At 39.5% G+C, this 72,089-nt stretch overlaps 2 protein-coding genes across 3 annotated transcripts in view; both read right to left on the bottom strand.

Moving 5' to 3' along the window:
* Positions 1 to 11,792: 11,792 nt before the first annotated feature.
* mmp15b (matrix metallopeptidase 15b) lies at positions 11,793 to 49,475 on the bottom strand. 2 transcript variants are annotated; one of them, XM_023268168.3, is made up of 11 exons: positions 48,787 to 49,475; positions 48,503 to 48,693; positions 38,841 to 38,989; positions 37,360 to 37,482; positions 36,651 to 36,958; positions 31,957 to 32,118; positions 29,029 to 29,225; positions 25,266 to 25,404; positions 21,558 to 21,708; positions 20,528 to 20,646; positions 11,793 to 18,451 (listed from the first exon to the last, which is right to left on the bottom strand). In XM_023268168.3, exons 2-11 carry the CDS (start codon positions 48,620 to 48,622, stop codon positions 17,931 to 17,933), a joined length of 1,989 nt encoding a protein of 662 aa, XP_023123936.1. In that variant the 5' UTR covers positions 48,623 to 48,693; positions 48,787 to 49,475; the 3' UTR covers positions 11,793 to 17,930. The 2 variants fall into 2 exon arrangements, with proteins under 2 accessions (XP_023123936.1, XP_023123934.1); XM_023268166.3 differs by having other exon boundaries at positions 48,503 to 49,475.
* Positions 49,476 to 58,175: 8,700 nt separating this feature from the next.
* The window catches only part of LOC111567205 (adhesion G-protein coupled receptor G2), a 20,256-nt gene continuing 6,342 nt past the window's right edge, over positions 58,176 to 72,089 (bottom strand). Inside the window, exons 6-15 of the mRNA XM_055005384.1 lie at positions 68,283 to 68,448; positions 67,925 to 68,047; positions 67,566 to 67,688; positions 67,133 to 67,169; positions 63,433 to 63,551; positions 62,730 to 62,845; positions 61,770 to 62,038; positions 61,268 to 61,373; positions 58,828 to 59,156; positions 58,176 to 58,704 (exon numbers count right to left, since the gene is read on the bottom strand). Of these exons, the coding sequence (XP_054861359.1) occupies positions 58,592 to 58,704; positions 58,828 to 59,156; positions 61,268 to 61,373; positions 61,770 to 62,038; positions 62,730 to 62,845; positions 63,433 to 63,551; positions 67,133 to 67,169; positions 67,566 to 67,688; positions 67,925 to 68,047; positions 68,283 to 68,448 (1,501 nt within the window). The 3' untranslated portion in view covers positions 58,176 to 58,591. The remainder of the gene's footprint in view (positions 58,705 to 58,827; positions 59,157 to 61,267; positions 61,374 to 61,769; positions 62,039 to 62,729; positions 62,846 to 63,432; positions 63,552 to 67,132; positions 67,170 to 67,565; positions 67,689 to 67,924; positions 68,048 to 68,282; positions 68,449 to 72,089) is intronic.

Genomic DNA, 72,089 nt, shown 5'->3' on the forward strand with positions numbered 1-72,089 from the left:
GGTCAGTGATTAAAATGTGGCACTTTTTTTTTTGTCAAATTTAGTGAATATGTCAGGAATATGACAGAAAAAGAGACAGGGAGGTTAGATGGGGGAAAGGGTACAGTGGGAGTGAGAAGGCTAATATATCTGGCGAATGTTAACTAGCTAAACAACAGCAGTCTTTCTCTAGAATAACAGATCATTTATGTTTAAATAGCTATAAATGAAAATAACCAGTCAGATAATAACACAAAATAGCAAGAAAAGCTATCAGAGAGCGCAGTACTCTGCCAAGGCTGCTCAGTCGTATCATTTCTGATGGCTGAAATCTTGAAAAAGCTTGTGGCAGAAATCACAGCACCATGGGATGTGACCATTTAATATTGATGTACCCACAAACAAAATGATCTTGCACTGAGCACAGGCGTGTGTTATGCATGTGTACGTTATGCACAGATACTGAATTGTGTAACCTAAATATGTAGCGGGAGGCGGGAATTGATGGGACTCGGAAACACCCCCACAATTTAATCAGTTGTTCCTTGTATCATTTCCAATGGATAAGTCCCAATCATCAGGTCATTTCTGACCTTCCCTGAAAATTTCATCCAAATCTATGATTCCGTTTTTGTGTAATGTTGCTCACAAACTGACAGACAGACAGACAAACAGATGGACAGACAGACAGACAAACATACGTCGATTGTCATATAACTCCTCCTTGGCAGAGTAATGATAATTTCCAGAGTGCCACAACATCTTTAAGCAAAACTGAGTTTATAAAAGTATTGCTGAACCTACTGAAGTGACAGCAACAGTCTACTGTTTAGTTATTAATGATTTCCTCATGCAACAAGCAGAGAATTTAATTATGTGATGAAAGCTATTCTGAATGGCCTATCCTGTCTAATGAAAAGTCATCTTCAATTCCAAGAAGCTCTGAGGATACAACTGCTTTCAGTGATAAATGGTATTATAAATGGTCGCCATGAACTGCTGTATGAAAACATATTCCATGAAAAAAGAAGAATCACCTGCAGAGGAAGGTTCTGGCACATTAGACTTCTTTCCAATGTAGGAACTTGCAGGTACAAACTGGCATGAACATCTAATGTAACAGTCTACTAATGAGACTTTCAGAATTTCTGGTTTAACTGCAGTGTAGGATTCAATGGTTCAATTGTAACATTAACTCCAAGAGCACTCAAATAATGACAAATAGTAGTTACTGGATGCAACTTCAGTTATATGAGCATGTAAAAAGTAGAATAATGGAGGTTTGTGATGTTAGCCTGTGTGGCACATTTTATGTAGAAGATGACAATATTTGAGCGGAGAAAACATTTTGACAAGGAGGACATTGCATATCAGCTTTTCAGGCTACTCAGAAATCAGGAATCTGTACCACCCCGGACTCTTAACATGATAAAAATAACACTGAATTTATTGTAAACGTAATTATTACATAATGTAAATTTGTTGTGTGCACTTTGGCTGGATGGTGAATGGCAGCTGGACAACAGGTGTTGCCTTGTTTGGTTAAACTCCTGCATTATTTGGCCAGCCATAGTGGATGTGAATCCTGTAATATCAGTCAAACAGCCTGCCATAAACACACTCACCTCACACACCCTCCAAACAAGCATGTGCATCCTCTGACTGAACTAGGTCTTTAAGGAAAACTGCTGTTTAAATGGATCCATGGTAGAATAAAGTCCAATAACAACTGGAAAAAAGTGAACTAAATATGTGAAAGCTGTGAACAAAGACAATTCTGAGCTGCTCTTTAGTTATTTATGTATTCCAGTATGACTCAGCTGCCAATTTTATTCCCTCCATATCAAACTTCATGGTCATGCAACTAACATTTCAGTACCACTGGCACTGGGTAAGGCATTGAGAAGCATTGTGAGATAGCTCACTTCTTGTTAATATAGGAAAAATCAGATCACTGTTGTTGGTATTAATACCATTATTATTAGTAGTAAGTAATACATTAATACTTTGTTACATTATTTCTCTTCAAAGATACCTGCCAAAACATCCAAAGCCAGTATACCCGCACGTCCTATCTTGTGCTTTTTAATGTGTTTAGAAACAGAAAATGAGACATTGTGTTTTACAAGACGTTTGGAAGGATTCATGTGACTTGGAAACACAACTCTAGACACCTAACATTCATTGCATGGTAATTGGTTTTGGTTATTTGATTAACTGAAAATTACTGCCAAGAGAGTTTCAGTTTTTCTTACTTAAGTGACCTATATATAGTGGGATATGGGACCTTTTCAATATGTAACTTGAGATTCTAAATAAAAACATTGTAAAATATTTAGTTGTAAATCTAGGTTTCATTAGGAGTTGTGTGAAATCAAGACCAATTTGAAGTTGTGGTCACCAAAAATGTCATATTGGAATATGACATGAAATGACACAGGATAGAGCAAACATCATAGTATGTTAAGTGTTCCATTGTTGAATAAAATTTGCAGGAACAAAAATGCATGTGTACACATAATCCTTAATCAATAATTGAGATGAAATGAGGAAAAAAAAGGATGAAAAGCTTGCAAAGCTGTAATCTATTTTTTTTTTTAAAGTTTCAAATAAACTTCTGTTCCAGAACATTTTCAGCTATGTGTCCCAAAAGTTGATTTTGCCATCTGTAGGTTACATTGTGAGCACATTGATACATTGTGAAAAAAGTAACAATACACAGCTATAAAATATCATTACTCTATTTAGGCATCTGGACATCATTTTAAATTTTATTCTGACTGCAGTTCTGGGTACTGATAATGGCTTTGATAGCAGGTGGCAGGTGAACTTTTGAACACATCTGCACATGCGTGTGGTTAGCTGCCTGCATCCCATGTGTTAAAACATCGAAACACATCCCAGTCTAGTCTGACCACTGCATCCAGACACTCATCCCAGGACTTGTTTCATCAAAGTGATCATACATAGTGACAGCACTGCAATTGACAAATGAACTGCCATAAATGTACATAGGTGGCCAGTATGATGCTTCTTTTGATGTGTAAAAATTAACTCCAGGGAAGATGATATCAGTTTACAAGCGGCAGTTTGCATCTTACAAATTTCATGCCAGAAGCTGCTCATAAGAGAGCAATCAAGATGTGCACTTGTAGTTGTGCATACTTAGATTGTGATATATCAGCCAAGTGTAGAGCAGCTCATGGAAAGAGGCTATGTGCACAATGGGTTTCAGCTCCCAAAACTTCACTGGGCTTAAAGCTGCAGTAGGCAGAAATCTGATATGTGGAAATACTTGAAATTACAGCCCAGTGCCTGCAGGTCCCACTTCTTCATCATCAGTGCCTCCAACAACACGAGTATGGACACAGAGTCAAGCCAAAAGTCGCATCCAACTCAAAATGTGTTTTTCTTCATAGTATCCCATCTGTTCTGACCCCCCCCCCCCCAAAAAAAAAACTGTGACAGAACAAAGTTTCCTGTTACATGCAAGAAGCCTGAAAATGAAGCCAAGAAAAGGTGCAGAACTCCAGTTTCTCTCACAACACTTGGAAAAACAATTGGCACTCTGGAATTTGTGTTCAATGAAGCTAGGAAAAAAAATACTGCCTATCCCGGCTTTAAGAAAGACTGACAAGTCATCAGGCAAATGGCCAGCATGACGAAGGTCAATCAATATTTGCCTTTGAAAAAGCCAGTTCTTTTGACTAAATAGGTCAAAACTGCTTTTAATGCTTGAAGGTTACTTGGACAGATGACACTGTATGTACCATAAATATATGATCAATCACATCATTAGAACTACTGATGGTTCAGTGGATGACTCTGATCATCTTGTTAGAATGCAATGTTCCGCTGAGAAACCTTAAGTCCCTCACATTCATGTTGATGTTACTTCAACACATACCATCCAGCTAAATATTTTTCTTGACCAAGCACACGCTCCATGGCAATAGCACTCCCTGAAAATAGTGGCGTCCAAACTCTTTAGATCCCAAGCCTATTTGTTCCTAGAGATAGTAACTATATTGCTGAGTTGTGTTACAAAATAATGTGTCACTGCCAAACATCAGCACTTCTCTGTCCTGTTGTGGAGATTCCAAAACACTCTCTCTCTCTCTCTCTCTCTCTCTCACACACACACGCACACACGCACACACACACGCACACAAAAACCACACACGCACACACACACACACACACACACACACACACACATAGGTGCATGCATGTGTCCCTTGTGATGTTTTGCTCATTAAGTTTATTATATCTCATAATTTTATGAGCTTGCTTGGCAGTTGTTACGATAACAGGTTCAACACCAGTGTGAAACCAGACTGTGTGCAGGTTTTGCACATAAGAGAGCTCAAACACACATCCTCTCACAGATTTTATTATGCAGATGGGGGAACTACATATCATAGTAAAACAAAGGAACACAGCAGGTTTGCTTTAAATCTCACCACCTCATCTGGCTTCTCTTTGTAGTTGCAGCTTTGTAGGGCACATTGTCCTACACATCATCCACTGCAGACAGTTGATGTAGGATGTAATAAAAAATTTAGAGGCAGTAATATAACGTCAGGAGAACACGATGACCAGGTAAGTCCTGGATGACTGTTGTGGGATTTGCCTGTGGATTATCATGCATGAGAATGTAGAGTCTGACATCTCCTCCTTTTAGGCTGCAAATGTTCCCCACAGGGTGAAGGATGGTGGTTCATCAAGGGTGCGGTGATGCAAGCATGTAAGAACTGTAAAGACCTGCGGGAAAGACAAGAGTCTTTCCTTTCAGTTTCATCAAAACACAGTTTAATTGTAAAATTATGAAATTATTATGAAATGAGTCATTTCAAAAGCTTGTGCTATCAAATTATATACTGGATGTCATTTCTTCATTTCCTTAATGCTTTACATAGTGGCTTTACAGAAATGAGAGACGATTCATCTTGAGAATAAGTTTTCCTGCCATTGTGTCTCATCCCTCCTGGGCCTGTGGAGGTCAGAGGTTCATAACACCAGGGGTTATGGGAAGCGAGGTTGTCTTTTGGATGCAGCTGCTGTCGAGATGAGGTCAAAGCTTTCTCTGAGGAAAATAAGACAGACTGAACGTGAAAAATGTCTTTAGAAATCTGTACTAGCTTCAGTAACACAGATCCAACCCCATGCATGTACAGTATCAAGTATCAACAACTCAAACTCCTCCTCCATGCTTGACAGTAGGTACCGTAATGCTGGAGATAATGCTTCGCCTGGCCTTTTGCATACCCTCACATTAGCAGGAGGAAGATAAAGCTTGAAACTGGACTCATCTGACTACAGAATCTTCTTCCAATTCCTGGTTGTATAATTCTTGTGTGCTTGGGCCCAACGACGCCGGGCTAACCTCTGTCTCTCATTGATCAGAGGCTTCTTGATAGCCTTGTAGGACCTTAAACCATGATCTAAAAGTCAGCCACATACGGTGTGGGTGAAACACTGGACACCAGTTTGGCTTGAGCACTGCTGCTGAAGCTCCTGTGATGTAATTCAATGGTTTTCCCTGCACATGTGGATCAGGATGTGGCCATTTCTTGCTGAAGAAACACTTGGATGCTTGTCTTCCAAGCTCTTGGTTCGTCTATATTTCTGTAGAGTGTATCCAACTGCTGAAGGACTGCATCTGCACTTCCTGGCTGTCTGGCAGCAGCTGTATCCTTCCTGGCTGAGAATCTGTATCTTCAGGCGTGTTTCTTCCATTAGGTTCCTTGTTTTAGCCTTTTTTGTCTCTGAAGGACTTTCAAATGTGTTACTTTATATAGATACGAAGCACAGCAACAAAATTGTGTCTTATAATAAAAAGCACGCCCTTCATTAGTGGATCACTGGTACCAAAATGACCCAATACTCAAAATGTCTTGTGTATTTTTATGGAACCAATCAATATTAAGTTTTTAAATGGCTTTTTTTAGAATTTGTTTAGGATTTTGGCTGTGACTGTATTAAAAGAATTCGCACTTGAAGACCTAAGACTGATTCTTAATATAATATTTCACAAATGCATGGGGTGCTCAAAATTTTTTTCCGCCACGATATGTTTGAACTGGCAGCCGACTGATTAGTCACACTTGTTATGTATGAAACCCCTGAAGACCATCATTGGAACAGTCAGCCACTTTGTTGACTGATTAACTGTCTTTATTGTCCTAAAGCACATAAAAACACTATATGAGTATGTTAACTAGCTAACAAAAAAAACGTGTACACTATGGAGGGTATTTAAATCCTTACAAAATCAAACAGCAGCAGGATTCACATGATTATGTCTGAAGAGAGAATTTAGTGCATTCAAGCAGTAACTTCATTAATTATAATTTAAACTTATCCCTGACACAGAGACAGAGTAGCTCAAGATCTAACAACAGGTCAGTCTGTGTACTTGGCTTCACCTCAGACAGGTGAGCAGTCACAGAATCACAGTTTATCAGCTGCAGTTAAATCATTTGTTACGTAGCCATCGTCTTCAGGTTCAGTCCTGAGCCATCTGTTGCCATATGTTTATTTTCTTCTTGGTAAATTAGTGGCTAGATTATTATCATACTTTGAGCAAATTTTCAGTAAATAGGAAATCCTAAACAAACTAGGCAGTTAGTTATTGGAACAGTTTAATTTAGTCATCTATTATTGCAATATATTTTACATCACTTATTGTATTAACCAATCTAGCAAGAATCATGAATATCAAACATGCACTGTTACTCTATCACTGTGGTGGGTCCATCTGAATGAGGTGAGGGACATTAAAAGCGACCAGAGTCAGAATGTCTGAATGCCTTTGCTTTAACAGACAGTATCTCATTTCTGAAAAAGGCTGCAGGTGCCCGTGCACCTGCATGTGTCCGTGCATTCTTTGCATGTCTGAATCTGTAAGAACGTCCAGGTGTTGTTTGTGGTTCCATACTGAAGCCCAGCTGCGCTTCCTCAGCAGTCGACAGGGCTAAAGCTCCTTACACAAGGTCAAGCACACCAAAATGTATCTGTAATTCTGCAAAGATAAGAACAAATGTCTCAGTTTTGGGTTCAAATTTTAAAAAATAATCAATTTTTCTCTATAAAGAACAAGAAAAATATAGTAAATTTGAATTTAAACTGAAGGATAAGACAAGATATACCAAGTAATATGTTTTTTAAGATGTGTTTTAAGATTTTGTTTAAAGATTTAAACAGATTTCAACAAAGCTCTGAAGACCTTCAGGCAGACTGTTTGAGGGCTTTGAGGTGAAAAGAACAAACACTGCCTCTCCATGCTGTTAAGTTATAACCTCAGGAGGTTTTAGCCGGAGGACCTGGGACCCAGCAGGCGCACATGTCGTAGCCATATCACACATGAATATAGCAAGACTGCTCATCTGAAGAATGATATAGAAATATAAGATTCAGGTGATACTACAAAGCTGATAAATAAGTATGTTTTTTTTATTATTATTAAATTCAATTAATGCCTGTTTGCTAACATAAATTCGGTGAAGGACACAAAAGTGAAAATGGGCTCCAGGCAGTTGTCAACTTCTGAATAACTAAAATTCACTTCATGTCACATTTTTTTACAGTTATGTTTACTGGCAAAATATTTCCATTCTGCTGATCTAGCTTCTGATTTCAAGCAAATTAAAAAATTTTCTGCCTCAGTTATATATATGAAAAGCAGGAAGGTGGTGGAGATTAGTTTTGTCAGTGCACCTGACAAAGAAAAGAGAGGCACTTCATCTGAAAGAAATTTCAGAGAAAAAGTTGCAGAGCTGACAAAGTCTGGATGACAAGCTGTTTTTGATGACATATGCTTCAAAGGAGACAAAAAAAAAAAAAACTGCACCACTGAAAGAATGTCAAGATCCATAGGAGTTGCTCTAAGGTCTGAGGTATATTTTAGATTACAAAAAAAACTAAATTCAACAACTGCTTGGTATAAATCCACTTTCACATAACAGTATTGGTGTGTTCCATCCATGAGCTACACCTCCGCCCCGTCAGCATTTTACAAGCATCAGGAGCATCGTGGTTCTGACCAAAATCACCCTGCAGCAGCATATGTGCACCTTTTTGCTGTGGTGATGTGTGCCAAAACTAGAATGCGCTGGACTGGGCTGCATAAAAGCTCCAGATGTTACCTCAACATTACCTCACGGTGAAACAATAAAAGAGGAGGAGGGAAGGTGGTTGTAACATGTAAAGAGAAAGGAAAATAAAGTGTGTGTTTGTGGTGAGGCATACATCACACACATGCACAAAAGACATCACAAGACTGGTTTAGTGAATTATGGCTGATGCATTACTGTTACACAGACTCTCAGCACATGACAACATGTGAGACAATAAGGGGAGTGCACAATCCAAAGATTTCAGTTTTTGGAATTTGATATGATTTTGTTTCATCCAGCTTTAACATGGCAGACATCCACCAGTTGAGGAAGGAGGACTTTTATTTTTGTGGCTCATAATGTGAGGTTAGACAAAAAAGTTCCAAGATGGTGGCTTTAAAAACCAAAAATTGTACCTAACTAAAAATGTCCACCATCTTCTTCAAAATAATCTAGTGCAGCAATAGTCCGATCCCAGCTTATCTGCCAGCTTTGAGCCCTCAGTGGGAGTTCTGTCCTCTGAGCTCTTCAAGCACCATCTGCAATGAGCCCTGGATCTCACTCTGTCACTGTAGCAACCACTTGGATTGAACTTCAATTTGGGAAAGAGGTAGGTAGCCAAATCTGGCAAGTTAGAAATTAGGGGGAGTGAGGAGCAAAGATTGTGTTGGTTTGACCACTTTTACTGTGCTGACAGTCACCATCCTGCCAAAGCTCAAGTCTTTTGATGAATTTTGTCCCTTGGACACCTCAGGAAGTAAAAAGTAGAAGTCTGTGTAGTCTGATCCTGGGGGATGAAGTCATGGTGCACAGCGCTGTGAATGTTGAAGAAAATGACACACACGCTCTGACCTGACATGACTTCTTCAGTTTTGGAGACCGCTCTTCTACTGTGAAGACTATTGTTTGGTCTCTGGGCCTCAGCTGTAGACCAAATTCTTGTCACCAGTGATGACCCTTGACATGAAGGTTGGTTCATCCTGGGCCTGTTGACACACCCAGCTTCTGTTAGAGATACAGCATCTTGTGCATAAATTTGGCAGTGTTGCATTGAATGTTCAAAGGGGATGTGAGGATTGTCTAAACTGTTCATGTTGAAAAATGACACGTTCATGTTTCTCTAAGGGTTATCCAGTGATCCTGATACACAGTTTGTTTAATTTATTGGACATTTTTAGTGGTTTTCCTCATGAAGACTGATTGACCTGTCTTCATCTCCATAGGCGTTCTAAAGCAAGGGTCTACACTGCTATTTTCCCGAGTTTTCACAGAATGTGATGTTGGTTCCACACCATTTTGGGATCCATCATGGCGTCCCGGATTCACTGTTTACAAAAACCCTGGAACACAGATTTTGTTGTTGTCACATGCTGTCAGATTACTTCTCACATATGTTGCACTACTGTGACATTGACGTGCAACCAGGAACTCAGTTTTCATTGTGGCAGCTGAGACTCAGGTGGTGGAGCAGGTTGTCCACTAAATGCAAGGTTGGTGGTTTGAAATATCCATGGGCAAGACATAGAACCTCAAGTTGCTACCAATGGCAAGTGGCTATTGTGGTGGCTTTGCATGGAAGCTCTGCCACCATTTCGGCATTATTCTATTTAATAGTATTAGTCTTTTAATGGGGGTGGTGGTTAGCACTGTCATTGAGCTAGAAGATGCCTGGTTCACGTCCCGATCTGGCCCTGGGATCTTTCTGCATGGAGTTTGCATGTTCTCCCTGTGCAGTGTAGGTTTTCTGTGGGTGTATAAATCATGGATGGATGGATGGATGGATGGATAGTCTTTAACCATGCAAGTGGCTCTGTGATGATATGCTCAGACACACTAGTATTTTCAGATAAATGCTCAGGTCACCATGTTCACAGTAATATTCCTATGAAAATGGCAGGACTACATTTTCAGTAGAAAATATTAATCCAATGAAAATAAACTTAATTTAAAATCTATCAAAGCCCAGTCAAAGTAAACCACTGCTGTCTGTACACAGCACTCAGGATGCACAACAGGTGCATAGTCTTCAACAGGTGGTTGAGCTGTAGCACATTCTGACATTTGCAGCTGAGTCATTAACTGTAGCTGTTAGTGATTAACTTCCACTAATTATGCGTGTGTGTGTGTGTGCATACCACATGCATGCATGTGTTGTGAGGCTAAAAGTAGGTTAATTTTCTACCCAGGGGAAAGAGGTGACTGCAAATAATTACAGTACTCCACAGGGTGTACCTAGTGATAACTGTAGCAGATAGATTTAACAAGCAGTGATACTGGCCAGATGAAGACTTCACATACACACACATGCGCAGCAGGAAAGCATTAAAAGCATGTAAACACAGCGCAAAGCAGGCCACACTCAAAAACATGTACACACAGGACATGCACCATTAAAGTTGTTTGTTTACAAACTGAACAGAGGTATGTCTGACTGTTAAAAAAAATCTTAATGGTTGACAGTGCATCTTAAAGTAGGTCATCAGGCAGTCCGAAGGTTTGTGCACTAGTAACTCCACCAAAAAAATGGCGGAGTGATGTGACAATCGGCGTATGTTTTTCTGTCTGTGTGTCTGTCCATCTGTCTGTCAGTTTGTTGGCAACATTACTCAAAAATGGAATAACGGATTTGGATTAAATATTCAGAGCAGGTCAGAAATTACGCAAGAACCAACTGATTAGAGTTTGGCAGTGAGGCGGCTTATAGTCTGGATCCACGGATTTCTTAAAGATTTCTGTATCATTGCGATGTAGCGGCACGGCGTCACTGTAACCATGACTACAAGTGAACACTACATCAGCTGCCTCCTGATGATCACGATTACCAACCTACTAAAAATCAAGCATTGCATTGCGGGTGTTTCCGAGTCCCATCAATCCCTGCCGCATGCTACATATTTAGGTCACGTAATTTGTATCCGTACATAACGTACACATGCATAACACACACTTGTGCTCAGTGCAAGGTCATTTTGTTTGTAGGTACATCTATATTAAATGGCCACATTCTATGGTACCGTGATTTGTGCTACAAATTTTCTCAAGATATCAGCCTTCAGAAATGATACGACTGAGCAGCCTTTGCAGAGTACTGTGCTCTCTGAGTGCTTTTCTTGTTTCTACTGAGATACTGCAGCACTGAGATGGACTTCAAAAGTACAATTATTGTTGAGGAGGATTTAAACAAAGACAAAATAACAACGGCATAATTTGGCATAGATTCAGGGTAATTACGCCCATGAAGGGATATGAATAGATGTCACTTCGTTTTCAGTCTGGGAAACGTCTTACCCTACCACATAAACACCTCATTCAAGTCTGCTATCAGTCTGTGTTCTGTAATTCTGGTGTTTGCACAAAATCCATCACAAAAGGCCTGGTGTTGCTGTGAACAATGAATTTCCTCTCAGTGTGATGACACCATTGCCTGTTTGCTCTCTTATAGGCTCTACAAACTGCCTGCTAGCTTCCTCCCTGCTCATATGACTTCCTAGTGATCTTCCAGACTGCTGTAACCCCGCCTCCCACGGCCCATAATGCCGTTCTGTTGCCTGTCCCGTGTGAGACAGGAAGCGAGGCCCTATGGACAGTGACCTCACCGCAGGAAGAGAGCAGAGGGTGTGTGTGCTGTATGTGTGCAGGGCTGTAAGTCCTCTGCTGCTACAACCACTGCACAAAAAGTTGAAAACACAATTTGGAAGAGTTTCAGAGCAATTTTTTTTAATGTGTACATGTCCAGCATGGCTTGTTAACACACTCAACTAGAGGTGAACACACAACACAAATGTATAAAATCTAACATTTTCTAAAGGAAAAAAACCCCACTAGCAACCAATCAAAAGAAAAACAACAAAACTAATTGGAATGTTATTAACAAAAAAAAAGTATCAAGTTTTGAGAGAAAAAAATGCACAAAGTAAAATCAAAATAAGACAAATTATCAGAGAGAAACATAATTTCAGCTGTTTTGATCAACTGCTGCTTTCTTTTTTTTCTCCACATCATCCCAGGCAGGGATGAGAGGGAGGTATTTTTTGTTTTTTTTGTTTTGTCAGAAAATCACTGAACCACGACTCAGCCAGTAATGAAGATAGAAATTCGATAAGGTGTAGTGTGAGTTCCACTACTGATGGTCAGTCCAGAATGACTGAATCCAACAAAATCTACTCTCTACTGTAGCGGCAGTTAGTGAATGGACACAGTTTTCCTAAGTTGGCTACTCAACTTTTCAAAGCCTGTCTGAAGCACAATGAGAGCTGATCCGCTGCACTGGTCCAGGTCAGAGCCACGACACAAATGCTGAGAGTCATTTATCAGACATCTTTTCTGTTTCAGTCCTGCGGTGAGTGGTCGAGTTAGCCAAGTGGCAATTTGAAACGAGTGGTTCCAGAGTGGGCGAGTTGAGATGCACTCTGGGAAAAGAGAGAAGCATCTGGACAACCCACGATCCCTTGGGCTCGAGTCAATGCAAAGCCACAAAATCAACTTAAGTGAAACTGAAACAGAACACAGTCTGTCACGTTCCACAGATTTTTTTTTCCCCCCTTCCTTTGATCTTGTCCAGTCTGTTATTTATTGATCTGGTTTATCCCGGTAGAGTTTGGGATTTCGCACAGGGCTGATGCAATGACTTTTTGAAGCTTGCAGCTCTTAGCAGTGCGGGAATACATGGTGACAGTGGGAATCTAAAAGACAAAAAAGTACAGTGTTGGGAGGACAGACACAGCTGCAAGAATACCTGCCTTCTGATTGATTGTGGAGACTTTTAACAGAGATGCTCTTTAAAAGGACAAAAAAAAAGAGGAACGCTTAGCATGCAGTGTTTACAGAAACACATCCTGAGAGAGATGAAAGCTCAGACAAGCTCAGCATGTCCTAACCTTACTAAAACTTTGCATCAAGGTCCTGCACTTCAAAATGAACAAGGCATTAACATAAAAGAATCTCTACCTTTGCAACCTTAAATCTGAATGGAGCGTTCTGTTGTCTGGTTCACCAAACGGAAAACCTGACAGGTAGTGCTTTTTAAATGAATCCCTCCACAGTTGTTGAACGGACTGACTCTGCAGTGATGCTAGATGCCGGAGAGAGACAATAATGTGTGTGTGTGTGTATGTATTAGGGAGAGAGAGAAAATAGGAGGGAGGAGGAAGAGAGTGGAAGAGAGAGAAGGCCATTGTTGTTATTATGATCCCCTCGGGCTTAGAGGGCTGGGCTGAGTATGCCGAGGGGTGGGGATAGAGAGAGTGTGGGAGATTTACAGTCCGAAAACAGGCTTCGCTTATGGCAAGTAGGGCTGATTAACTGAACACCTCCACACACACACACACACACACACACACACACACACACACACACACACACACACACACACACACACACACACACACACACACACACAAACATGCATCACTCCGCCTCGACAGATTTCTTTCCAAACCTGCCAGTATTTCTCCCCTGCTCAATGTCCTAAGACAATGAACTAAACAGTCCTTGTCAGTGTCACCTCAGAAAACCTCTCAATCTGCTGAAACTGTGATTTCAAGTAAACTCAGGTGAACTTGACTTTTTCCACTTTGAAGTGGCTATTTTAGCTTTGAAGTGGTTAACTCCCCATGGGCTCTGTGTTTGGAGGTTACAGAGGAGAAAAGCAGGCCTGATAAAGAAGAGCTCCATGTACAAGTTTGTGTATAGTGCAATGAGTCTGCAGTTTCTGAGCCTGTCCAGACGCTGAGCACTCACTGATGTGCCTGTAGGACCAATGGAAAAGCAGGACAGGACAGGACAGGAGAGAGCAGAGCAGAGGAGGGAGCTTTTAACACTGATTAGCTGCGTCTGCCAACCCCCTCCCTCCACACACACAACCCTGATGTTGAGGAGGTGAGCGATGGACACAGGACACCGTTTCCTGGCAACTGCTATCGACCTGCCTCAGATCAATCTCCAGACTTCTGGTGATGGCTGAGTCTGCTCTTCCTTCTCTGCCTTTCACTGTTCAATTTGACTTCAGCTCTGTCTGCTTAGGTGTCTCACCCTAACCTGTCTTCACCTTGTGGGAATCCTAAGTAGTGTTCATTTTTCAGTCTGACTAGCATAGAACAAGATGAACCTCTAATGCTACCAAAATGCAGGTTATAAAACATGTAATTGGGCTGGAAAAGTACTGTCCTAAAAAAGGCCTGTCACCTACTGTAAGCTGAAGTTTCCTCTTTGGCCAGCACTGTTGTGGAGCTAGCAGTAGAATTTGGGTCACATGGGCTGTTGCCAATACTCTCTCTCCCCTTTCTTCTTTTTCTTCCCACCCCTCCTTATTCCTGAGATCTAAACTTTGCGAGCTCAGGGAGACGAGGTCAGCCTCCTCCCTTCTGCCCCCTCCCCCCTTCCTTGTCTCAGCTGCAGGAAATTCAGACTCTCTTCACCCACCCCGTCCACATCTGTGTAACCTGAGCTGGGCATGCTGAGCCCCCCGGTCAGAGTGGCAGCTCACTTCTTACTGCTACTTCAGATAAGCCTTCCTCCCATTCATATTTGAAGTCAAACTTCAAAGGCCTATCACTTTTACACTCATTTTAACCTGCTTTTCAGACTTGCATTTATGACGATGAGATAATTTCACATTTTTTACTGATGCTACTCAGTGTAACATCCTCAGTCTTGCACATTTAAGCCCCGAGTAATGTTCTGACACCAACCATTTTGCACACCATGCTGTCATTCTCCAGATTTTTAAGGTATAATTCCATGACAGACACTGGTTTCTATTTATTTCTGCACAGTATAAAAATCAGGAAGCAGACTATCATGAACGTTGCATCATTATTGCATTTAAAGTTAGTTTTCAAATCACAGTACACTGTAAGTGTGTATGAAAACCAATGGATCGTATGAATAGTGACAAAAATACTTACAGGCATGTGTTTGAAGATGGCTGGCAATAATTTTAGCACAGAAGTTTAATTATTATTATTTTTTAAAGACAGCATGGTCCTTTAATAGCAGTATAATGAGTGGTTAAGAGTTCTCTATGCGCATCTTCATCTTTTCTCTGTTCTTGCAAGATGAAAAAGGAGTGGCAAATGTTGTGATTTGGGGAGTTCAAGGTTTAGGAAAGAGGTTAGAGGGGTTAACAGCATTTGCACACACCTGCTGTTATTTAATGAAGCGGATTAGTCTGCTCTCACATGAGCCTGCATGGCCTGAGCCCACCCTGGTGCTTATGGATATCTTTACAGCAGCAAGTCCACAGATCATCACTGTTTTGTTTTTTTTTTGTTTGTTTGTTTTTAAATTGTCCTTTTAAAAACACTAGCAGTAAAAACCCCATTACAGACTGCATGGTACATTAGCTGCCCTCTACGACTGCTGTGTTGCATTTATGGTGTTACATCCTGCCTAAAGTGAAAGGCCATGGCTTCCCTTGTTTTATGTCTCACATGTGCAAATACAATGAATGCTCCTTCATCTCACACTGAGCTGACTTGTTACATTAACTATTACTCTGTCTCCTCTGTAGCACAAAGAAAAGGACTTCTTGTTGACAGAAAAGAGGCACTCTGAGAATTAGCCTCGTAATTGAAAGCAAAGGGAGGAGGTCCCCTTTAAAGTCTGTTTACCCTTTCGGCCACAGAGGTCTTTAAATAGTCTCCAAATAAGGGAAAGAAAGAAGCTAGACCTGTTGTCCAACTGTGTGAGCACAAGATAAAGAAGGAAAATAAGGCTGTAGTGGTCTGAACTTATAAGATAATTACAATGTGTTATAACTTGGGTCTTATTTTCATAGTCATGATTTGTCCTGTAAGTAATATATTCATCAAAGTAATTGCCAATGCTATATCTGGGATTATTGTAAAACTTGAAAAACAAATCCTGTTGGACAAGGGAGCATGATCAGTCAAGATAAACACACTTATTCCTTTGCGGATGTGAACACAGACAGGTGCAAACCCCAATCAAAGTATAGTTGTTATTTCACTACATTCTAAGTTAGGAGGACTCTGCTCCATGCATGTTCATAGGTTGGATTTCATGCATCAACACTACTGCCCTTGTAGCGTAGTTCGTGTTGACCCCAATTTTTGGGCTGCACATGGACATCTGTGGAGGGGATGTGGAAACTCCTGGATTTGGGTAGATGATGAAAGTCACGCAAACCCTAGCCGACCCTTGTGTAAATAAACTCAAACTGGCCCTAAACATAAAAGATATACGGTGTTCAACAGTAAAATTTAAAGTTAGGGAGCTGCTCCAGTCTTGATGTGAAGACAAGCTAATTGCCTGATGTCCGTAGCTAGCATTCAGACATGAAAGTGGTATTGTTCTTGTCATTTCACCATCCACAAAATCATTTATGTTCTGGGCCTGCACCAGTCCACGTGACATCTCCCCAAGTCAGCTAGAGGCTGTGCACTAACTATGCCCCAAGAGCAATAGTGCATATGCCTGGCAGTAGTGTTTGTGTGAAACACATAGATACAACCTACTGTGCCTGTTTGAAATGGAGTCCTCCAAGTGGTCTCCAAGTGAAATATAAGAGGAAATTGATAGCAACACCTACATGTTGGTGGTGTCTACAGCCGTCGATGTTTGCATCCGCAAGTCAAGGCTTAATGTCAGACTATTCCATTGAACAGACATTTGATTATAACTTTGTTTAAAGCCAAAACCAAAAATTACCACATTGTCAGCGGAAATAATCATAATTGCATGCAGAAGCTGTTTGTTTCTGGAACCAGAAAATTGGTCTGTAAGATGGTTTACGGAGACAAGAAACAGTAGTATGTAATAATTTTACTGTCTGTCACCATTTACTCCACTTTTTGGCCAACCTGGGGGTTTGTTTTTTAGTGTCATCCAAAGATTCTCAGATCTCAGCACAAAACATGGCAGATACATGATTATTACTACCAAAGACAAAAATGGCTAAAAGTGCAAAAATAGGATTTTAGTTGTAATAATCCATTAAAGCTGAAGCAGCTCTCTTAGTCTGTTTGGTTACAGTCACAGACAAGTCATCATCATTGGGAGTCAAAGAAGAATATCATCTGGGATAATGGCAGGTCTTAAAATACCTCTTGCCTCTAAACTATAATGTTTGACCAAATCCAGTTTCTCTCCAACCCACCATCCAGTCCTGACATACTATACTACATTGAAAAGGCAAGAAACAAAAAGAGGCACAATGATGATGATGAGAGAAAAGAAAAAAAATGCTATTGAACCTTACTTGAAGCATGGAGGTCTGTCTGCAAACCTTTTGTAACCCCTTTGGATTTCTTTCTTTTCTGCTAAGTGAGATAGCATAAGCAGATGTCAAGTTATCAGTTAGGACAAAGCCCCTACTGAGGTTAGGGGAAGGAGGAGGGCGGCGCAGAGACGGCAAAGAGAATAGAACGGTCTTCCTGGTTTAGAAATAATAATAACAACAACAAAAAGTCACACAAAACGAACCAAAACAAAAACATAAAGAAAAAAAACAATGTGCAAACTTCTCTCATATAAATAGACTACAGTCACCGCATTGTAGAGCACCATGGGAGACAGGAGGAGGTTAGGGTGGTGTGTGTGTATGTGTGTGTGTGTGTGTGTGTGTGTGTGTGTGTGTGTGTGTGTGTGTGTGTGTGTGTGTGTAAAGGACATGGTTTATGCCTCCTTTTAGTTCGTGTGTGCCTATATCAGTACAGTATTTGCATGGATCTACTACCAAGTACTACGAGTTGCAGGAGCCACTGAGCACAGAGACTTGAGACAGATGGATCACTGGGAGGAGGGTTAGATTAGAGGATGGGGTATCTAAGGTTCAATTCAAGTTCATAGTTCACTGCCCCCTAATGTCAGGGGTCAGACCCAGTCCTGCAGTGAGCGTTTGCAGTGCACCAGCAGCCGTGGCGCGCCTTTACTCTGCAGCGTGTTGATGATGGCGTAGATGAGTCCCAGGATGCACAGCACCAGGACCAGAGGGATTGTTACCATCAGGATGTTCATGGTCCGCTCCTCACTGTCGTCCACCTTCAGCACCACATCCACCTCATTGGTGTCTTCCTCACGACCCTCGCGATAGTCTTCGTCTTTGTCATTGTCTGAGCCTTTGCCTTTGCCTTTGTCTTTGTCCGTACCTCCGCGATCTGCTCCATCCCGGTCTTTGTCTTTGTCGCCATCACGTCCAGCGTCTGGGTTGAATGGTGGACGGTTTACATCTGGGTATTTGCGCCCTGAGTCTGTGTCCGTGTCTCTGTCGGGATCCAGGTCTACACTACAACCCATGAAGTCTCTCAGGATGGACTTGGGGTACCCGGGTTCGCTCTTCATACGGTGGTTGTCAAACTTCCAATACTTGGAACCCTTATAGAAGAAGGTGTAAGCTGAAATATGCAAACAGAGCAGAACACGTAAGCCAATTAGTGGTGGGACACGATTAAAAAATTTAATTAATTACAGGCTTTGTAATTAATTAATCGCAATAATTGCAGTTTTGTCAAATAGCAATATTTGACACAATAAGTGAAGTTTTTCAGTTCAAATAAAATTGTGGTTGACAGTTGAATCAATGAATAGACATATACATGTTTATAATTTAAAATTTATTTAAAAAAAGGAAAATGGGACATATAGAAAAAAGTGATTTTGATGACTTAAAGCCTGAATTTAGTTGTTTTTTCCACTGTATGGCACATAAAATCAGCATAAGTAGTTTAAGGAGCTTCAGAAAGTTGAAAATCCAGAGATTCATTCTGTTTTCATCTTTTCTGGGTCTGATAAATGGTGGAATTTTGATGGTTCTTTTTATAGGAATATCAATTTTTATTTATGTAATTTTTTTAAAAACAAAAAGTTTATAATTAAGTTATTAAAAGAGATATTTTTGTTGTTTAGGTTATTCCTCCTCCAAGCAGGCAGAGCCTCGATGGAGTAAAAATTTAAACCACAAAAATGTTTCATTTCTATTTATCTGCATTTTTCATCTGTCTGCTACATTCACAGATTACTGCAAATCTAAGTGCAATCATGGCGATTTTATTCAACATTTTAAGACTTTCTGTAAACTCAAGCACTGTGTAGAAAAGTGGTCTATTATGGGATGGCTACACCGTTAGCCGTTAGCATGACTCGTAGCTAACGTTAGCCTTAACGCGTTATTTTCCGCGGTAATTAATCAATCGAAATTAACGCGTTAAAGTCCCAGCCCTAAAGTCAATATAACAATGTGAAAACAGACAATTTAACCCCCTGAGCCTCAATTACTTGCTGGTGGGTTGAAAGGCATGTTATTTTTTAAAAATTGCCAACATTACACCACTTCCCACAGTAGGAAACTGTAAAAAGAGGAAGAATCAATATATTCTAAAGTTTCCAAGAGTTTCAATGGGAAAAGCAACCCAATCTAAGCTAAACATTGGGATTTTCATCAAAATCAGTTTAATCTACATGTCTATTTGAAAATTGGTCAATAATAAACTGAGTAGTCATTTGTGATTGAGCTGTGACCAACAGACATGAGACAAAATATCACACTATAGAAACAAATTAAACACGTCAGTAGTGAAATATCTACATTATCTCATTTCACCATTTTTTCCAGCATTGGTAACACCAGTGGGCACTTGGAAAAATGTTGTCCATATTGAACCCGGACTTTTTAAATTTTTGTATAATGACAACAAGACAAATTCAACATTCATATTTATTAATTTTCTTTTTTTTTCAGGATTTATGGCATTAAATTTAGCAAACTGCACAAAAGAGATGTTTGAGTTACCTCTATTTCTAGCCATGGTCATGCTGTTTTAGAGGTGCTTTATGCTATATATTGCAGAGAAAAATGAGCCCAGAGTCTGTTTGGGGTTCAGAGCATCGAAAGTATTGTTTGATTTGTGGGAAATTCTGCCAAGTCTTACAGTACGTGAGATGACTGCCACCGCTTTCATATTAATGTATAGCTTAAACAACAAAATTTGTAATCATTAGAGGAAGGATTTGTTCACCTCAGACATAAATAGGCTGTTTCCCTATGCTTTCAGTCTTCACACTAAGTAAAGCCAACTAACTCTTCCTTAATGAACTTAAATATTTTATTCAAAAATGCAAAAATGTAAAAATATGTTCTGGGATTGAGGGGAGTGATGCTTTTGCCAGCCAGATCACTCCTCTCCCTCTCACACCAACCAAGCACACTAGGACAAAAAGCACTTCACGTCAGCTCAAATTTATGTCCTTACAGACATAAATGCACACATCATCCATCCTCTTTCCTGATGATTTAATGACCATCCCCTTATTCTTTGTTTCAAGTGTGTCTGTCTGCCACTGACCCTCCTTGCCTTCACACACACACATGCACACACACACACACACACACACACACACACACACACACACACACACACACACACACACACACACATATATACATAGAAACCACTCTCCTTGTCACGGCTTACCTCCATCATCGCTGAGGAAAGCCCCCTTGGGTGTAGATGGCACTGATGATCCCCAAACGTTGATTGGCTTTGGGTAGCCTCGGTCAGCCGAGCGTGACTGTTCGTTGAAGCGCCAGTACCTGAAGACAGCAGCAGAGAAGATGGTTGCTACTGTTTATCAAATGTCTAAACAAGAAAAAGAAGATACAAATCCCTACTAGCAGCCAGCAGGGGGTGACTCTTCTTGTATAGAAATCTATGACAAAATAGCCACACTTCTCACCTCATCTTTCACCCCAGTAAACATTTTCCTGATGAGTGTATGGTCTCAGTTGCTACTTTTAGGATCTTTTGAATACAATATGATGTTCACTTTGTAAACTATGATCCCAACTACAGTAAAATAGGTGATAAAGCAGGGCATGTTTTAGAGCGGGGCTACTTTGTAATGATTGTGCATAGTATCGCCAGGTTCTCCAGTCAGTCTTCAGTCAAGCCCTGGCTCATTAAGTCCCGCTTCAAAAGACAAAGATGACCACAACTTAATGCCAAATTCAAGGTGGTCCATAACAGTTGTGTGGCCAATAGGTGATGTCAAGGTCGCTATGTGTTTTAAATTGGACTTTGAGCTAACGTGTCACATTTACCAAAAATTCATCATCTTAAGTTTGAAAAAATATAGAATATCATTACCTCTGCAGGAATTCAGTAGCAAAACAAAAATATTTATAAAGCCAATGCAACATTCATCAAAATGATAATAACTTAATCACTCTATTTTGTGAAAATCTAATTTTTACCTTGATTAATTTGTACATAAAATGTTCTTTTCTATATGCTAGAAGGCACAAGACTGAAATAAGCAGTCAATGTTCATTTAATGAGAAGGTGAGCTCAAGCTAGGTCTGCAAAAGGCTGTCTCAATACTCAAAAATAATCAAACTATCAATTAAACTATCAAACTATATGTATATATATCATACTAACATATTGGGTAGCAGATGAATAATAGAGTTTTATTATGAAGCTGACGTGTTGTAGGCTACATTACCAGTCTCCTTGAAAGAGGTAAGTGTAGCCAGATGGCTCCCACCAAATAGCTGTGTCTATTCGGTCGTAGGGAATGTCTTGACCATAATCAACCAACTCAAGTGGATATCCTGGTTCCAGGTTAGCCTCCCTGAAAAGCCAGAATCTGTTTCCTGAGGAGAGGAGAGGAGAGGAGAGGAGAGGAGAGGAGAGGAGAGGAGAGGAGAGGAGAGGAGAGGAGAGGAGAGGAGAGGAGAGGAGAGGAGAGGAGAGGAGAGGAGAGGAGAGGAGAGGAGAGGAGAGGAGAGGAGAGGAGAGGAGAGGAGAGGAGAGGAGAGGAGAGGAGAGGAAAACTGCTTTGTGATTCTTTTTGATGCATACATTGGGACATTCCCTATACACTCCCACTCATAACACTTCTGGACTCTGGAAAGTGTTAGCACACACAGTCAACCTCCATGTGCCACACAGACTTGGTTACACACACATCGTACACATTCAAGAATTTATGCACACAGACACACTGTGGCAAAAACAGATTTGCTTGTGCACGCACATTTAATTTGCTGGCAATTCTGGATAAGAACAATCCCAGAATCCAAACCAGCATTTACACGCACTTGTAAATTATAAGAATGCATTAATGATTTGCTGGCAAGCAATCAAAAAACACAGCAGAAGCGAGTACGACATTGTTGACTATGGAGTTTGGGTTTGGCTTGTAATTATCCATTAAGAGCGGCTTGTCTCATGTCAGAGTAAAGCAGACTTCTCGCTGAAGGGAGGGTTTTATTGTTTTTTCACAGTGTCGGACAGGGGGACTCTGTTCCTCCATTACATCTCTTTTTGGCTTCAGTCTGCCTCTCCCCCCCACCAACCCATCTATCCACCCACCTCCAGCCCCTTGCTCCTCGTTTAAAACGAAAGCTCTACACTCAGCATCTGGAGAGAACAAGAGGTTGACGCAATGCTTCCCAGGGTTCCTGTGGCGCACAGCTCTGATGTAAAATCCCATGACTTATTCCATGACTTTCAAAGTCCATGTCAAACCACTTCTATGACCAAAGGATTTGTTTCCTTCTTTCTGTGTTGGTTTTCTAAAGGGATAAATTGTGTTGTTTCTGCTACAGATGGGCATGTTTGAGATGAAAACTGCAGTAAAACCTCTGTGTAATGCAACAGCTCTGGAGCTGACTTGGATAAAAAAAAATTCTTTTATGATATTGCACTGAGAATTTGTAAAAACACAGAAGCCTACCAGTCAGAGCTAGCTTGCTGTGCTAACTGGCCTTCATCCACTTGAGATTACTTACGTTGTAAAATTTTGAAAATTCTACCACAAATATATACAATATTTTTTACCTAGAAAAATACCTAAATTACATTTGGGAATAATGATACAATTCAGTGTGTTAAAGTGATGGCATTCTGCAACTTTAGACAGAGGTGATTTTAACGTTTGTTTTTTTTTCACAGTGATTTTTAACGTGATTTTAACATGTTTCTCCTGGCTTCATTGAGAAACACACAACAAAATGACACAAAGAGCTACAGTACATGCACAGTATTTGTTGTACATGTGAGATTAGACATTAATCAAGTGACATGCAGAACAATGCACTAATGAACATGAAAAACGACTAGATCTAAATGTGTTATGTAACAAATTACTGAACTGCAGTGAATGAAATGGGACTCTGTATGCGACAGCTCACCTGTCTGAGGTGAACAATTTACATAGAGTGACTTAACATTTAATCCTGATCCACCTTGACTCCATGTTGTGGATAAATTATGAGAAATCAGTGAAGTTGATCTATGCATATAATGCACACACACTTTTTTGTTTTGGAAATGGTAACAGGGGCCCACTGCTGATTACTGCTGCTCAGAGAAAAGACTCCTACCAACAGCTGGAAGCTTTGTATGACTATCTGATAATGCAACTGCAGGCAGCTCAGACTTGTGATACGGGAATATTTCTAGGTCTGATTTGGTAGCGTCGTTGTCGTGACTTTTGAGGAAAAATGCCCAAGGTGCTCATTCAGACATGTAGCCAACTCAATCAGATGAACAGAAGAGGTGTTTTTCTGAAAAGGGCTTTAGACACAGTGGTAGGTGCCATTAGTGCTGACTGATGTGAAATGAATGCTGAAAGACGTAAACTCTTAACCACATGTCAGATTCTAAAGTAAGCCTAAGAACAAGAGCACATTTAGGCAGTTGAACCATTTTCAGCTCATGAATGATAACATTTCATACAAGAGCACAAGCACAAGATTGAGAAATGACTGCCGTCGTCAGGGCAACAGAAAGTAAAGTTCCTGATTGATCTGACTGGTTTAATTTAAAGGTTATAGTAAGTGACATGCCACTGTTGTGCATGTTCCACCTTGTCTTGTGCTCTCAGTCCTTCCCTACTTTCTTCCCTATTCTTATGTCTTGCTCCTCCTTTGATAATGGCTTGTAGCCAAGTGCCATACTGAGAGGTTTGCTCATGACATGACTCTCGTCATCATCAACAGTTGCCCCAAAGCCCGTAGCTCCACGAATCGAGCAGCATCAAAGGCAAAGTTCTTCCTTTTTCATTCAACAACTTTATCCACCTTTGTAAAAGACAAGCTGCTCTCGGTGACTCGCACTATAAATAATGAGCTGTGCTAAAAAGGATTTATACTCTGCATGCAGAATGCATTACGGATTGCTGCTTTCTTAAAGAGGTGGGGGGCTATATATATCCCCTGTATTATCTGCAGAAAACAAAAACCTCTCTAGAATCAGTTTTACTGCTAAAATATGACAGCACTAAGACATAAGGTTTGAAACTACCATGGAATATTATAATTGTGTTTGGGTTGGTAAAAAGAAACCAGATGGTAGATGATATTTGTATGCAGGAGAGTATACATGTTTTAATATGTAAGAGATCATTGTGGTCTATATACTCAGAGAAGTGTAATATCTGTTCTATAAAGCCAAGAAGAAGACTTTTTTTTAACCTTAAAGAGCTGACTTGCTGTTACATGAGTAAAACTCACTGACTTATGATAAGACTTAGATCATATACCTTAATACAGTATCAAATGCTTCCAGCTATTGTTCATTGGAATGGCAGAATCAACAGTGTAGCTTCACTTGAAACTTGAATCCACACAGTGCTGTTTTGTCACTCAACACTGCAAACGCGGCAGTCACACAAAGTTCATGTTACTATCCTTCAGGCTGTAAGGCAGTTAGAAGCTTAATTTAAATATTAGACATAGCTCTAAAGGTTGTTGTTGCTACTGGAAGTCTGTCATGCTGTAAAAATAACAACTAATAATACCAAAGAAAGAATATTTGAAACAGGCGCAGTTGAGACATTGCTGTTGGCTGGTAAGAGAAGTATGCATATGAGAGCAAATGTGTGTTAAAGCATTGTCCCATTCGCCCAACATGTACAAAGGCAAGTTATCAGGCCACGGAAATAACAAAAAATGCATGAAATTACGTTTGTGTACTTGAACTGTATTTTATAATTTTTAATTGCATAAAAATGTACTAGCACTCACCAGCTATTCCCTGCTCTTTTCTTAACAGTAATAAGTATATAAATGACAATAATGCCATTGGACTTTCCCATTTGGTTACAAGGTACAGACATTCTTGCAAAAAGATAATGGCTGTAGAATAGTGCCAGTGTGGGTGAAAAGTATGCATCCATCAGTGTGTTTGAGTTTCTGCTGCTTACCTTTAAAGAAGACGAACCTGCCATCATGTCTCTCATAGGCAGCATCTATGTCTCCAGGCAGACCCCTCCAGAAGTGACCAATGGGCATGGGGTAGTTATCAAGAACCCTGTTCTTACGCACCCGCCAGAACCAACGGCCCTGAGGAAACAAAATTAAGGAATGTGTTTGAGTGGGCATTGGTTTCTTATAGCATTTAATTACTCTCAATAATATCCCCAAAACAAAAACCACCCTCGCGATAGAGCATTTCTTCTCTACATGCACAAATGCATCTCTTTTCTTCTGTCTTTCTTAACTCCTGGCTGGCACTCAAAACCTTGAAATACAGTAAATCCAAACCTAAAATATCAGAGTTGGCAGAGAAACCGATCGGGTTCACATCTCACTCTATGCCCTTTACATAACACTTTTTATTCAGATAAGAACAAGAAGTGTGAAAAGGATACAAATAGCTGCATTAAGAAGAAGGTTTTCCTAAGCCACTTTTCATGTCAACTGAATGTAACTATTTGTCCAAATGGTGTCAGATAGTACTGTTGTAAAGATTAGTGGTCATTGTTCCAGGCTAACTGAGCTCTGCAGGATAACTAGACCAGAACGTACAATAAACTAACAATAGCAGAACACCAGCAGGCTAATAATAGCCAGTGTCCGCTCTGCTGGTTTTTGTCATGTCCCCTTGTTGCACTCTCACTTTTGTCATAGTGTGCTCTGAGATAACTTTTTAAAATAAGAACTGTGTCAAGCCAGTAGTGCAAAACAAGGGAAATGACCATTAGCACATATTTGTCCAAGCGCTGAATGACACTACTATGCTACTCTATACACTGTGCACACATCAGGCACGCAAATTTTCAACAGAAGTCTCATTTGTAAGTGATGAGTCAGTGCCCCTACTTGTCCTGGATACTATAACAGTAAAATGCTCAGTGCTGCTTCTTTCTGGCAAGCACACCTAGTTTTGTCCTTCACGCAGGACACTCTGGCAGACAGGACGGCGCAGCATAGTATGGAATGGAACAGTTTGTAGATGTGTTAGGCAGAAGTGACAAAACAGAACAAGACTGATCCCAACTTGGATGCTCTTTGATTTGTGTGGTCTGACAGCTTGCATTGTCTCAGATTAGGACTGAACTGACCATATTAGTCCTCAGCAGAGCAAAGCACATCTCTGAGTGGGAGTTTCAATATTGAGTGCAGCTCAGTATGCTTTGCAAGCTGTCTGTATGTCCATACTTCTGCTGCAAAGCGCACAAAAGAAACTTTCTCTAAAGAATGACAGCCCCTTTCCTCTTTTAATGAACAGGACTGCTTGGAGAAGAGAGTGTTACTGCTGTGTTACAGATTGCTCCCACTCATACAGTATATAACATAAGCTAGTTTGCCTGTGCAGAATAATAGCAGAGAAGAACAACCAGTAACATCTACAGTTTGGGAACAGTAAAGCATCACAAGAGAGGCATCAATTAAAAACTAATATGAGGATTATTTAAAGGTGAGCAACAGGAAAATTCACCGTAAGCCAAGCTCTAAATGATAATACAACATATGAACTATACCAGCCAGTACTAGCTGATAAGATTGTGTGTCAATGACATCTAAAGTGTGCATGTCACTTGCCAGTCTTTATCCTTCTGACATACTCTCTCACCACAAGACCATCAAGAGGTGAAAGATGACATAAAACTGCAGCATCTTCACCATCTGACCAGTTTCTCTCCTTTATGCATAGTGTTTAAAAAGCCTAAGACTAAATCAACATTAACACTACTGTACATCTACTGATACACAATGCATTCAGCCAGTAGCCTGTAGTCACAGTGGCTTTGTGTGACTGTATTTTAGCTTAGCAGTGCTTTGAACAAAATGCTAACTAGCATGCTCACATTGACAGCAAGCTGAGCATGCTTAGCAGGTGTAATGTTTCCTATGTTATAGTTAATCTGGTTATCTATGTTATTTAGAATATAACAATACTGGACAAGTTAAGATTTTCCCCTGATGATGGTACTAAATGAAACACCACCACAGAGTATAAATGTCTGAAGTCAATTTAATCCACCCATAATCTGCTGTTATATATAACTAAAATTAAAAATCGACATGAGTGAGCTAGTGGCAGTAAAGAAAAGCGAGAGGGTGACAAAAGTTTGGACAAAAGTGGTGCACCAGCTGACCGACAGTCCAATGCTGCAATCCATACAGTCACACAAATAGTTTCTGAAAATGAAAAAAATAAGCAGACGTGAATATGCTAGTAAATTTCTAGTTCAATTGGAAGGGACTGATGAAAAAGCAAGAAACCGAACTGACCAACAAAATCATATTACTTGCTTTTTGTCTGCGTTCAATCAGATCAGGTCATTTGTATTTTAAGAACCACTGGCAGGCAATCAATTGTTTAATTTGGGACACTGATTAATGCTGTCCAGTCTAGCTTTGTGACTTTGGATGAAACCCAGGAACATAGATTTACTAGCTGAAATGAAATCCAGGAGCACAGATATAACTGTCAGATCATGTGCAGCACAAGTCCAGTCAGGTCTTGCAACTACTGGTCAGTGTCAAACACACTTACAGTCAAAGATAGGAGACATTCATAGACTGATCTGTTTGTTTTGAAGGTCAGGACTGAGCTCTAGAATAGACCTTTTAAACTGTTCAAACTAAAAAGAAAATAAAATGTCTTACAACTGTCGACATACAGTCTTGCAGAAACATTTGTTAATTTTTTTCATGTCTATAATATCTTTAGTTTTAACTATTGACACATGTATTAATTGGCACCAAGTTAAAGATGTGTTTGATCATTTGATATTGTTCGACATTTTCAGCTGCTGCTACTCCTGATGTTCGTTGTCAGATGTCAAAATTTCAGACATATTGGTAACATTTGTGGAAGTGAAACTTGGGCTCCTTTACTGTAAAGTCTGAGCATTCTCTGTCCAGCTCAGTACAATATCGGTAAAGCTCTTCATTGTTCAGTGCTGTCAGCATTGGACACCTCCTCTGACCTCGCCCACAGAAACACATCATTGTTCGTCTTAGTAGAGCTGCACTATCTATAAACTATCATGAAAGCAATCCAGAAGAGGTGAAAACCCACCGGAGAACATGGAGGCCTATTTGCTGCTGAAATTTCAGTAAAGAGATGACCACATTAACCTCTTGAATTACTGACACTGACCGGCAACTATTACAACCACGTTTACTGAAAACACATGCTGCAGCAGATGTATGATAACAAATGACCACATGAAGGGATTGCACAATATCAAAAATACCCACAAGATGTAATAAATAATAAAACCAGTTAATGAAACAATTTTCTAAGAGAAATCTCTTGAAGGTAAAAACCGAGAAAATGGTTCAGTGCTGCTTCAGCTCTTCTGAATGTTTTGTGTAGGTTCAGAGGCTCTTTAAGGCGAACACCTGACCACTCCACACCCTTTTAACAGTGCTCCATCTCATAAAAGAACTCTGAACTTGTTGGTTTACAATCCACAGGGACCTGATTGAAAACAGACCCCTTGTTGGCTGTGCACGAGCTGTTTGCCTAAGGCCGATTCTCAGGAAAAGGATAACTAATTTATTGATGCAGTTAACTTGGCAAGACAGCTCCTCTGCTGGAAGCACACTGAATTTCTAAGCAAGGACATACTGTGAAATCAACCTTCATGAGGGTAGACCTATCTCATCTCATGTTTTAAGTTAATAAATTAAATCAAAATGCCCTTACTTCCAGATCCTTAAAGCAATTACCTTGAAAACAAACATTTCTCCTCGGAGCATAGCAACTGTGTCAAAGTTCCCTTCACAGATATTGGGTCCATAGTGATCTGGTCTTTCAGTGGTCCTCGGGCGATCAGGGTGCCGAGGAGGTATCTGAGGTGGCCTGGGCTCTGGGCGACGGGGTGTCACTGTGGGCAGGGCCTGGGTGGGGCTGCCATCTGGCTGACCTTCATGGAGTCACAAACAGAGTGGGTTAAAGTGAGTGGATTACTGATGAAAGAGAATGTTTAAATACACCCAAGTATTCTGGCTTAGATTGACTGTTTTGAGCACTTTCTAGTTATGTGCTGTGTATGTACATATTCCTATCCTGGTTTCAGAAACCTGGAAATGTCACAGGGAGTACTCTAGTAGAAACCAGGATACTGTGGTACCTTATTTAGGTTTCTGAACAGTCTTTGTTATTACAGAACACAGTTTCTAAGATGGTGAGAAACATGAACACAGTGCATTGACAAAAAGTAGCAGGTTTTTCATGTTCAACTAAAACATCAAAACCACAAAATAGTTTTCACTATTCAGAAAAATCTCAAAGAAATTTTCAACATTTTGGGGAATGCAATGAAACTATTACAACCAAATGTTTAAATGATCAGATTATGTTTTAAGAATTGACAGACATTTGATGATTCCAGTGAGAAATGGCTGCTTCTTCTGATCTTACCATGAGCGTTAATTATTATTATTGGGTTTACGACTGTTAGAAAAAAAACAAGACATTGAATAACATCTGCTGGGACTAAGCAACTATGATGGCGATTTTCTCAGTTTGGAGACGGGTGCTGATTACAGTTTTTCTCTATTAATAAGACACTGTTCCTGAAAAATAGCACACATTTCCCAAAACACTGCACCCTGTTTTCTTTATTAGGACACAATTCGCAAAGCACTGCACACTTGTGTCAAAAGCACACTTTATTGTCAAAATATGAACTTTGTTTTCAAAATTAGCACACACAAAGCAAAGTAGCACGCTGCACTGCTAAATACAAAACACTTCTCTCACTGTGTTTTCACATGAAGTATAAAAAAAATGATACAGTCCTCAAAAATGACAACTTAGACACAAATGCATCCTATAAATGAATCAGAGGGGGCCATTGCAGTGCCTGACTGTACATTATAAAATAAAAATAATGTTAGACAAAAGATACAGCACTGTATTGTACACAGTACAGTATGCAAATATTTTCACCACGTCTGCATCAATTCTTTCAGCCTGGTCAGGCCACAGGATCTCATCAACATCACATGCTAGTTTTCTCTGGCCAGGCAACGTGGAAAGAAAGACCTAGTGTGTCTGATCCAGCCCTGACATGCATCAACAGAAACATCACCACATGCCAAGACCACTGATTGCAAGAGATTTTCCCAAAGTATGGCTGCCGCTCATATACCTTCCACCTCCATGTAGAGAAGAATTCTTCTATAGGATTCATAAAGGGAGAATATGGTGGCAGAAAAACCACAATAACTTGAGGGTTCATATTGAACCATTACTGAATCAATAGTCCTCTATGAAAACTAACATTGTCCCAGATGTATTCATGTGGCCTATCATCAGAATCCAATTACAGTTACTGCACTCAATTGATAAACGCACACCAAACAGAGAAAAAGTCTGTCACGTACACCTTCTGTAATTTTACTAGCACTTATGAACCAGAATTATGCATTAGATTTTTCACAGTATTCTCAGAACATTTCTGACTGGTTGTATTGTTACAGTATAGACATGTCACTGAAGTGACAAACAACATTTAAATACCATGTAAAGTAAAACACAGTAAACCTGAAACCATTTACTTTATGCACCATCCTTACCATCTGCTGACCTTAACAACAGATTGCATTCTGAACAGCTAATTCTGCTTCCCAGCAGGTTTTATAGTGTGCAGTTCATTGGTAAAAGTGTTTTCAGTTTTGACCTGTTGTGTCTTAATTGTGACAGCAGTGTTGGAACAGTGTCCCAATTCTGCTTCCTAGTGTTCACTTTTTGAAAAATGTGTGCTATGAGTGAAAAAGTGTGTTCAAATGAGCAAAAAACGTCTTCAGTCTTTTGCAAAAAGAATGCAAGAGTTTTGGAAACTGTGTGTAAACCATGAACAGTGTTCAAAGTTTTGACACCAGAGTCTTGTTTTTGAGAAATGTGTACAGTCAGTTGGTGGCTGTGTGCAGTGAATGGAATTTAGTGTCTTATCAATTGAGAAAAACTGTAACAGGAAACAACTACTTTTGCTTTGTTTAAAAAAAAAATCTGCACTTCTAAACTTTCCTAATTAACATGTTACATCTCGAGTCTAATTTGGTTGCCTCGAAGTCAGTGCTCCCACCAAGAAACAGTGCAGCATGAAATCCATTGTAAAACCACAGCTGGAATGCTTGTTTTGAGGAGACACTGTGTGAGGAGATCAATCCTTATTTACACCTTTATAGTTAGCCAATAAAAGATTTGTAATTGAAGTAGCCACTGCAGCACTTTGGAGGTGCTTTAAAATGGAGCATGCTTTTCTTAGATGGTGCCCATCTACAATACTGGGACAAGCAAATGTCTTCAGCAGGTCATTCAATAGCATGTAGCACACTGTAGGAACCATCAACGACATGGTACCACAAGTGCAATCTATAGCTACCTGCTATGTCCTGTATAAAGCCCAAAGCCTCAGCCAGTGTTTTAGAAACAGCAACAGGAGCCCTGTGTGTTTTTCTGTGTTCAATGTTAGGGCCAATGTGAAATGTCTACATTGCAAACTGAAATGCGACTACTGTAATATGAATGGAACGGCGTGAATGTCCACATCAGTCAGTGCAGGTAGATGCAGAAACCATAAATTGGCATCAAAACCAAATAGACAGCAGAAGGGTTATCTAAAAAAAAACCCATCTGAAACATCCTACCATAGATCTGTTGTATGCCCCGCCGGTCATCTTCAGGTAGCTGGAAATTGTCGGTCTCCATCCATTGATAAAAGGGGGCCATGATGGCCAGGGGGTTGTTGGAATGCTCTAAACCCAGCGCGTGTCCCAACTCGTGGACTGCTACCAGAAAGAGGTCATTACCTGTATGAATAAAGTACAAATTAGGAGAACTGGGAAAGCTTGACAACACTCACTGTATTTCTAATCTTTTTATCTGTACAACACATGTGCCAATGTGCGTTATGCGGATATATGATTCACTGTTTTCGCCTAGTTCTGTTGTCAACAAAAAAATTCCACAGATGTGACACACAAATCACACACAGACTTACTAATGATTGCTGATATGAATCAATATACATCCCTACCCACTGCCACTGCAACAATATGACAACACTGACCACTGCATTAACTTCCCCTCAACACTAAAGAGCACTTGGAGATTTAAGGAAAGTAAAACCACAGCAAGTCAGGTTTAGATTTCACAGGTTTGAAATAGGTTTGAAATATTCCTATGAGTTAATCTGTGAAGTGAAGCCAGAACACAGATGGGTACTTTCCCTCACTCAATACCTCTTTGTTGTTGTGCAGCTGGGGCCCTGACCTGAGTGAACTTCGAACTTGCTTGCAATTTTGTTTGATTGGTCAGATTTGTGCCACTTACATCATACTGTTGGGGCACTTGGTGATGTCAGTGCTGTGCATGCAAAAGAAAAGGAGATGCTTTAGATGCCTGTCCTTGTGCATCTCCTAATCTCCTCTTCGAAACACGCACAAGGATACACACAGTTCATCTCCCCCACCATGTATAATTTCAGTCACATGAATGTCCTCATGGCATGCAAAGCTGCAGCTAACACTCAAGGGGAGAAAACAGCAGAGGGCAAGACAGAGCTCTAAGGATAGCTGAGAATGAATGAAGAGAACGAGAACTGAGAGCAAATAAAGAGGCCTTTTGGAGGTAACTGTGACAACCAAGAGTAAACTTCAAACATCTTAACACAGTCAGAAGTTCAGCCAATGCATCTATTGCTAATTCTGAGTACTCTACACACACACACACACACACACACACACACACACACACAGACACAGACACACATTTTTTGTCAGTGATGTCCTCTTTCAACTCATTGATTGTGTACTTGTTTACCACATCTCACACCTTATTCGTCAGCAACATGGGGACTTCCAGCATAGAAAAGGCTGACTAAAGCAGCACCTCTGCTAACAAAATGGAGTTTCCAAGCTTGCCCTGTCCTTTGCCAGAAACTTACTCACATTAGTCTCATTTGACCACAAAAGCTTCTGACCTTTAGTGCTACTGGCCTACAGTGTTTTTTCTGCGCAAGGTGTGTTAGTTATTTGGGTAAAGTGTAAAAGCTGTTTTTGTTTAACCATCTGGGCCTGAAAGGCTGTTTAATCACGTTGTGTGTCACATGTCTCACACCAAAAATCTTAAGCACAAAAGAATTGGGGGTTTTTTTTGCTCAAAATTAAGGTCAAGGAAAGGGAGCAACAACACAGTAATGGCAAAGAATGGATGAAATAGATTTGTGCTTTTACCGTCAACTGCTGTCATTTGAATTTTTTAAGTGTAACTATTGATTACAAAAGTGCTTTTTTTGGTGCCAGTCAGAGGAAGTTCAGAGGTCAGGGCAATTTTTGTTTCAAGGAAACTTGAACAAGAATGTGACTCGCCAAGTTTTTAATTTATACAGTTCCACAGCTTATAAACAATGGCAGTTCTGGAGGAATGTCCTTATATTAACTCTATTCAGTTTCAATAAAAGACAATATTTCAATATTAGCTAACTTTCTTATTATTATTGAGCAATACAAGTTTTTCAGTCACCCACTTATAATTTTGTCTACAAAATATTGAAAAAAACAACTCATGATTTAATAGCTTGTTTTTGTATGACTAACATTGTAAAGCCTAAATGACACAAAAGAGAAACATCAGTAAATCTTCACATCCGAGGTGATAAACTTTTGAATGTTTGGCATGTTTGCTTGATACATGACAACAATCTGGAAAGTGCAGTAAAATTGCTGTTGTCATGGCTACGAAAAAAAAAACCACTCATGGCTCTCCTGTTTACTGTCACTCTAATAGCCAAGTGAGCAACCTGCATGAATTATGTCAGCTCATAGAATGACAACATTTATATTTGACAAAATAAAGGGTCTATGTTTCAGTAATAATGCTACTGGAAGGCAGCAGACATTCTGCAGTTAAATGGAGACAGCATCAGTGAAAAGTTTGACTAGTTAGAGATGTGTCTAAGTAAAGTCAAGACCAGATTGTAATTTAGTTGTACTTTGCTTTTAAGCTGTGTAAGTAGTGTGGTGAAACAAAGGGACTAGTCTACAGATCTTCCCAAGTGGAACACACTCCCACTTACTGTGGCATTCCACCATCCCTGTGATCTGTCCTGCAACACATCCCACACACAGCTGATCACACAGATACAGACATACGCACACACACGCTTATACATGCACACACATAAAGCTTAGCTGTCAGCTGTCTATATGTAGATAACAGGGTAGGAAAGCCCACTGTCACAAAAACCCTCTCTACTTGGCAGGGTTAATGGGTGCACAGCAAGAAGGGGACTCTGAGAACTTCTTATAGATGCATAAAAGTGAACATGTTCACTTAATCCAGTGGTTCTCAAATTTTTTCTGTCGGGCCCCCCTTTGGAGGACAAAAAAAACTTTCGTGCCCCCTCAATAACTTTGTGTGTGTGTGTACGTATATATATATATATATATATATATATATATATATATATATATATATATATATATATATATATATATATATATATATATATATATATATATATATATATATATATATATATGAAACTGTGAAAACATGAATATGCAGGGCTGTGTTATTTTATCTGATTCCATTTTGTTGTTTTTCACAGTAAAGATCAGGGGTGTCAAACTCATTTTAGTCCAGGGACCACATAAATCCAATCTGATCTCCAGTGGGCCCCACCAGTAAAATCACAGCATAATAACCTATAAATAACCACAGCTCCAACTTTTCCCCTTTGGTTTAGTTCAAAAAAGTACATTCTGAAAATGTTCACATTTAATGAACTATCTTTTTACAAAATATTATGAACCTGAAATTTCTTAAGGAAAACAAGTTCAATTTCAACAGTAGCCTATTATGCCTCAGTTCACCATTTACACATGCATTGTAACTGCCAGATAACAGTTCATCTACAAAAACACAAAACATTCAGTCACAGGTATCTGCAACTGAACAATCTAGTATTTTACTTCATGATCAGAACAACTTGTCAAGTTCTAGAAATTATTTTAAATTTACAGTTTTACAAATTTACAGTTAATGTTGTTGTAATTTTTATCATTTGTAAAGTCATCCCGCGGGCCGAAATGGACCGTCTGGGGGGCCGGTTTTGACCCGCAGGCCGTATGTTTGACATTACTGGTAAAAATAATCGGAGGAGATGAGCCGAGTATGTGACGTGATCAAGTACGCTGGTGTTCCGACTGCACATTAACGATGCGTTCTCCCGTTCTCTGGAGTCTGTACTTCGGAGTCTGAACGGCCATATACCATAGATATATACAGAAGATCATTATTATTATTATTATTTATATCTATGGCATATACAGTCTATGGGGCCAGCACAATTTCAGTATTGTTGTACGCCGCGAAAAACAGGCCGACGTTAAAACAATAGTTCAGCTAACTAGTTCCGTGTTGAAGGACCTTTTCCTCCCAGTCGCCCGCACCCCCTGACATGCCACTGCGCCCCCCCAGGGGGGCGTGGCCCACTATTTGAGAAACACTGGCTTAATCCTTGTTTCTGCATGTGATTAGTTTAGTGCTCGACATTCTTGTTCAGAGTTAGAATTTGGTTGAGGGTTTATCTTAAGGAAAGCCTAAATGTTGAATCATTGACGAAAGAGGTTCGGTTTAGGAAATGATTTTACAAAACTAAAGCCCTCATATGTACAGAAGGTCAAATATTTTGGGTGTGACCACAATGTATTGATGTCATTGATTAGTGTACATCAGTACAAGCTTCGTTAAAAACTGGGAATAAAATTGAAAACTGTAAAGACATGCAGTTGGGGCAGAGACTGTGTGCCGTCACCATATGTCCTCTTTGAAGTTTTACTAATGTGAGTAGTGTACCAAAGCCTGACAAATGAGGGACGATTTAGGTAGCACAACCATGCCAACTCTAGTTAGGGCCAGAATAAAGCTGAGTGGACAGCTGTTTGTAAGCTACTATTAAGATTCATTACAACCTGTGCAACATGCCATGACTTTAGTGCTTCAAACTGCTCATCAGCTGAAAACAGAAACTACGCAGTCCTCCATTTCCACCTGAAAATTAAGCAAATAACTCACTTGTCATATCCAAACTCTTAAAAAAAAAATCAGTAAGCTGTCTGGCTACACACACATGAACACAGATATATAACACACCAACTCAACTTGAACAGTCAAACATCCACCCATCAATTAAGACAGTCTCAGGGAAAGGTGTTCATTATAGTTTAGCATGGTTGGGAGGTCATTCTCTTTCACTGTTTCACTGTAACTTTTGTTTTGCCGAAACATTACCACTGAAATAGCTAAAATACACAATACAATACACATTCCAAATTACCTTGTACATTCTGGTTCCCTATGGTCCACGGTTCATCAGAGTCAAAATGTGTGTCCCCACCCATTCCAGGTCCAGGGAAGTAGGCATGAGCTAAGAAGCCCCCCTCCCCATCAAAAGGAGAGCTGTCTCCGTGAAAACCTGAGGCAAAGAAGATCATAATGTCGGGCTCCTTGCGGCGTCCATATTTGATTTCCTGGTAGGGGATTTCGTCAAAGGTCAAAGGGGTGACCCTCTCCCAGACTTTAAAGGCCCGCCGGATGGCTTCGTATGAGTTGTACTCCCCAATTTTGGGAGTGTAGTTCTGAATACTATGGGAACAGAGTGGGGGAAGAGGGAAAAAATGCAGAAGAGAGTGACCTTTAACAGTATGAAATCTAATCATTTGTAGGTTCATAAGCAGTTCTGACTTTTACATTTTTAGGATATTGAGATGTTTGGGAGGTTTGACAAAAATTATAACAAAAATATCTTGAGTGGAAGCAAATGTCAACATTTCTAGAGTCAAGCATGTGTATCAAATTCAATGCGCAATTTACAGGATTGTTAGTAGGACTGCATTCTCAATACACAAACAAAAATGGAAATCGTAAAAGCTGACTAAACTCAAGTCTCAGCTAGGAAGAGTGTTTTATAGTACCAATCTCCAGCAAAGTAAGGCTTTCTCTGCGTTGTGTTCATTTGTGGCAGGTTATTTTTATTTTTTTTTTACCTGTATGTGAGGTGGCTCTTGTTCCATTTATGTCCAGTGAGGGCATAGCGTTTCCGCCGCACATTGGTTTTGATCTGGCCTCCAAACTTGTCAGGCACACCACAGCGGGGTCTCCTCATGGCGCTGAAGGAGTTGAAAGAAATCAGGAGCAGGCAAGAGGTATGTGTGTGTGTGTTGAAAGGAAGAAGCACCCAAGAGAAAAGATGAAGGGCAGCATGGTGTTGAAACTTCTGCTTTTTCCTGTTGATGTCTGTGTACTTTTTTTGTTGTTTAATTTAAAGTATACCTATGAAGTGCCTAGTGGAGTCAGGCTACTGAGAAAGTTCTTCTCAAGCAACTAGGGAGAATCTGCATCTTGCTCAACAGCAGTTACTGAGGAAGGGAGAAAACAATACCCATTCTTTAATACCACGGAAGATTTTTTTTAATTTTTTTACATTCTAGGTAGGGCTGGGCGATATGGCCTAAAAAAAAATCTCCGATTTTTTCACAAAAAATCCAGATTCACGATTTATCCGATTTTTTTTTTTTTAACCTCCTACCTAATCTCCTCACGCCGGAGTCCAGTCTACTTAATGCAAATGAGCTGCAGCCCTCTCCGGGTAAACACACCGGATCGCAGCTGGAAATGCGCCGCATGTTGCATGCTGGTCCGGTTGCGGTGTGTTTCCCGCTGCGATCCGATGTGTTTACCGGAGAGGGCTGCAGCTCATTTGCATAAAGTAGACTGACTTCTACTTTATGCAAATTGGATGCAGCGTGCGGAGATTCCACGCATCGTGAAACTGTCCTCAAACTTCTAAACTAGGCATCAGTGACCTAAAACGAGGACAGATTCAGCTGCCGCACAGATTATTTCTTGCCTCAAATGCTCTCAGAAATATTTTTCACTGATGTGTTTTTTGAAATAAAAGGGAAATTTTGCAGCCGAACCGCTGTGTTTATCCGACTCGTCTGCCGGACTGTCCAGCTGAAAGCTCGGTCATGTGACCACGTAGCGGCCTGCTGTTGCTCAGCGCTGTCATGTGACCATGTTGTGGTCCACTAGTGACCACCTGCCGTCCGTGTGATTTTCAGATGTGGTGCGTTGCCGTGTGGGAAAATCGCATCTAGTGGACACAAGCCTTTAGCTCTGCACCGCTCGCCGCCATGTTGTTTGTGTATCAAGCGTGGTGGGAGAGGTGCGCACTCTGAACTACGGGAGCCCAGCAGGCAGGCGCTGGTGGCGGATGTTGATGAGAAAATCGATTTTCATTAAAACAAATCGACATTAAGTACAAAGTGGAATTAATTGATAAAATCGATTTATCGCCCAGCCCTAATTCTAGGCCAAACAAGCCTCCTAAAAACTTTAAGATCAGCTGTTTAACCCAAGTTTGGGACTCAAAATATGTTGCCTGGCAGTGGATGTTGCTCCATATTTTTTCATCTATAGTTGAAAATCGAAATGAACAGAAACATCATAACTAAGCCCTGCTCACCTGATGGTTTGAGCATCCATCTGTCCTGTAACCTCCAGACCATAAAACCGCTGCATGTCACTGATGGCATTAGACAGGATCTGAGCTGATCGCATGGTCGACATCTGTCTGCTGGCCTGGGGCAGGTAACCATACATCCTCAACCATGACTGGAGAGACACAAGGGAGAAAACCACTGAAAATTTGATGCAGAAAAGAGGATTATCTATTCAAGTGACCTGGCACACTTAAATCTAAGCTCATTAGGAAAAAATAAAGACTTATCTTGAGAAGAAATATTTTTACCAATTAATCTTAGAGAGATTACAGATGTGCCTGTGAAACAAAAGACTTTTATATGATCAAGAAGTGAATGCCGACAAGAAAAGACATTGCTATGGAAACAGCTCTTTTATGAGCACATGGACAATTTGTGTTCATTACAGCCGAAAACAATGAACTGAAGCACTGAAGACCATGAAGTCAGTTTTCTCCTTAGCCTCAGCTTCTGTACCATGGTGACATGAGATTTGCCTGAATACGTAGGCCCTGTGTAAAAATTCCCCATATTTGTTATTTGATCTTGAATGACAGTTCATTGTTCATTTGAAATGTATTCTACTCTGAACTGAGTTGCATTAAATGTTTTGTACATAAAAAGAAGAAGGCAGGGAGAAGAACACAGTGAGGGCTAATGTATCTGATGGTACTGTGGGAGTATGAGACAGGGAGGACTGGGGGGTGGGGGTTAATGACAGACTTGAGGGAGAAAACGTGATACTTGACCCAATCACAGATGACGCAAAGTCTATCCCACCTGTTATGTAGAAACCCAATATTGCACGCGCATACACACACACAAGCTCACACAGAAAAGCCCTCGCATATTGGGTAGTCTGGGAGACTAGATACTATTACACATGGTGGTGCAAGGATTGTAAAAAGGTGTGCGTCTAAGTCTGGATGTTTGCTCATGCCTGTACTATAGCTGTGCAAGTTTCTGTGTGCAGTTTTAAGTTAACACCCATCTTTCCCCATTCAAAATACTACCTATATTTACTCACCCACTCCTTTAAAGCCATAAAACAAACTCAGCTCTTCCTGTCTTTCTCTCTCCCACAGTTCTCAAGTTCTGTATTTAATAAGTATAGTAGTGGTATATCTACTGCCCACCAAACGGGTTAGTTAAGGTGGTATCACTGACACAGACAAAGCAGTTGTTTGCTGCATGTCCTGCACAAGCAAAACGTCAACGCAGTCCAATGAAAACAAACTAGGTTTCTCTGACTTTCTTTGTTTACTCTTTCTTTACTCTGTTCACTTTCCTCCTAACTGTCTGGCACCATCTACGAAAATAGAATATGACTATATATGATTAAAAAAAAGCAAAGGTGTTCCTTGAAATCGCCTACTGATGAGAAGACCTGATGTTATCAACATATCTACTGAGTAACAAGATAAAAATAGAAAAATAGCCCAGCTAGTGATATTAAACCTCGACAGAAAGTCAGTCTGAGCACTGTCCCTCCAACATTCTCCACTGGCAAAAAACAAAGAAAAAACTTTGTGCTTGTGTCCTTCTACCATTAAATGAGCCCTTACAATGCTGTTGTGATTAATCATTGTGAAGCAAACACATAATGCCTGATCAATCAATCACTGTCAACGGCTCATCTTAGTCTGACAGATGCTGAAGGTGTCTCATCCTTTGTGATCAATTAGGATAGTAGATGATGACTGTCACCCATTAAATACATGGCCCTTTTGGAACAGCACCTCTAGTCTTTTCGCTTGAAGGTTAAGCTTTTACATCAAAATAGTCCATTAGGTTCTCTGACAGTGAAAACTGCAGGAAGGTCATTCAGTATATGCAGATGTTACAAATACAGTACGCTGGTTGCTGAAGTGAAAGACACAATTAGTTTATTGCCCTTCAACTTAAATCCCACTGCTGTGCATGTCCTTGTTGTTCCTACTTCAAGTTAGAAAACATATTCATAAAACCATTTTTTTAAATGAATACAATCAATCTAAGACACTTCCTGATAAAAACACTAGTAGCTCAAGTGCAGTGCAGTGAAGCAAAGTTCTTTGTCATGCTGTATCTGAGACTTTGTCTATACAGTCCATCCTCTAGCCATCAGGAGGTCAGAGATTAAAACCCAGTGTTTGAGTCCTCAGGCTTTGGAGAGCTTTGCCTGAGGAGCTGCTTTGTGTCAGTTCTCCAAACACCTTTGTACAGACAGGCAGTTATGTGGGTAGTTTTGTGTTCCAGCAGTTTTCATTCACTCATACACTCTCGTGGGTTTTAACTGATGCTGTTGTACATTTGTGATCTAATTACCTTCTATTTACACAGGGATCATTTTCTTTTGTATGTGAAGAGCTGTAAAAAGATCTCTGGATATTACCAGTCATCGTTATCTGTCTTTCTGGCAGTGCAGGGTTGTACTGCATGTATTAGCTCTGTAAGTGAATGTGTGTGTCTGTGTGTGTGTGTGTGTGTGTGTGTGTGCCTGTGTGTGTATGTGTGTGTGTGTGCATTGGACCAGGAAGAAATGTAGAGAGGGCTGAACTGGACATGACCCCGACCTACCTCTGGTTTAAGATAAGGAAGCTTGAAACACACTGACACTCAATGACACACACATACACAAACACACGCACACCAAACACACACACACACACACAGGCACACACACACACACACACACACACACACACACACACACACACACGTACATTTCCTGAAACACTAATCTAAATTCTCTCTCACCCTTCCCTCTCTCTTTCTCTCACATACAGATACTCAAACTCAAACACACGGTCAGGCAGAGGCAAGCAGGTGGCAAGGTTCACAAAACACTCTTCTTCTCAAACACCTTTAGCATACATGTTTTCACTGTTTAGTCAGTATCAAGCCAATGTTATCTCGGACCCTTGCAAGAGCAGCCCCTTTTTTTTTTTTTTTTTTTTTTGGTCTACCAGCCACTGCGCTACAAGGGCAGTAAGAGGTATGCTCAGTAGTACCATGTATGGGTGGAATATGTAGATATGACCTGCTGTACATGTTTACAATGGAACCCTCTTAGAAAAGTCCAAACAAACTAGAAAATGTGTCGTAGTACCAACGAATGTGCATCTGTGTTCTCTGCAGTCGTCTGTGTGCACATCCAGAAGAGAGCATGATCAAGGCTTCACAGATTCCCCACGCAAGGGTCTGCTAGGGTCCACTAGGATTTACATTAAGGAAAATTTGTTGAAGTCAGCAAGAATCTGCAAAGAGCCCTCTACGAATGTACGTATGCAGCCTAAAATTTGTGTCTGCACCAAGTGTCCACAACTAACACACTGGTTAGAATACTAACAACAACTATGCATCTATGTTGTCTGCACTGAGTATAATCAAGGCATAAGTTAGACAGAACAACATGAGCATGTTTGGTAAAGCTGCAGACCACAGTGTCATAGTGACAAAAAGGTGTGAAGATTTGAACTGGTGACCAAAAACTATTTCAAAATGCTCTACTTAATGTAGGTTTGTAATTGTCATGGATAATTATTAAAATAACCAGGACGCAAGTGATGTCCCCATAACCATACATTCAGCTGCAGCTGCTGACAGCAGAAAAAAATGAAGAAAACTCTAAACTCAGATGGCAGACTGTAATTGAAAAGTTAGTCTCTATACATAATACACAAACATGGGGTTCAATAGTTTCTCAGACTCATATCCAAAATACCACCTGTTCTTCTCCCTGCAGCCATGCAATTGATTGTGAGCCATAAATTGCTTATCATGTACTAGTTCCTGCATTAAATTTTTTATAAATATATAAGGCTGTTATTAATATGTTTTTATTTGTTTATTGCACTTGATTGTAAAAATAAAGCTATTGTTTATGCCTCCTGTATTGTTTTAAATAAGATGTTGCTGGGGGACAAACCCAATGAAGAATTTGTGATAAAAATAATAAATTATCAATTTTTTTTTTGCATAGCTGCTCCCCACAGCTTTCAGATAAATGATTTTACCAACTGAAAAAGATCATTTGGCCAAACTAAAAACTTCCTGTCAATAACTATTTAAACACAGGCAGGACATTTTGTAAATTCTGAGTGTGGTGTAACTATTAGAACTGAAGCTGAACCTTTCTATTCTTGAAATTGGCAGTTTAACGCAGCACAATATGTCACTGTGTGAACTAATCTAATAACGATTTTCTGTTCAGGGCTATAGATTTGAGCTTTTGTTTATCTTGACACAAGTCTGAGTACTCTTCAGCCAATCTAAAGTGATCTTTGAAACGTTCAGAAAAAAATTACTTATGTCAGACCATGCTATTAATTGGCTGACTAATTTTAAAACAAGAGCCCTGCACAAGGGTCTTAAATGACACTTAATGACTGCATACATTATGACTGAAATGCCACGCTATCTAATAACGAGTTTGAGTTTTGGTTAGTGCACAGATACACATAGCTTCATGCTCTTGTGTTCTTGGTCATGAAAGACAATTTTAAAAAGCACATCTCATTGACACATGGAGAAATCATAATTTTTAACACTTTGACATAACTGCTTTTATAGTCGCTCAGCTTTCAATGTACAATAGCTGTTCAGGGAAATGTTTAAGGGTTTAAGGAAATGGTTCTATATCAAATATTCAGAGAGCACCTTACTGATGAGCTCAATTTCATCACAGCAGCTTTATCTGAATTCACTGCTCGGTTAGATTCCAGCAGATGGGTTTAAGAAAATAAATGGATTTCCTAAATGACACAAAACATGTCTCCAAAAGACAGAAAATCTTTCGAGAGCTGATTAGTAATGAGCGTTATTGATTGTCTTTTCATTTCAGCTAATGCTGTTCATATTTCATACTGTCTGTAGATAAAAACAAAGCACTTTGCAATGCCATAATGTAGCCGGTAATGGTCACTAAACCACAGCAGACACTGAGATGGAAACAGAGGAGTTAAAATGCAATTCCTCCATGAATTCAAATAAAAGCAATTATAAAGTAAAAAACCAAGACCTTGCCCTCTAACATGTGTCTTTTCTAGCCACTGGCTGCCCTCTCCTCCGTGATCAGCATCTCCACATGGTTGTCTTGCAGCATTTACAACAACAGTTGATGAAAAAGGGAATTGCCGTCATGTCTTTTGATGTTTGTGACTTTATGGTCTGCCTATGTGAATATATACCAAGGTCTCTGCACACTCTTTCTGTCTCATCCCAGCAAGTATCTACAGCAGGCTGTTGTCAGGTACAAGGGCAGAGCTGCAGGGCTGTTAGGAAGATGTATGGAACCACATGAACTCTCACCCCCATCGTCTAAAAGAGTAAAGTACTTCAGTCTGACCGCTCCTTCCCTCATCAGCTGGGCTGAATACAAAACAACACGAGGAGTGGGAGAGGGCTTGAGTGTGTATGTGTGTACACGCTAGGCCTCGTCTATTAAATGGTCTTTCAAAGAGTCCTTGAGCTTACCTGCCAAAACCAGGCCCAGCAATATACAAGGAGTTGTAAAACCTGCCAGCGTGTATGTGGGTGTGCTTGTGCTTGTGTGTGTGTGTGTGTGTGTGAGTCCACCACAATGTCAGCCAAGATACTAACACAGCTTTTATTCCGAGACTTGGTCGGCTGCCATCTCTTACCCCCCAAAGTTGTACTGAGTAGATGGATAAGAAAATGGAGCAGGGAGCAAGAAAGACACTCAGACAGAGAAGAGAAGGAGGAAGAGGAGAATCGAATATGTTTAATTTGAAGTTTTCATGAGTCACACGTGATGGAGTCGAGCTGATTAGAAATTCCGCTATTTCTGCAAATAAAACAATAATCTACAATAGAGAAAAAATGATGACTGACTATTTTGATAACTGTGAAAAACATTCAGTACATTCCCTCTAGCTAGTTGCCGTTTAATTCACAGACATAAAAACACAGAAAATGCCCAGAAACAAATAGGGAAATCTCTTTAATCCAAGTTAAGACATAGTTCCCATTTCCCTGCTTCATCCCATCACTCTAGAAATGTGAGTCTTTGTGGACATGGTGATACCCAATCGCAGAGGAGTGGAAGGGGAAGTGGCTGGAATGTGAAGAGATGGCATACTGTAGATTACATGGATACAAAGAGAATATGACTCTAGGAAGTTGTCTCGTCATGTGCTGAAATAGTCAACAATTGCATTCCTCTTCACTCTGCTGAAATTAGAAATTGCTGTTGCACACTTTCTGTATACAGTCAGCCATTCTTATCATGTCCATGCTTCTTTCTGTGCTCTCATCCCCTTTCTCTCCTATTCACAAGTTTTCTCTCACAGCTCTCTCTCTCCAGACAAGAGGGTCCATTGTATTTCGTCTGTGCACAGCATGTGTGTGTGTGTGCGTGTGTGTGTGTGTGTGTGTCCCAGTTAGAGAACAGCTGTCACATTCAGCCATCACATGCTGCACAGCTGAGACTGACCGCTACTGTCACTACAACTTTCTCAATCTTTGTCCCTCCTTTCCTTATTTACAAATACCTCTATCGCAAGTGACATTTCCCCTTTTTTAATCAAAATTTCTCAGATTCTTGTCACACGCTCTAATAATCCCTCTCTTTTTCCTCCACTCCTTTAAACTCCCACTTTTTAGTCCAGACAGAGTAGGAGTTGAGGTTTCAGGCCAACTTCAAAAAATATGGACTGAGGAGTGAGAATCAGACCTCCAGATGACCAATCCGTATGGTATTTCAGGTGTGTAACGTAACACAATGCAGCTCTGTCTGGTTTGTTTTAAAGATTCAGGCTGCTTTGAAACCAACCAAATGACTTCTGGATCTCATTTAACTCTCTGTGTTGATTATGTTGCTGAAGACTCAGTCAGCTCTCCTTTACCAGCCTTCTGTCTCTAGCAGACTATACAGTATGAGCGTTACCACCTTGTGACCACTGAAGCTTCACTTCAGGCCTATTTTCTGTTCATACATAAAAATTCTATAACCCTTATTATAGCTGCTGCGGGTGAAAACAAATGTTCTTCTACGACTCCAGAGAAACATTCATTTGCCACAAAGACACAGTGTGACCATTAGTGACTTCATAAAGGCAGCCTCTCCTCTCTCATAAAGATGAGTGGGAGATTAGGAGGCCCATCAACAAACACACAACAGCTCTTCCTTAAGTCATCACTTACAGTCTTATCTAACATCCTGAACTCATGGCCATTTTCTGCTGGACCACTGCTGATTTCCCAACTAAGTTATCATTGTTTCTGTTGCTGTCATACATTAAAACTGTCTGAATTAGTCAGATGGAAAGCTACAGATGACAGGAATAAATTACAATTTATCCCAAGGCAACATTTATATTTGAAAAATATCTTACATCAACAAATCCTCAAGATTTGATATTGCACATGACTCCTAGTCATAAAGAAATTTTAGCATTTCCCTATGTAGTGATCTGAAATTAGCAGGATACAGTTATGATGTAAAAGCAAAGATAGTTCGGACACTCTTAGGCCAGTGTTATACCTTCTGAGTGCACAAGGTTTCACAAGGGTCTGTGTAATATAAAGTCCATGGTTTCTCCATGTCCACAAGAGTCTGTGCGGACCTCTCTGTCCCTCTGTCCATATGCAGCACAAAATTTGAGCATGGCAGCTACAGGGGCAGTAGTGTGCATGCCTGGCACTGGTAAACTGGAAATATGATATGTAAAGGCAAATATATGGAGTCTTTTGAGCAGATAAGAAAGTAAAATTACAACAACTTGAATTATCTTTAATGGAAATACCAGTGTTCTGAATGTGTTCTTAAAAAAACAAATACGTATGCATTTTAAAATGAAAGATTTCCATAAGAGGGCTCATACCAAGAATGCTTTGTAACATTTTTTTGACACGAAAGACCTCCTCTGGTGAAGGTCAAGTTTTTTAGCTGGTGTTTTATATATATACTGGGGGTGGGGGTGGATTTTTAGAGAAAGTAGTGGTGCAGAGTTACATCTAAGTCCTGTTAAAGCAGGAAAAGCTTCTTTTCATGGAAAAAAAAAGCTTCTAAATATATAACTTTGATATACAGACATTACTTTTACGGGTTTAATCAAAAACCAGAGAGGCAATATAAATAGTTATACAAACACTTCTCTAAATAATAGACAAATACTGTACTTATCGAGTAAAACTGCTCGAATGGAATGACATTGATTGTTGGCTTGATTATCAGACACATTCAGTTCTTTTCAGCAATGTGTTGATGTTGTTGTTGTTTTCCCAGTGCCATCATATCATATGTTGGAAGGTGTCAAGCAATATTTCTCCAATGAAGCTTTACTTTAGTTTTGTTCAAACAACAAACATCAATAAAGTTGAAATATACACAAGACCTCTATGCTTTCAGAGGTCTCCAAATGTTAAATATTCATAGACAACATGGATAATGTAACTAACACATGTAAACACACACACACACACACACACACACACACACACACACACACACACACACACACACATTTAGCAACAAGTGCTTAGGAATTTCTCATCAGTCCACACATAGTCGAAACCCTTTGTCTCTTGTCTCAGTAAGACACATTAGCACACACCGACAACACATACCGCTATGTTAACAGCTCCTCAGAAAATGTTGTAACCTGACAACCAGACCCCCCCAAGTCACTGAGGTTGGTAATGCAAGCTCACCTCTAATGACTGGGAGGTCTCTCTGACTGTCAATCTGTCTGTCTCTCGCTCCCTGTCAAACAACACACAAAAGCTTCACCACTAATCACCTTCTCAAAGATACAGAGTCTGCTCCTATCTCTTGAACTGTTTCTCAAAACAAACAAATGTGTTGAATAACTGCTGGACTGGTGCAACAAAAATCCAAAAAGTGCTGGTTCGGGTTCCAACTTGCTACTTTGGTGTCTGGTGACACACCTAAATAAATGTGGAGTTAATGTGCAGTGGTGTCCTCGCTGGTTAAGAGGTGGAGATGAGTGTCCTGGAGGAAAGACCAAAGTGGATATATTGTTGGAGAGGTGACCTGGCATCTAAAATACTTAACTTAAGTATACCTCCTGAGGTAGCAATCAGGAATCCTCAATTCTAGCAAAGTGATTAAAACGCATACACATTTGAACTAAAGCATGGCTAGTTAGTAAAGGAGGTGGAGATCCATTCTCTGTGTGAACAGAATTCTGAGAGCCCATGTAGTGGTAAAAACAGAGCCATGTAGACGTGAAATTCATACAAACTCCTGCTACGTCTGGAGGTTTTATTTTTGTAGACGTTACAGCTGCCAGTAAACATACTTTTACTAAAGGAAAGAGAAAATAATCTGTGTTAAGGGTATTATAATAATAAGGTAGTCAATATTAGCATAATAAAGCAGATGCTGTACACTGGACTGGATGTACTTTTGAAACACTTTTGACAGTAATCTATATTTGACAATATGTTGTTTGCCATGAGGATAGCATGAATAGCATTGTTGTGCGGTTATTTTAATCGGTCTGACTTTATCAAAGGATAGTTCTGTGATGCAGCGGAGAACCCCTGCTTTGTGGACACTGCTCTACATCATTTTCTAGAAGTAAAGCTAAAACCTCTAACCTGGTCTGCTCCGAGTTTCCTATCAATGGCTGGGTTTGCTAGCAGGACTGAACAGGTCGTGTAGCTGCTGTGTTCGTACCTCTGCGTTGAAGGAGCTCTCATCCTCCGCTGCACGCGCCACCACCGCACACAGCCACAGCGCGAGGAGGGTCCGTCTCCAGAGCAACCAGCAGCAGCTGTCCTCCGGGCTGGAAGCCATGGTCTGGGCGCGAGGGAAATCAGTCGGTTGTGGTTCAGCCCCAGTGGCGTGGTAGGAAACTTCAGAGACTTCTGATGATAGTAGTAATAATAATAATAGTAATAACAATAGCGCTAGTACATACGGTAAAAAAACCTCATTAAAACTCCGCAGTAAACTATTACCGAACAAAAACGCAACGACGGTCTTCAAGAGTGCACTTGCATCCCGCAAAAGAGCTCCATCGGAGATTGACTAACATGTCAGGTCCCCTCCGTGAGTCGCCTTCACTCGTGTGAGAGCACGTGAGTCCACACTCCTGTGAGTTTTCTGTCACCTTTTCTTCACCCGCTGTCCTCTGGAATTGCCCACGAGCGTCTCATTTAATTTACATCAAAGTCTAATTAGTAACCGTGAACGCGCACTTTACAAACGAGCCACAGCGTCTCCAGAAGAGCCCCCACCGACAGAACACCGCAGGAACACTTCAAACATTTAGTGCAAACACGTTCAAACCCCGGTCACTTCTTAATAACCTAATGTCCGAAAGAACCGCTACAGCTACATTTACCCAGAGAAAGTTGCAAACAAAAAACGAGCCCCAACTTCACCACACTTGACCGACTCCCTCTGCAGTAGCTTCAACAATCAAGCGGTAATCGGTGGTTTTAGATCGAGTCCCTTCTTTTAAAACATATATTTAACGGTTTCGTTGCCCTTTGCATCCAGTTTTCCCTTTTACCGGAGGAAATCTTCTCGGGAGCCAGTACTCAACTCGCTGCACTCAGCCCTGTCCGGAGACGGGCTCTGCGTGGTCACGCTGTCGGAGCAGGTCGGACAGTGGTCGGGTGATCGGACTGTTTCAGTACCCAGCGTGAGTCCGCAGCGCCAAGTTAGACAACACTAACCACAGCCCCTTCAGGATTTTCACAATAAAAACACTGGTCTGACTTCCGGCTGCTCTCACTAAAGTAGATCAAAAGAATCAGAATCAGCTTAAATATACAAGGAATTTGGTGTCGGCTGTTGGTTTCACTATAGGAATAAGGAAAAGAGAATAATAAAATAATCATATATATATATATATATATATATATATATATATATATATATATATATATATATATATATATATATATATATATATATATATATATATATATATATATATATAGTGCAAAATGACAATCCTAGAATGAGAATGGTGCAAAAAGCAGAGAATATGTGAAAATGTTTTTTGTGCAAAATTAGTGCAAGAATATTGTACAGGTGCAGTATTGCACAGAAATGAAAAGTCAACAGTATTTTAGCTGGGAATGGTTCAGCCCTTAAGTAGGGTTATGGCAGTGGTTATGGTCAATAAATTATTAATAATAATAATAATAAAAAGGGGTCTATGTTAAACTAGGATTGCCACAATGGACATTTTTTCTTTCAATCAATGTATCAACCGTTTTCCTGATTAATAGCTTAATCTAAACATTTATTTTTCCTCTAAAAAGCAAAATGACCATTGCGTTGACGTTTATTTATTTTGACAATCTGTATGTCATCGTATGATGCAGTACGATATAATATGTTAACAAAATTTACATATTTAAGTGCAACACTGGGGTTAAGCAGGTATGATAAAAAAGTAAATTAAAATTAGAGATTATTATTATTATTTAACGCAATTATGGAACACAACTCCAATTAAATAAATAACTAAAACTGAATAAATAGTTCCTATCAAACCAATATAATATTTATAAGAACCAAATGCAAAATCACAAACTAGAAAAAGCAACTTGTTTTTCCCCATGCCATGCAAGTGCTCTCTCACTTTGGTAGTAGCTTCAAGTTTTAGGAATATGTAGTCGAATTCACTGCACAGCAGTTTTGTCCTATGTGTATGGTACTTTTATCTCACAATGTTGTGGTCATACAATCAGTATTTTAGTGATGAAGAACTAACTATGATTAAAATACAATATGTGAGCACAGAGAGTAGGAGAGAAACAAACAGTTGTAAAGACCTCTATGCCAAATAACTCCTGTGTGTTTTCTCTTCAGGTGTTTACACATTGTACTGTACTAAATTCTACACAGTGCACAAACCACCTTTTACTCTGTGATCATTTAAAGTGCTACCATACTTTTACTAAAGCCTTGAGACTTTTAATTAAAACTGATTGACTAGACTGTAGTGCTGACTGCAGAGTGTGAATCGAGTTGTAATCGAGTTGTATATATATATATATATATATATATATATATATATATATATATATATATATATATAAAAATATATATAGCTATGGAAATCACTATTTGTCCACTGTGACCGCTGTTTTCTGCTAATTCCTTTGTGGTTCGTGGTTTAGCCATACTGTACTTTCTTCTTAATTTTTTTGTTTTTTCACAGTTTTCAATGCATTTTTTTTTTAAACATAATTTATTGCATGACTGGATGAACATCGTTTTCATGTATATTCAGAAGATACTGTAATAAAACTGAAAATAAGAATATAAATGTTGAAGGCCTGCTGTGTAGACTTTATCAAGAAAACAACAGGTGGTCTATTAATTATTTCCAAAGCTATATGTCCTCCAGGTGTGATTACTTGGTGTCTTGGATTTTGAAGGCAGTGTATGTCTAGGACTGACTTGTCTCTGGAGAGGGGTGGAGGTGTGGAGGGAACAGAGTAAGAGCTGACAAACATGACCCTTCCCCCCAGCTAGTTCTGCCACAGCAAGGTAAGAGACTTAATCACACACACTAAAACGCATACACAATCTAAATGAGGAACTGATAAGATATGGGATTTAAAACCACCATTGACCTTCATGTAATGAACTTCTTATTGAACAGCCAGTATGACAACATTGTTAAGAAAGGTATGCCTTAAGTTTCATTCTGATACAATATATACACATATTGTGCTCACAGTGGTTTCAATTTGCATCTATCTATCTATCTATCTATCTATCTATCTATCTATCTATCTATCTATCTATCTATCTATCTATCTATCTATCTATCTATCTATCTATCTATCTATCTATCTATCTATCTATCTATCTATCTATCTATCTATCTATCTATCTATCTAAGCAATAAAAAATAGTTTCACCATTAACTGCAAGCTATTTTATAAATCAGACACTTTGAAATCCTTATTAGAAATAAAATACCCCTCCTTTTTTTTTAGAAACTTTAAAATAAAAACAAAATATGACATAACCAACACATGCTTAGGTGAGAAGGAAGCACCTGTCACTTCTTAGATGGGTTGCTAGGACAAAAGTGTCCCCAGGCGTCCCTGTTGTTTGCTCTCCCTCTTTGATGGATAACGCTATCAGTGGATTCAATCTAAGGCAAGGAAGTAGCTACTTGCACAATGGGGATATTACCGGTTCAAGACTTAAACTCTTATGAGTAGCCGGTAAATAATCAATATCCATGTCAGAGCATTTCTCATTCCTTGGTTGATTGTGTGACCAAGGGTTTTGGCACTCAAACGCAAAACATGATGGATCTGTTAGGTTGAAGTCATCAGGATACCTGGAGATTTGCTTTGAAATGATGTTTTTGGCATTTTACAATTCATGTAGTTGATATCTGATATAACAAGATAGTGGGGTTCAATATATATATATATGCTGTTTTCAGGACAGACACTGATACTGATTTTTAGCAGTCAAGGAGACCACAGGATGAAATTTGGAACCAGTACATTTACAGTTGAAATAGAAATGTTGGTGTCAAAATGCTGGTTAAAATGAAAAACAACACAAAAAGTCATTATTAATGCTTTTGTATGTTCATGTTTTTATATGTGTGTGTTTTTTAAAGAGAACTTTTCCACATTTATCCTTCAGTGTTGCTGTTACTCATAATTGGCAACCAATCAGAGCTGTGGACGGGACATTGCTTGAGACCACAAAGCGGTGACTACAGGCAGAGAGAAGTGGCTTTATCAGAGCCAATGCAACACATTTTGAAATGTATGTATCTAACAGGAACTGCTTTAAAAAAATAATAACACTGATTAACCGAAAAATGCTGAATACCAGATCACCTAGGGTAGAGAGTAGTCAGTGATCTTTTAGAGAGAGGTCTTTACAGAGGAAAATGTACTATAATCTACTGACAAGGCACAGTGTTTGCTGGTAAAGAACTTTTATTCATTAAATTAGTCTCAGGGCATGCAGTAAATTATAGTTCTTCTGTTTTTCACCAAGCGTTTAAGATCTAAGTTTGTAAAACCAAACAAAGCTTTGGCATTTCAATCAGTTTGACCTGGATTGGAGGCATAAGCAGCAGCAGACCAGCAAACACGTTCTTAAAAAAAGAATTTAACACCTCGGAAATCCCCATTCATACAGCATAGCATGATGTAGCCCACTTTCCTGACTGATGTAAAATGCTTAATTTGCAAATATAAAATGTGCTCTATCATACAGGTTTTTCCAGTTTGTCATAAAGAGGACCAACACGTGCTGTGGGTGAGTCATTCTGCTTCACTCGTCTCTCCTTCTCCAGGTGAACAGTCTTTGATGGATTGTCACAGGTAGGATCCATCCCCAGGGGCTAACATCAGTCAGCCTTTGCCCACACACTGGTGAGTCCAACTGTCTTGGCATCAGTCAGCCGAGTACATGGAAATTCCCAGCTGACAGACTGCATTCTGATAGATTTTTTTTTTAACTCCATTATTATTAGTGTTTTGGAACCGATTACCATAACACTGACAGCATTTATCACCCAACAAGAAATCACTGTCATTCATAACACAATGATCCATAATTGCACTGTGCATTGTGGATGTTTTGGAAGTTACAGCGTGGATTGTGCTACCACATTATTCATGTTACAGAAGTTAATCAGATCCTTTACAGTATGCCTTACTAGGCTTTGTTACTGTAAAGTATTTCCAGAAATGCAAAACAACATAAACACTCACATGTATAGACACATTCATTTAGATATCATACATGTATTGGAAGAGCTAATACAAGTAGGTGTCAAAAATGCACTTTGTTCATTTGTGTGTCTTCTGTTCTGTCTGTTCTGTTTTGTTCTAATCTTTTTATGCTGCTCAAGTCCAGTCTAGTCTGTTTTGCTCTGTCTATGCCGCACGAGCCACCTGGCAGTAAGGCCACCTGCATGTCCAGCCACTAAACCTGCTGATGGATAAAGCATAGTGGAACACACGCACGCACGCACGCACGCACGCACACACACACACACACACACACACACACACACACACACACACACACACACACACACACACACACACACACACAGCTACCAAATGGATGCAAAACATCACAAGCTACAGGTGGCTCCATAAACAGGTTTGGGTCTGCATTAGCTGTGAACTGGTGGCTTATGATGACGATACCAGTTCCTAACACCCTCAGACTCAGGCATTTTGTTGCTAAAAAGGGCCAGAAAATAAAACTAAACAGTACACATGGTAGGTCTATTCACTATAATGTGTATCACAACTGAAAGTCAAAAAGTATGAAACTAAGATGTGTAAGACCTACAATTCTAATCAAGGTTTTTCATGTGGTATGCAAATTTGCTGACCAAGCTACCAGGAGAGGCACAGTTATTAAAAACAAACAAAAAAAAAAAAGTACTGATCCTTCAGGTTTTAATTTTAACTTTGTTTTTTGCAAGAACAATGTAGAAATCACACACATACAAACAGGAGGATTTTTATTTTATTTTATTAATATATTCAACAATTTCACTTTTTATGTACCACTGCCCTCTGTTGGTGGGAATAGTGACATGCCTCCATAAACAAAGCACTGTGCAGTGATGTCGACAAATGAGCTGCTATAAAGTTCAAGATACACCAGCTTCGAAAAAAACATGACTTAGTCCTGAATGTGTATCCAGAATAAATTGGTCATACAATTTTCATTGGTGGGTGTAATATTTTTCAGTAGTTTAATGTGAGCTTGGTTGTAATGGAGATTCAGCAGCGACGGGAGAAAAGATACAGTAAGTAATCTTAGATTGCTCTACGATGCTTTTGCTTTTTCTCTTTGAATGTCACTAACATGATCTTTTAATCACCCTCCCAGAAAGGTCTCCACTTTCACCCTGGATTCTTCTCAGATAGAACAATGTCTATAGGAACATGCAAAGGTGTGCTGTTTTAGCTCCCTTTATGTCAGAACCAACTACTTCAGCTATCTGTAATAATGTGGATGTTAGGCCTAAAGAATATTTATTGGTTATTTAACTAAGCATACATACATGTAAATATATGTAATGCTGTATTCTGTGCCCTGTATAGATAATGGGTGGATGGATGTATTCCTGTAAAGATCACTAAGTCTTTTGGGAGTTTGTATCTCTCTTTATGTTTCTTGAAAGTTTTAAGGCATAATTATTCTAACATTCAAGTCAGAATTAATTGCTATTTTTAAAAATTTATTATTCTACATGACAAACTGTGTACCAAGCATGTGATTAGACTCAAAAATGAAAGCCCAGAACTATTTTTTTTCCTCATGAATTCACCTTGACTAATGAGACTTACGAGACCAACAAACCAAAGAGAGATTGTAGGTGAAATTTGGTTTCTCTGTAATCCTGTCCATTAACTGACAGGATTAACCACTGGACCCTACAGACAGTAATGATAGTTTAGGTGATAAATAGCAATTCACAATACTTTAGGTGGCTAATAGTAAAATATCTGTTTTCAACTATGGCATCAGCTACTAGATAAATTGTTATAAAATTTATTCAGCTTTTCAGGGGTGCAGACAATAGCTGTGTTTGATTTCTGCTGACTTGATGGTCAATGTGAGCAGCTGTGACTGCAGGGTGGACTATAAAAAGACTACTGTCAAGCCGGACACAAGCTACTTCCCATATGAGTGTCACCCTCAATATGTCAAACGCTTTTTGCAAAACTCATGCACACTTGTTTACTCACCCAAAAATATGTTGCCTGCAAGATTTTAAGGTCAGGCACAAGTTTAAGTTAGTCTTTTGAGACACATGAAATGAAATCTAAGTAAGGTGAAGAAACTAGGACAATGGGTAAAGATGCATGGACTCACAAGTTCAGGCCAAACCTCATCACCCTTTTTATCACAACATCTTCCAAAGAGGTTCTGGTAATGTCATGTAATGTTTGGCCATTTCATGTATTTTATTGCCACATATCTTAAACTTGGATTCTTCAGCACATTGGTCTTTTTCCATCATCCACTATGAAATGTTGGTATGTCTTAGCTCATCCCAAGCATCTGACTTTATTTCCCCTCCTAACAAGTGGCTGAGACCACGACTAGACAGCTTTCTTTTAACAGTACTTTGCTGATTGGAATCTCGCAATCTGTATTTATTTAGTCTGTGTCTGTGATGAAACGGTTTTTCTATCTCTCACTGAATAAAGCTTGATGTCTGATTGTGCTTCAGCTACATCTGATTTAGTTTCCATAGAGTGTTTTAGAGTACCATGCTCCGCCCCCTTTGAAACCTTCAGTCTGGCCATGATTTGATGCTGAGAAAGCTACTTTTTTGCTCAAAAATAACAACAGGACTTCTGACACTTTCACTTAGTTTTGATGTCATGTTTCCCACTACCACAGTTCTACTTATTCAGTAATGTTCTACTGTTCAGTTTGAGACACAGCCATATTTATAACACATGAACAACAACTGCACACTGATTTATTTGAAAAGGACTCTGATGAGTCCATCAAATCCACCTGAGGGTCATCTAAGCACTGTTTCAATGGAATAAACAACTCAAACAAATCTTATCTTTTTTTTTTTAGAAAGGAATAAGCATGGCAAAAGTCACAAATCTGTTTTAGTTTAACTGCTAATATAGAAATACAGCAAAATCAGATGTTTTTTTTCCATTTTACTTGCCAAAACTTTTTGTATTCTTTAAAGTTTCTAAAAACTCAAACTTAATGAATACTTACAGGTTTACAAACACAACAACTTTTAGGTTTCAGACTTTTGGACCCCAGTGTGTATGTATATATCACATCATAGGTACGAAATACAGTCTATGCAGGTGTGTTTTTCAATGCAACAATGAGCACTGCTATCTACCACTAGATGCTAACAAAAGTTAAGCTCTAGTTTTTACCTATGCTGATACTGAAATAATCAGTGGTGAGTGTATCTGTATGAACAAATAATGTAGCCATTTGTAGTATAATCTCTATTGTTATTATTACTCCGCCATGGAACGCGCCGGAGTTATGTGACGATCGGCTCACGTTTGTCTGTCTGGGCGCAACATTTCTCAAAAACGGACTAACAGATTTGGATAAAATTTTCAGGGAAGGTCAGAAATTACACAAGGACCAAGTGATTAGATTTTGGCAGTGATGCGGTTTATAGTTTGGATCCACAGATTTGTTAAAGATTTCTGTATCATTGCGCAATAGCGGCACAGCGTCACTATAACTATGACGAGTGAACATTATGTCAGCTGCCCGCTGACTATCACATGATTGCGATCCTACTACAAATCCACCGCTGTGGACCTATCGGGACTCATCCATCAGAAATGACACGACTGAGCAGCCTTGGCAGAGTACTGTGCTCTCTCAGTGCTTTTATTACTATTATTATTATTATTATTATTATTATTATTATTATTATTACTGATACACTGACTTGCAAAAAGCAATTTTATGTTAAAGCCAATGGATGAGGAGCTGATTTTAAAAATGACACTTTAAGGTGCTTTAATGTATACTTAGGTTGTCGGCACCTCAGTCTTGGATGACTGTAGATTTTTTCTGCCTAGAAATGAGGCTCTAGTACAGAATCTGCTGCAGCTATGCAGTCACATCCATGAGATGCAGACTCAGCCACATGTAGGCTGACCTTGATGATTTTGAGCCTTTTGTAACAAAGACAGTGGCTTTAAAAATACTCTGTTGGCCTCTAAAGTAGAGTAGATGTATAAAAATAGCACAGAAATAGAAAAGCTCCAAGTAAACACCATGTGCCTTAACAAGATACATGAATATAGTGATGAAACAGATATCATGTACTCAACCTGGTAAAAAATTTTGCTACATTGTTAAACTACTTTGCATCTCTTTCTTGTGATCATATTAACCATTGTTCAATGGAAAGAAGTGGATCTCATGGATGTTGCATAACAGAGCAAAGAGGGGGTCACACCTATATGTATATATATATATATATATATATATATATATATGATATGATATGCTGTTGGTGGTGAGTTATTATGAACAGAAACACCACTTCTTGTCAGATTTTTTATAATGTATGCTACAAGGATACAATTTAAACTATGCTCTTATTGATATTTTGTACCTGCTGATGAGAAAGTAATACATAAAAAAGTGGAGTTGAGTCTGTAACTGAGTTTTCCTATGATTGACTTTGGTCAGTTTTAGATACAGTAAAAGATTTACAAAACTTGTGGCATGGTTTTATTTAGATTAGTTTTTTGTTAAAACACATACACTGTTATATTATCAAATTTTTATTGTGTTTTATTAATTTGTCACCATTTTACTTGTATTGTTATTACATGATATCACTTTAAAAATGGAAATAGTACATCAAATTATAATGATGCTCAATGAATTAAAAAAGGTCAACTTTTTGAGGTTTAATCTGATTAAGTCAAAGATATAAATATGTTTTCACGTTTTAAATTTCTTGATGGTAGCATTTGACCAGTCTCCCATATTGATTTGTTAAAACTTTATTCAAAAAGAAAAAAAACATGCACACTACAACATTCTACATTTTATATATACTGAGCAAGAGTTGTATGTATATGTGAAGAAAATGTAGTTACATGAAGAATATTGATAAAAGTTGCATTGAAAATTTACAGTGAAGGATATTTTCAACCTAATATCACAAGAGGTTACACATGAACTTTGCTGTTTTCATGGCTGTGTAGACTAGTATTGTTACAAGAGAGATCAGCCAAGATTAATTGTAGAACAGAAGATCTACTCAGATTTGATTCCTGAAGTCCCCACAGGAGTTGAAGACATTTTATCCTCCATTTCCCTCTTCCTCTGCTTCTTGGCTGACAAACAGATCCAGACGAAGATAAAGAAACCTTATGATAGAGACAAGCAGGTGGCGATATAAGTAGAAAGACTGGTTAATACCTCTCAGAGACAGAAACTACTCATACCAAAAAAGCAACCACACTGAATTAAAAGACTAAAACCACACAGACCTTGTGCCGAGTTGAGGATGCAAAAAAGGTACAGGATGGGGTAGTTGACGTATCCAGAGCCCAAAAAGGCCAGACCCCAGGTGGTGCCCATCAAGCATGTAAGACCCAACAAAGTGAGGCCGTTCCTGCAGGACAAACTGAACCTTTGTGAGTCACTCCATGACTTTCCCTTAGCATCTGGTCTGAGCCTCGAGTTACTCTTGTACACTTGTTTCATCTTGCAGATGCTAGAAGCCACCGCCATCAAAATGCCAGAGTTGAAGATGAATGTAAGGGTGAAATACACCAGGTTCAAGGAGTAGAAGAAGGAGTCATCTGTGATCCAGCAGCTGTGAGACAGTGAGTAAACACTTTATTTTAAATGTTTTTTTCAACAATAGGCAGTTACATTTTGTAATTACTTCTCTATACAGTAGTTTTAATTGTTTGTGGCAGAGTCTGGCCTTTCTGAGCAGAATGTAAAGGGCCTTTAAATACCCAAGAAGGCTGCGCTATGAAGCTTTGGCTTCATTTTATTGTCAGTCCATCTGCTGTAAATACTTTTAATCTTGTCTATTCTGATTAGTGTTGAGCACAAACTCCAAGAAAAGCAATATACAGTGATCAGGCATAATATTATGACCACTGACAGGTGAAGTGAATAACATTGATTATCCCTTCATTATGGCACTTGTTAGTGGGTTGGATGTATTAGGCAGCAAGTGAACATTTTGTCCTGAAAATTGATGTGTAAGAAGCAGGAAAAATGGGCAAGCTTAAGGAATTGAGCGACTTTGACCAGTGCCTAATTGTGATTGCTAGACGAATAGGTCAGAGAATCTCCAGAACTGCAGCTCTTGTGGGGTGTTCCTGGTCTGCAGTGGTTGATATCTATCAATAATAGTCCAAGGAAGGAACAGTGGTGAACTGGCGACAGGGTCATGGGTGGCCAACGCTCACTGATGCACGTGGGGAGCGAAAGCCGGCCCATGTGGTCCAATCCAACAGACAAGCTACCGTTGCTCAAATTGAGGAAGAAATTAACACTGGTTCTGATAGAAGGTGTCAGAATACACAGTACATCACAGTTTGTTAGGGTTAGCACACCAGTCAGGGTGTTCATGCTGACCCCTGTGCATCGCCGAAAGCAACAACGTGAGCATCAGAACTGGACCACAGAGCAATGGAAGAAGGTGGCCTAGTCTGATGAAACATGTTTTCTTTTACATCACGTGGGTGGCCTGGTGTGTGTGTGTCACTTACCTGAGGAACACATGGCACCAGGATGGACTATGGGAAGAAGGCAAGCTGGCAGAGGTACTGTGATGCTTTGGACAATGTTCTGCTGGGAAAACTTAGGTCCTGGCATCCATGTGGATGTTACTTTGACACGAACCACCTACCTAAGCACTGTTGCAGACTATGTCCACCCTTTCATGTAAAAAGTATTCCGTGATGGCTGTGGCCTGTTACAGCAGGATAATGTCCATCTATCCATTCATCCATTACCTAGACACTGCTTAATCCTCACAAGAGTCGTGGGGTATTTCAATGACATTCGCATTCACACCTATGGACAATTTTAGAGTTACCAGTTAACCTGAGCATGTTTTTGGACTGTGGGAGGAAACCGGAGAAGCCAGAGAAAACCCACGCATGCACCGGGAGAACATGCAAACTCCATGCAGAAAGATCCCGGGAAAGCTGAGACGCAAACCGGTGATCTGTGAGCTGTAAGGCGAAAATGCTGCAGGACAATGTGCCATGCAAAAATGGTTCAGGAATGCTTTGAGGAGGACAACAACCAGTTTGAAGTGTTGGCTTGGCCTCCAAAGTCCCCATATCTCAATCCAATCAAGCATCTGTGGGATGTTTTGGACAAACAAATCCGATCCATGGAGGCCCAACCTTGCAACTTCCAGAACTTAAAGGATTTACTGCTAACATCGTGGTGCCAGATACCACAGCACACCTTCAGGGTACTAGTGAAGTCCATGCCTCAACGGGCCAGGGCTGTTTTGGCAGTCAAAAGGGGACCAACACAATATTAGGCTAGTGGTCATAATGTTACGCCTGACTGGTATATATGAAGGTGTTTAAATGCTTGTGAAAAACAAGTTTTACTGCTTCCTGAACCTTCAGAGAATGTTAGCCCCTGAAGAGACAGTTTCAGAGTTAAACCCTGATCTGATTTAGATCATGATTCTTTAGATAGAAATGCACTTTTATTCACAAAATCAATGTAGCAGAAGAAAAGTTTTGTACTAAAGGTGCATAAAAATAGCCAATAATAAGACAAACTGCTGTATGATTGTATAAGAATGTAAACTGCATATATTTTTTTTGTGATAGATTCAATTATGACCATAAAATGGCTTTGCATTCATATTAAGAGTTAATAAATTCATATTAAGATGGACTGTGCTTGTAGTCGAGCCACAAGAAGTTAGAATTTACTTACATAGGGTTAGTTTGGTTAGTGTCAGCCATTGTCATTTGTGTAGGTCCATAAAACTGTTTGAAGTTCTTCAGTCCCAAAGACACGCCCACGATTATACCAGGAATCCCTGAAAAACACACAATGGCATATTCAAGTTTAGTATGAAGTGAATCAGTGTGTTAATGTAGAAGAAAGAACATGCTGGACCTGACGGACTTCATATATCAAATATATGCAGTATGATATTACATTAAGATACATCTAAGAAAAATACAAGTGAACAGTGTTTGCTCAATTCACACCATCAAATTTTTCAGTAGTCTGCTGATAACAGTCACTTTTGTTCTGGGCTAAATCAGATTTTACAGTTTTTAACCATATTTGGAGGAGAAAAAAACATGACACTTCTGTCAGAATTTGGCTGAACTTTGACAGCAATTTATTACTGTGTGATCTCTGTCCTAAGTGAAACTGCTCCACATCAGTATGTAGAAAATACATTAGATGCTCGTGCAGAACTCACCCCATCCAGCAAGAGACAGTTTGAGCAGGTAGTGTTTGTAGTAGGTGTTAAACACCTTTATCAGCACTAGATAGAGGTGAAGCGCCTCTATGGCCATCCAAGTGAAACAGCAGAGCAAGGAGTAATGCATGAACGCTGCAACAAACACACACACCCAGTCTAGATCCAACGTGGCCCCCCACTCAGTGAGCAGGAAGGTTGTATTGAGCAGAAACAAGGCTCCGCTCAGAGACACATGAATAGAAATGGAATTGTTCTCTTTGTAGTTTCTGAGGAAGAGAAAAACAAGAACACACAGACATATGACAACTCCGCAGGCAAGTTATGATTCTAGTCTCTAGTTCTAAAAATGCAACTGTAGCATTATGAACTAATACATAATATAGATTTCTGCCAGTAGTTTTACATGATTCCTCTGATCTCCAGGTGGCAGTAACACCACACAAGAAACAGCAATCCCTGCCAACAAAGGCAAATGAAAGGATGCAACCCAGAAAGTGAAGATCAAATAGTGGAGAATTTAAACCATAAAAAACATGCAAAAGTTTTATAAAGACGTAAATGTATTCACCTTATTTGTTAAATTTCAAGAATGTAGACGTGTTTCAGTAACAAAGTGAATGTGAAAATAACTTTTAAAATAGATAACCCAGGGCACCTTTAAACATTTCTTTATAACAATAACATTAATGACTAAATAAGTCAACCCTGAAGTTAAAGGAGAATTTTGATCATCACTATTCCTCCCCAAAGGGAAGGAGAATTAAAAATAAGGTTTCTTTTTTGACCAGCCCTTTTCCTTGACATAACTGAGCCAGATTTAACATCAGGTAGACACAGAGCTCTTCACGCATCTTCCAGCAAAATGCAGCTAAAGCATGTGCTTTTCAGGTTGACAACAGTAAAATTTTAGGACACAAAAAGGGGGAACTGGAGCACAGGATGCATATGTATACCTACCGATTGAACACATAGATCACAAGTGACAAAGCAGTGAAGAAGGCTGAAAGGCCACAGCCTATGTAACTGATGTATGACAGTATTTGCCAGTGGACACTTGAAATTGATTGTCTGATCTGCAAGAAAACAAATATTGGATACTGGTAAACTGCAATTTACAGGTTTACGTTGACCAACATCCAGAAATATGTGAGAGACTTTAGCAATGGGACTTTTCTTAGTCCCAAAAGATTATGCAAAGATGATATCATCTGTGTTGTATTTCCTCTGTGAAAGTTTCATTATAAATTCAGGCTTGACAAATTGCTTATTTTTAATTGCAACTTAATATACACGACCATTCAAAAGTTTAGGGTCACCCAGACAATTTCATGTTTTCCATGACAACTCACACTTTTATTCATGTGCTAACATAATTGCCATTAGCTAACACAATGTACCATTAGAACACAGGAATGATGGTTGCTGGAAATGTTCCTCTGTACCTCTATGTAGATATTCCATTAAAAAATCAGCCATTTCCAGCTAGAATAGTCATTTACCACATTAACAATGTCTAGACTGTATTTCTGATTCATTTAATGTTATCGTCACTGAAAAAAAATGTTTTTCCTTCAAAAATAAGAATGTTTCTAAATGACCCCAAACTTTTGAATAGTAGTGTATTATCAGTAACAAATTTGTTACAAGTGTGTCTCCTTACCAGTAAGACAGCAAAGGGCGTTGTATGGTCACAGTTGCAAATGATCTCACTGTTTTCTTGATCATTGTAGTTGCTGTTGTCAGTCTCACATCCATCTCTATTCCAGCGCCATTCAGAAACTATGAGCACCAAACAGTAACTTAACTAGTTATGTATAGTTCTGCTAGCTATCTGACAGACAAAATGATCTTTAAACATAAAAATCTTTCTACTTATAGGCAGATATATACAGAAATATGTGTATATATAGATGATTGTTTTTCACATCTAGTGCAACACTGACATATGATAAGAAAAACACCTCATCTGTTTTCATTGAGACCTCCCTTATCCCCAGACAGCAAATTAAAATGTTCTCTTGTGGATGCTCCATCTATTTCATGTCTTCATTTACAAGCAGTCTGAAAACCCTTTACTTGTAAAATTTACACACACCAAATTACACAGTTCTGTTACAACAGTAAAACCAGACAGATTCAGTTATTAACACTGAATATCAGTGCAATGTAATCCGTGTATGGTTCGCTAATTTGTTTTTCCGTTTCAGAATAAAATGAGAAAAAACAAATAATTGTTTTTTTTTTTGTTTGTTTGTTTTTTCATTTAAAAATTAAAATTGAAAAACGAAAAGTAGTGAAAGAAAAAAAGAAAGAAAAAAGCTGCATTTTTACCAATTTTTTTTAGGTTTAAACAAAAAAAAAAAGCCTTTTCCCATGTGGAAGCTACCGGCAGAACTGGAAATCAAAGTCAGAACTCGTGGCGACTTGACTTCACTTCTCTGTCCCAAACTCTGCACCACGTACTTTGAAGACAGGGAAGACATGTTTGTCTTATTTAGAGGGAGTAGACACATCACACTGAGAGCTCATGGTCTCAGTGTGAACAAAATTGCTTTAATAGTCCAAGTAAGTATTTTTAAGTATCAGAATGTAAAGAACTCTGGCAATTCCAACCTGTTCCAGTTTAACTGACGATCAGGTTAACTGATGATAGTTTCTGTCTCCAGCTGTTCAGACCTGGCTGTGTGTAAAATAAAGACACTAGATAAAGAAGACCTGCCGAAAAGCGTCGGCATCACTACTTAATAAAGTCTATATCCATGTAAATATCACCTACAGATGGTAAAAAGAAATGTGCTGGATGAATTTTTTTTTTAAAAAACACGTATTTTTATGAACAAATTGGATATGATTGAATCCAGAAATAAAAGTAAGATCACAGTTTTACTCATCGTCAGTTCAACAAACATCCCGCTTCATCCACATAGATCTTTGTCATCCGGTCAGGTGTTGAACACCTGCTGATTGTCCAGGAAACACGCCCAGGTTAACTGGGGATAGTCACAACTTAACACTGGCTGCCTGGTTAATAACAAGCCAGAAAACTAATTATTGTCTAACCAAGAAAACAACATAGAAGCACGTCCACTGCTGTCTGTTAGTCTGAGTTCAGTAGAACAGATCCACAGCAGAACTTCAGGTTTAACTCGGGTTTGTTCACAGAAACACTCAGAGCTTCAGCAGCCTCCCATCAGAACAACACGCAGCAGAACATTAGCTTGATTTGCTAAAATACATCGGAACAAACTGAGAACACGTTGTCAAAACTAGTCATTCAGAAAACAATAAAAACACGTTCAGTCCTCCGTCCTAACCGTCATTTCAGAGCACGTTAACCACTGACAATATTTTTAAAAATGGAAGTAAAGGGATGCGATCTGGTCAAAACAATATATTTGTGTGAGTTGTCTTTCCAAAAACTCTGGCTGGTTTAGAAATGGCAAAACGATACGTTTAAAGACGTCGCAGAGGAAGACTAGAATACTTCCAGTACTGTACATCCTGAGTGATTGTACTAGGCAGGTAGTTTGTGTTATAGGCTATTTTTGTAATCCTTTTTACATCCTTGTGAAGATGTTTGTTGGACTGATAGGTAGCATGATGAGTCAGACTGTGGTCTCCAATGTTATCTCTGGATTCCATCGTTTTCTCTCACCGTTCATAAAAATACATGTTTTTTATTTCGCCAGCACATTTCTTTTTACTGTCTGTAGGTGATATTTACATGGATATAGACTTTATTAAGTAGTGATGCTGATGTTTTTCGGGGAGGTCTTCTTTATCTAGTATCTTTATTTCACACACAGCCAGGTGTGGTCAGGTGGAATCTACGATGAAACATCTGGAGACGGAAACTATCACCAGTTAAACTGATCTTCAGTTAAACTGGAACAGCAGCACCAGTAGATGACCAGTATCCCATCATAAACTTTCCTCCACATGTCGGACCTGTCTGTAAAACACACAAACACACACAAAAGTGAAACATAACATTCTATAGTTAATAAAATATTTTTGGACCAGGCCAACCGAGGACGTCTCCATATCAACCTTGCTGTGTTATCGCGCTCTCACCCTCGCGAACTGAGACACCAGGGGTCTGAGACGGAAGTAGATGGGCTACACGCATACACACACATCGGACTCATGAACTGAGGACTGAGCTAAACATTCGCACACACATTCCCATACCCCCTCCCCCCCGCCTCCACAAGCTTTCCTCGCTATGCACAGGGGTCAGGAATCCATGTGCAGAAATTGCTGCACAGGAACTGACTAACTGTGTGGTGCTCCCCCCTCCACCACCCCACATCCTTATCCCAACTATCCTTGTCTAACGTCATGCTTTGCCTGTTGCGGGTTTGTTTGGTTTTTTTAGGTTCCTTCTCAAACTGAATTTCCCAACATTGGAGGTTTCATTTGGTACAACAAGCCTTTTTTTTCATTTACCCTCAGCTATCCCTACCCAGATCCCAACATGTCTTTTTCTTTTTTCCTCAAGAAAGGTGTGCGCAGCACTGTGCAGCAGCCTGAGCTGTCATTGGCAGGGCAGCTCAAATGAAATTTCGTTGTATATGAAAGTGTGCAATGACAAATAAAGTATAATCTAATAATCTAAAATATGGCACTGAAAATAACATATGCGGTTAACAGAACAAATTACAGCTCCCTCCAAATCAGCATCGGACACATGATTGCGTCTTGTTCTCCATGCAGAACCTCCTGACACCGATTATAGACTCTATAATATAATATGATATAATTATAAACTCTATAATATGGAGCAATGTGGAGCTCCACGGCGACGCCAAGTGTCGCTGATTTCTGCGTGGGTTTTGTCACTCTTAAAAAGAATGAAATTGGAAAAGGGCTCGAGTACAGCCATTCTAGATTTGTTCACGGTCCAGACCAGCTCTAAACTGCTCTCCCTTGGCGACTTCCGGTGTTGCTACAAAATAAAACAACCGCCGTATTTTGTATTATGGGTTTAAAAAGCTAGAGCAAAAATCCAACACTGTGTTTTTTTTTTTTCAGTAGTTAAATAATACATTTCTACATTTAGGTTTTAAAAACAGAAAAAACAAAAACAATGCGGTTTATTGTGTTTTTTAGAATTTATTTTGAAACGGAAAAACGAATGAGCGAACCATACACGGATTCAATGTTCCGCCAGGGAAAGCTTGGATCCTGACATTCATGTGAATGTTTATTGCAACCTAAGCACCATTTTGCTTTCTCATTTGCTTTCTTACTTTCAAATATGTACATTGAGCTAATGTATGAGTTAATAAACAGCAACTAGAAAACAGTGTCGGTGCTTTGCTCTTTTTCTTGCTGTAAGCTGACATACACCTACATACCTTCATCGAAGTAGTGACACAGTAGCTGTGAGACATTCTGTAAAGATTTAAAAAAAACATACAGAGCTACATTGAAGTTAACAGTGCCACATATTGCCACCATCAAATCTGCACCCCTAGTAGTGGCACAACGCTGTGATGAAATGTAGTGATATTAAAGACTTCAGTGTTGCATTTGTGTGACATTTTTATGATGAATGTAAATGAATGCTACAAAGAAAAAGAAAGGAATAAAATGTCCAATATATCCTTTTAGCAGACAGACAAACAGGAAAACCCCAAATGAAGATATGTTTTACATACAATACATGTTAAAACTGTAGAAATTGCTCCATGAGTCCCATACAGTGTCACATCAATGACATTTATCTAAATGGCCCAAAATTGGTGACACACTGAACTTTCTTTGTGATAATAAAATAAGCACACTTACATCCACTTTTGTTTGTGTAGTGACTCTGTAAATCATTTTGATGGGCGGAGTCAGACTCTGAAGGTGTCGTTGATGCAGTAGCTCTATCCTGAGAACCATTGATGAGATCTTCTCCTGGTGAAACTAATGGGGTTAAATACAGATCATTACACTTCACTGTGCATACAGAGAATATATATGAAAGTATTTTTTTTGGTAAAGGAGAAAGTAAATAAAAATGTTCTATGTCAAGAATAATCTTATAACATTTGTGATTGCATCTTAAATGTAAATGATTGTAACACAAAGGTGTTAGAACTGTGGATGATGGATGGTGGAAGAGTAAATAGGATAATATAAATAAGATTTATAAAATGTACTTGGAAAAAGCTGTGCTGTAAGTAGGTGACCAAACCAATAATCCTCTCATTCTTTGGGATGTTGAGCAGGGCAGATACAGGCAGCCACACCTTAGGAAGAAATGTCTGATTCTGAGGCAACAGCTGACAGTGGATTAAAGAAAACAAGTTTGTCAGGACACTTCATGGCTTATACTCAAAACGAACAGACAAGAAAAACATCAATGTTAATCAAACCTTGATCAACAAGGTTAGTTTTAACTGAGCTTAAAGTAATGCTAACCAGATATAACAAAGACATTAAATGACTGCCATGCCGTCTCAGTCAGCATCGCTCCCTTTAAATCCCTCAGTAACATATCAATCACAGTGTATGTACCTGCGGAGCTTCTAGCTGGATACTGGAGTTGACTCCTGCAGAGTTGAGGGCAGCCTCGCTGATGTTAAACACATTCAGGGACAAATACTTCAAATCGTAGCTTTGGTAACTTCCAGCGTCAACCTTGGTTATTTCCATAATTTTATGATTTTTTGCTTTTTCCACCCTATAGAAATGAAATGGCCATTATGCAACACGAAGGAACCATCTATGCTCACAGATTTATCAAATGACATAAGAATTGTAGCATACAAAATCTGTGCTGGACATTCAAATACAGTATGTATGAAGACAACCACTTTGGTTGGATATCGTATACTATCTACAATATATAACCTAAACCAGCTACAACATTAAAACCACTTGCCTGATAGTCTGTAGGTCCCCCTTGTGCCACTAAAACAGCTCTGAGTTGTCGAGGAATGGACTGAAGGTGTCCTGTGAACTTTAGCTGTGGATCCTTAAGTCCTGGAACTGGTAAGGTGGGCCTTTTGATTGACAGGGGTCAGTATGCTGACTGAAGGTACACTATATTGCCAAAAGTATTCGCTCACCTGCCTTGACTCGCATATGAACACAAGTGACATTCCATTCCTAATCCATAGGGTTCAATATGACGCCGATCCACCCTTTGCAGCTATAACAGCTTCAACTCTTCTGGGAAGGCTGTCCACAAGGTTTAGGAGTGTGTTTATGGGAATTTTTGACCATTCTTGTAGAAGCGCATATGTGAGGTCACACACTGATGTTGGACCAGAAGGCCTGGCTCTCAGTCTCCTCTCTAATTCATCCCAAAGGTGTTCTATCGGGTTGAGGTCAGGACTCTGCGCAGGCCAGTTAAGTTCATCCATACCAGACTCTGTCATCCATGTCTTTATGGACCTTGCTTTGTGCACTGGTGCACAGTCATGTTGGAAGAGGAAGGGGCCAGCTCCAAACTGTTCCCACAAAGTTGGGAGCATGGAATTGTCCAAAATGTCTTGGTATGCTGAAGCATTCAGAGTTCCTTTCACTGGAACTAAGAGGCCAAGCCCAGCTCCTGAAAAACAACCCCACACAATAATTCCCCCTCCACCAAACTTTACACTTGGCACAATGCAGTCCAACAAGTATCGTTCTCCTGGCAACCGCCAAACTCAGACTCGTCCATCAGATTGCCAGATGGAGAAGCGCAATTTGTCACTCCAGAGAAGGCGTCTCCACTGCTCTAGAGTCCAGTGGCAGCTGCTTTACACCACTGCATCCCACGCTTTGCATTGCACTTGGTGATGTATGGCTTGGATGCAGCTGCTGGGCCATGGAAACCCATTCCATGAAGCTCTCTGCTGAAGCACTGTTCTTGAGCTAATCTGAAGGCCACATGAAGTTTGAAGGTCTGTAGCCATTGACTCTGCAGAAAGTTGGCCACCTCTTGGCACTATGCACCTCAGCATCTGCTGACCCCACTCCATCAGTTTACGTGGCCTACCACTTGGTGGCTGAGTTGCTGTCGTTCCCACACACTTCCACTTTCTTATAATACAGCTGACAGTTGACTGTGGAATATTTAGGAGTGAGGAAATGTCACGACTGGATTTGTTGCACAGGTGGCATCCTATCACAGTTCCACGCTGGAATTCACTGAGCTCCTGAGAGCGACCCATTCTTTCACAAATGTTTGTAAAAGCAGTCTGCATGCCTAGGTGCTTGATTTTATACACCTGTGGCCATGGAAGTGATTGGAACACCTGATTCTGATTATTTGGATGGGTGAGCGAATACTTTTGGCAATATAGTGTAGGTGTGTCTCTATTCTGTGGTCTACTTATTCCACATGCACAAACAGTCCTGACTGTGATTTGGTTGTGTTTTGCTGATGTAGGCCAGGGTTTGTCTTGGCCCCGTGCCCTGAAGGCAGATTTAGGCTTCCAAAAGTGCAAGTGTGTTGCCAGTCTATTCCATGACGATAGCCAAAGACAATTCCAGTTGAGTGTCGTTTAAAAGCTATTAAATGAAGTAACCAGTCTGCTACATTGTTGACTTTTGATTTGGGTTAAATGTTGCATTCACTGCCTGGAAACTACAACCATTTTTGAAAATTCACAATTCTTGAAAATTCTTCTTCATATGCTCAAAAGAATTTTGGAAACAGACAAATTATAAACTGAATTATTTTCAGTAACGCTGGAGTCAGTTGCTTCCATTTCTGCTTGTTTGTAGTCTTTCTGCCTGTGTGTGTGTCTCCTGAAGGCATCTCTTGATTGTAGACGTTTAAAATGATATGCCTACAATATCTGCTCAAGAGGTCTTGACTTGATAGATGCTGTGTGGGTGTTTTTCTTCACCAAGGAAGTAAATATGCAGTCATCCACTTAAATGGTCTTCCAAGATATCCCAGGACTTTTGGTGATGCTGAGCTTTCCAGTACATGCTTTCTTTTTAAGAATGAACCAAATTGTTGATATGATCACCTCTAAAGTTTCTGCATCCAGGTTATTTATTTATTGATTCATTTTTAATTCATTAATCATTTATTTAAACTGGCATGTTTTCACTTGCATCAATGCTTCAACATCTTCAGACTGCATATGAGAGCCAATGAACAGCCATTCAGTGCAAGTTCAACACATAGTTTCTGGATGGTTAATGTAAGTTTACACTTCTCAAAGCTGAATAAGGCAGTTTTTCTTTTTGGTCATTGCCAAGCAAATATTCCATAATAATCTCATAACATTTTGTAATACAAGTGGCCTGTAAGGAGACCTCTGCACTTCCTCTTTGAGGAAATAGAAAATGTAGCCTATGGTGGGAGGCTGTAGCCAATCACAGGCCTCTTCGATAAGATCAGATATGATGGTATAAAGAGAAACAAAGTCGGTAGCAACAATTTGAAATGGTGTGGCGGTCAAGGTAAACAGAAAACCTTGCCTCAGAAGAGTTAACCGTGAATCCTGTTTGTTAGTGTCAGTGATGAGCCATCTTCATATGCTCAGAAAGGGGCTTAGGAGAAAGGGAGGAGCTGCAGGAGGTTTTTGTGGCTTTTCCTAGATTTCTGCTACACTTCATCCTAAATTACTTCATTTCAGACACATTGTGGTGGTGTACAGAGGTAGAACTATGAAAACTGTGTCACTGTCCAGATACTTAGGAACTGGACTGCATATCAAAGACTGCATATCATTAACAAAGTTAATGATATAATCAGCGTTAGTCACTTTATCTGTCAGTGGTTTTAATGTTGTTGCTGATCAATGTGAAGTATAAAGTACTTTGTGCAAATAATTTCAACACAGTACAATAATGTCATACATGCCAGTGTGCCAGGTCAGAATGCCTAAGGTTTTAGATGTAGTGAAACTGAACTTCTGAGTTCGGAGAGATTCTAACCTAACCCTTATAGTGAAAGCACATGTGGAATTATTAATAGTTAGTGTGAACACGGGTAATAATTACAATAGAAAAATATTTCAGTGCTGTGATTGACATCTGACAGTTGCTTACAAAATGTAAATCTATTCTCTAATGTATGCCACATTTGAAATCTAGTTCATTTGTTAATATTTGCTTAAATACAGCAGAGGCAGATGGTCATGAATCAAAGTACTGGGCTACAAATGTTGACCTCACAGTGGTGCCAGGAGAAGAAGTCATTAGGACTCATCTTCTGGGAATGTCTGTTCATATAGAGTCATGGACAAAAGTATTGGCATCCCTGGAATTTTTCCAGAAAATACACCATTTGTCCCAGAAATTGTTGCAATTACAAATGTTTTTGGTATACACGTGTTTATGTCCTTGATGTACATTGGAAAAACACAAAAAAGCAGA

This window comes from Amphiprion ocellaris, chromosome 1 (genome assembly GCF_022539595.1).
Source record: "Amphiprion ocellaris isolate individual 3 ecotype Okinawa chromosome 1, ASM2253959v1, whole genome shotgun sequence".
Taxonomy (NCBI): Eukaryota; Metazoa; Chordata; class Actinopteri; family Pomacentridae; genus Amphiprion; species Amphiprion ocellaris.

Bases quoted from the DNA above. Each gene is read 5' to 3' on its own strand.
- mmp15b (XM_023268168.3), bottom strand. From the start codon at position 48,622: ATGGCTTCCAGCCCGGAGGACAGCTGCTGCTGGTTGCTCTGGAGACGG. The intron at 20,647-21,557 runs GTAATGTAGCCT...TGCTGTCTTCAG, and splicing joins TACCTCTTTCAAGGAGACTG to GTACTGGCGCTTCAACGAAC. The intron at 18,452-20,527 runs GTAAGCCGTGAC...TGCATATTTCAG, and splicing joins TTTCCTCAGCGATGATGGAG to CTTACACCTTCTTCTATAAG.